At 43.5% G+C, this 72,089-nt stretch overlaps 2 protein-coding genes and 1 pseudogene across 2 annotated transcripts; 2 read left to right on the top strand and 1 right to left on the bottom strand.

Moving 5' to 3' along the window:
- The window catches only part of LOC129395282 (syntenin-1-like), a 5,235-nt pseudogene extending 573 nt beyond the window's left edge, over window positions 1-4,662 (top strand).
- Window positions 4,663-27,328: 22,666 nt separating this feature from the next.
- Window positions 27,329-56,380, bottom strand: LOC100973406 (putative E3 ubiquitin-protein ligase makorin-4). Its single transcript, XM_003815369.4, has 2 exons — window positions 54,907-56,380; window positions 27,329-28,950 (listed from the first exon to the last, which is right to left on the bottom strand). The coding sequence occupies exons 1-2, from the start codon at window positions 56,339-56,341 to the stop codon at window positions 28,946-28,948; spliced, it is 1,440 nt and encodes a 479-aa protein (XP_003815417.2). The 5' UTR covers window positions 56,342-56,380; the 3' UTR covers window positions 27,329-28,945.
- Window positions 56,381-56,851: 471 nt separating this feature from the next.
- LOC100985994 (TNFAIP3-interacting protein 2-like) lies at window positions 56,852-58,956 on the top strand. Its single transcript, XM_063601943.1, is given in 4 exon segments — window positions 56,852-58,237; window positions 58,240-58,322; window positions 58,572-58,802; window positions 58,804-58,956. Coding segments are annotated over 4 exon segments (1,464 nt in total). The 5' UTR covers window positions 56,852-57,240.
- The last annotated feature ends 13,133 nt before the right edge of the window (window positions 58,957-72,089 follow it).

Raw genomic sequence — 72,089 nt, 5'->3', positions numbered from 1 at the left:
ATTCATGACAGGCCGTTTGAATGGACGATTACCATGCATAAGGATAGCACTGGACATGTTGGTTTTATCTTTAAAAATGGACAAATAACATCCATAGTGAAAGATAGCTCTGCAGCCAGAAATGGTCTTCTCACAGAACATAACATCTGTGAAATCAATGGACAGAATGTCATTGAATCGAAGGACTCTCAAACTGCAGACATACTGTCAACATCTGGGACTGTAGTTACTATTACAATCATGCCTGCTTTTATCATTGAACATATTATTAAGTGGATGGCACCAAGCATTATGAAAAGCCTAATGGACCACACCATTTCTGAGGTTTAAAATTCACGGCACCATGGAAATATAACTGAACGTCTCCAGTTTCCTTCTTTGGCAACTTCGGTATTATGCACATGTAGCTTTCCCAGAGCCAGCGAGCATATGCTGCATGAGGACCTTTCTATCTTTTTTTTTTTTTCTTTTTTGAGATGGAGTCTCGCTCTGTCGCCCAGGCTGGAGTGCCAGTAGCACGATCTCGGCTCACTGCAACCTCTGCCTCCCGGGCTCAAGTGATTCTCCTGCCTCAGCCTCCCTAGTAGCTGGGATTACAGGCGTGCACCACCACACCTGGCTAATTTCTGTATTTTTAGTAGGAACGGGGTTTCACCATGTTGGTCAGGCTGGTCTCAAACTCTTGACTTCATGATCCGCCCGCCTCGGCCTCCCAAAGTGCTGGGATTACAGGCATGATCCACTGCACCTGGCCTTCTATCTTACATTATGATTGGGAATCTTACTATTTCATCTGATACCTTGTTCAGATTTCAAAATAGTTGTAGCCTTATCCTGGTTTTACAGAGGTGAAACTTTCAAGAGATTTACTGACTTTCCTAGAATAGTTCCTCTACTGGAAACCTGATGCTTTTTTAAGCCATTGTGATTAGGATGACTGATACAGGTTTAGCTTTGTGTGAAAACCAGTCACCTTTCTCCTAGGTAATGAGTAGTGCTGTTCATATTACTTTAGTTCTATAGCATATTTGCATTTTTAACATGCTACCATAGTACCTTTAGAATGATTGCCTTTGATTTTTTAAAAAATTCTGTTTGTGTGTGTGTGTGTGTAACATGCCAATTAAGAACACTGGTTTCATTCCATGTAAGCATTAAACAGTGTATGTAGGTTGCAAGAGATTATGATGGTTGTTCTTAAATTTTAACTACCTTCACTTAAAAGGCCACAGCTTGAACTGTTGCCTTAACTATGTTAAGCATCTAGACTAAAAGCCAAAATATAATTATTGCTGCCTTTTTAAAACCCAAAATGTAGTTCTCTATTAATCTGAAATGTACACTAGCCATTAAATGTATTAACCTGAAATGTACACAGAACAGTTTAATGGTACTTACTGAGCTATAGCATAGCTGCTTAGTTGTTTTTGAGATTTTTTAGTCAACGCATAATGGAAACTTCTTTCTACTAAAAGTTGCCAGTACCGCTTTGTGAGAAGCAAATCACTATATATTTAATGTAAAAATTATTACACTAAATAGGATAAACTTTTGACTCCTCTTTTGTTCATTTGTGGATTAAGTGGTATAAGACTTAATTTTGGCATTTGACTCTTAAGATTATGTAACCTAGCTACTTCAGGATGGTCTTAGGATATTTTTCTGGTAATTTGTTCCATTCCCTGACTCCTCCTTGCAAACAAAATGATAGCGACACTTTATTCTGATTTTTTTCTTCTTTTTGGTTTATGTCTATTCTAATTAAATATGTATACATAAAGTTAAAAAAAGTCATCATATCAAGGTTGCAGGATATAAAGTTAATATACCAAAGTCAATTGCTTTCCTAATACATCAAAAATGAACAAGTGGAATTTGAAACTTAAAATATACATTTACATTAGCACCCCCAAAAATGAAATACTTCAGGATAAATTTAACAAAATATGTATAAGATACATATGAGGAAAGCCATAAAACTCTGACAAAGCTATGAGTATGAAGGAAAAACTCAATAAATGGGGAGCTATTCCATGTTCATGGGTAGTAAGACTCAATATTGTCAAGATGGCAGTTCTTCCCAACTTGATCTATAGATTTAATGCAATCACAATCAAAATCCCAGCAATTTATTTTCTAGAGACTGACAAACTAATTCTAAAGTTTATACAGAGAAACAAAATACCGAGGATAGCCAACCCAGTGTTGAAGGAGAAAAACAAAGTTGAAATACTGACACTACCCAACTTAAAGACTTACTATAAAGCTACAGTAAGCATGTGGTATGGATGAAAGAATAGGCAAATAGATCAATGGAACAGAAGAGAGAGTCCAGAAATAGACCCACATAAATACAACTGATTTTTGAGGGAGCAAAAGCACTACAGTGGAGAAAAGGTAAACATTTCAACAAATGGTGCTGAAACAACTAGATATCCACATGCAAAAAAATGACTCTAGACACAGACCTTACACGCTTCCACTCAAACTGGATCACAAATCTAACTGTAAAATACAAAACTATAAAACTCCTAGAAGATAACTTTGGAGAAAATCTAAATAACCTTGGATTTGGTGATGACTTTTTATATACAACACCAAAGGCATGACCCATGAAATAACTTCATGGACTTCATTAAAATTAAAAATTCCTGCTCTGCAAAAGACACTATCAAAACAATAAAAAGACAAACCACAGACTGGGAGAAAATATTTGCAAAAGGCATATCTGATAAGGGGTTGTTATCGAAAATATACAAGGTAAAAAACTCAACAATAAGAAAAGAACCAGATCAAAAAATAAGTGAAAGACTTTAACTGACACCTCACCAAAGATAGGTGGCAAATAAGCATATGAAAAGATGGTTTCGTTTCCTGTGGGGAGCCAAAAAAATTAAGAAAACAAAAAAATTTTTTTAAAGATGCTTGCATTGTATGTCATCAGGGAAATGCAAATTAAAACAAGATACTAGTACATATGTATTAGAATCGCCAAAATCCAGATTAAAGATTTAAATCTAAGACCTCAAATTATAAAAATCCTAGATGAAAACCTAGGAAATGTTATTCTGGATATCAGCCTTGGCAAAGAATTTATGACTAAGTCCTCCAATTGCAACCAAAACAAAAATTGACAAGTGGGACCTAATTAAACTAAAGAGGCTTGGAAAGCAAGAGAAACTATCAGCAAAGTAAACAGACAACTCACAGAATGGGAGAAAATATTTCCAAACTCTGCATCCAACAAAGGCCAAATACCCAGAGTTTATAAGGATCTTAAACAACTCAACAAGCAAAAACCAAATAACCCTATTAAAAATTGGGCAAAGGACATTAAGAGACACTTCTCAAAAGACAACATGCATGTGGCCAAGAAACATATAAAAAAATGCCCAACAGCACCAATCATCAGAGAAATGCAAACCAAAACCAAAATGAGATACCATCTCACACTAGTCAGGATGATGATTATTAAAAAGACAAAAAATAACAGATGCTGGCAAAGCTGCAGAGAAAAGGGAATGCTTATATACTGTTGACGGGAATGTGAATTAGTTCAGCCACTGTGGAAAGCAGTTTGGAGAATTCTCTAAGAGCTAAAAACAGAACCACTGTTCAACCCAGAAATCCCATTACTGGATATATACCCAAAGGAAAATAAATTGTTCTACAAAAAAGACACATGTACTTGAACGTTCATCAAAGCACTATTCACAGAATCAAACTAGATGCCCATCAGCGGTGGATTTGATAAAGAAAATGTAGTACATATACACCATGGAATACTATGCAGCTATAAAGAAGAACAAGATCATGTCCTTTGCAGCAACATGTTTGGAGCTGGAGGCCAGTGTCCTAAGCGAATTAACACAGGAACAGAAAACCCAATACTGCACATTCTCACTTATAATTGGAAGGTAAACATTGAGTACACATGAACACAAAGAGGGGACCAACAGAACTGAGGACTACTAGAGGGAGGAGGGGAGAAGGGAGCAAGGGCTGAAAAATACCTATTGGGTACTATGCTCATTACCTGGGTGATAGGATCATTTGTACCCCAATCCTCAATGTCACACAACATATTCATGTAACAAACCTGCACATGTATCCCCTGAATCTAAAATAAAAGTTGAAATTATAAAAAAAAAAAAGAAATTCCCACAGCCACCCAACCTTCGGCAACCACCACCCTGATCAGTCAGCAGCCATCAACATAGAAACAAGACCCTCCATCAGCGAAACAATTGCAACTCACTAAAGGTTCAGATGATTGTTAGTATTTTCTTTTCTTTTTTTCTTTCTTTTTTTTTTTTAAGAGACAGAGTCTCGCCATATTGCCCAGGCTAGTCTTGAACTCCTAGCCTCAAGCCATCTTCCTGCCTCGACCTCCCAAGTGCTGGATTACAGGCGTGAGCCACAGCTCCCAGCCATCGTTAGCATTTTTAATAGTAAAATATTTTTTAAATTAAGGTATGTACTTTTTTTAGACATAATGCTATTGCACACTTAATAGACTACAGTATAGCATAAACACAACTTTTATATACACTGGGGAACCGAAAAATCTGTGTGACTCTTTTTATTGTGATATTTACTTTATTGCAGTGGTCTGGAACCACACTTATAATATTTCTGAGGTAGGTCGGTAAATAAGTTACTTTTGAACAAAAATAATGACAAGCTTAGTAATTTTCCATAGACTCTTATTGCTGAAAGTAATCTTAGTTATGTGGTCCAAAGTTCCTGCTTTTACAGATTTGAGTCACAGAGTTGTTACCACTCTCCTGGGGCCATGTAGCCAGATAGCTTGGGGCTGACAGGTGACCATGGTTGCAACCTCTAGCAATATTTCCATATACCCATGGATGAATTCATCGGATTCTAGAGTGTAACTTCCGCATGAAATAGTACGCAGATTAGAAAGGGGCTTCCAGAAGACACCTGGATCATTCTTCATTTAGATCTACACTGGACCATGGTTAAAGTCATTAAGCTACATAAGATGCTATCTAAGTTTATTCTATAATTTTCCTTAGGAGTAACACCATTGATAGTAGGCATTGAAAAACAATGTTTTGGGCCAGGCGCAGTGGCTCACGCCTGTAATCCCAGCACCATGGGAGGCCAAGGTGGGCAGATCACCTGAGGTCAGGAGTTTGAGGCCAGCCTGGCCAACACAGTGAAGCCCCGTCTCTACTAAAAATACAAAAATTAGCCAGGTGTGATGGCACACGCCTGTGGTCCCAGCTACTTGGGAGGCTGAGGTAGGAGAATCACTTGTACCTGGCAGGTGGAGGTTGCAGAGAGCCAAGATCATGCCACTGCACTCTAGCCTAGGCAACAGAGTGAGACTCTGTCTCAAAAAAAAAAAAAAAAGAAAGAAAGAAAGAAAAAAGAAAAACAATGTTTTGTTGCATTGCTTTTCTTCCTAAATCCCTGGATAAAGTATCTGCCAGCCTGAAAAAAGCTGGCCAAAAATATGGGCTTCGTAATGCAGGGTCCTTTAATTAGACTTTATTTATTTATTTATTCATTTATTTATTTATTTATTTGAGAAGGAGCCTCACTCTGTCACCCAGGCTGGTGTACAGTGGCACGATCACAGCTCACTGCAGCCTCAACATCCCCAGGCTCAGGTGATCCTCCCACCTCAGCCTCCTGAGTAGCTGGGGCCACAGGTGTGCACCACCACGCCTGGCTAATTTTTGTATTTTTAGTAGAGATGGAGTTTCACCATGTTGCCCAGGCTGGTCTCAAACTCCTGGGCTCAAAATCTGCCCGCCTGGTCCTCCCAAAGTGTTAGAATTACAGGTGTGAGCCACTGCACCCGGCCTTAATTAGATTTTTAAAGGACTGAAAACTAGGGTGTCTGATGAATACTCTGAGAGGGCAGCTTTTTCTTCCTGTTCCGTCACCCCTTGCCACCCTCAAATGAAGGGGAATTGAAGCTTAGTGCCGCTTCCCTACCTGCTCAGCACGATTACATTTTCCTTTCCGTTCAGTGGCATCACAATGATGTGTTGAGGACGATCATTCTTTTTTTTGGTGATGTTATTTTTCATGTTTGTTAGTTCTGTTCTGCTGGACATTTAAAAACATGTATTGGTTTTTATGGTTTTTCAAAAGAGGGAATTGCTGTTACTACATTTTAAATGTCTTATGTACAACTTCATCTTGGTGTCTGCCATTGTGCCCCAAACAAAGCTGATTCCAAGAACCCTGACTAATTAATACACATGCATTTGTATATTTTTGTATGAACATAAAGAATGATGTGGAAGAAGAATTAACCAAACCTAATGCTGGTGATCCCAGAGCGTGGGATTAGATTGGGGAGGTAAAGCTTTTTCTTTTCTTTTCTTTTTTTTTTTTTTTTGAGACAGAGTCTTACTCTGTCACCCAGGCTGGAGTGCAATGGCACAATATCGACTCACTGCAAGCTCCGCCTCATGGTCTCAAGCAATTCTCCTACCTCAGCTTCCCGAGTAGCTGGGATTACAGGCACGCACCACCGTGCCCAGCTAATTTTTATATTTTTAGTAGAGACAGGGTTTCACCATGTTGCCCAGGCTGGTATTGAACTCCTGACCTCAGGTGATCCACCCACCTTGGCCTCCCAAAGTGCTGAGATTACAGGCGTGAGCCACCGCACTTGGCCAGGTTTTTCTAAACCTTCTATTCTTTGTTTAACTGGTGTGATGGCTAATATAAGTGTCAACTTGATTGGATTGAAGGATATTGATCCTGGGTGTGTCTGTGAGGGCATTGCCAAAGGAGATTAACGTTGAGTCAGTGGGCTGGGAAAGGCAAACCCACCCTTAATCTGGGTGGGCTCAATCTAATCAGCTGCCAGCATGGCTAGAAGATAAGCAGGCAGAAAAATGTGAAAAAAGAGACTGGCCTAGCCTCCCAGCCTACATCTTTCTCCTGTGCTGGGTGCTTCCTGCCCTCGAAAATCAGACTCCAAGTTCTTCAGTTTTGGAATTCGGACTGGCTCTCCTTGCTCCTCAGCCTGCAGACAGCCTATTGTGGGACCTTTTGATCGTGTGAGTTAATACTTAATAAACTCCCCATTAGATATATACCTATTCCATTCATTCTGTCCCCCTAGAGAACCATGACTAATACAATTGGTTACAAGGTGCATGAAGTACCTCTGCAACTAAATAAAAGCAAAAGAGCGAGAAAAATTCTCACAGGCCATGCTGATTATGTTGTATCATAGAAGGCAACGTTGAATTGGGTCACAGGTCCTAAATTCTCATTCATTAACTAACATTAAGTACCAACTGTGTGTCAAGGACTGAACAAGACTGGAAACAAAAAGGTCAACAAAATAGAATCTCTATCCTTGGAGAGCTCAGAAATTCACAACAACCGGTACAATCGAAATGTCTGCATGTGTCGACTATTTTACTATGTACTAAATGAATTCAATCTTCTTTGCTCTAACTATCTCTGAAACTGTCATCCAGCATCTTGGGTGGTCCTTACAGGCCAGCTAACTGTGCCAATGTAAATATAGGAGTAGAACAATAATAGTAAAAAGCCATGCTTTGAAGGAAGTTCATTGAGTTTCTCCTAGTTAATCAAACCAGATGGAGGGACCGAGGTTGGGGGTCAGATGCGTTTTCTATTTGAGGATCTCTTTTGAATTCATTTCCTAATGTGAACACTGGAGAGGGAGATTAGGAAGTATACAAAACAAACCATTAAGTAAATCACAAGTGTGGAACTAAAATTTAGCCTTGGGATGACCAGCTGCGATAGGTTTTTCTGGTGCATTTTAGGTCTGGGTTAATAAGGTCAGCCCTCAAGAGGCTGTGATTTCCTGCTGCATAGTTATATTTTAGAATCATCCGGGACCTTTTAAAAATAAAATCCCCAGGTCCCTTCCCTGGAGATTCTGATTCAGTAGGTCAAGGGTCAGGGCTAGAAATTTTCATATTTGAAAAGCTTCACAGGTGATTCTGATACACACCTCTGGTTAAAGACCAGAAGGAGCCTTGGGGGGAAGGTCAGCCTGGGTTTACATTTTTATCTCGTGTCGATCCCATTGTATAATAGGCAGCTTTTCCCATACGTAGCAGGAAATGAATGGTGACCCTGGAGGGCATGGAAAGGTGGGTATCATTTGGAAAAGCTGTGGTGAAGGGCCCAGGAGAAAAACTACTGAGGGGGCACTGCTCCAGAGCTCAGAAATCTTGCTGGGTTTGAATTCTGGTTCATCACTGGCCTGCCGAGTTGCCTCTCCAGGGGAATCCTCTATCACCGTCACCCAGGGCCACCCCATTTGACCCACAATCTGCATGCCAGTAGACAATTGCCTGGCAGATGGCTACCTTTCCCCATCTGTACCTGAAGCTCGCTTACTGAAACTCTGGCAGGGGTGATGCCAGTTAGACCAGGAAACCTTGCTGTGTCCTCCTTTGCCCAGCCCACTCTGTGTGGACACTTCCCCACAAAGACCCAGAACGCTAACAAGCCAAGGGGCAACCCTGGCTATCCATGGGGTGATGTTAGCGAGCCCCCAAAGCTGTATTCCTACATATGGTGGCGAATGAGATGAAGTCAGGACCCCCAAGTTGGGACATCAATCCTGTGAGATAGATGGGGCAAGTATTAATATTCTTAATTTAGAGATCAGGAAACAGACACATAGAGTGATGGCATTGCCCAGGTCACACAGCTAGTCAGTGATGAAACCAGGTCACAAACTCAAGATGCCCCTCGACTCCTGTGCTTTTTGCATTTCCCTACCCTGCGTCCGAACAGCCAGATTTCCTGTGAGCATGTCACCATACAAACCGTCAGACTTTCCATAAGTGGGTTTATTAGTCCCACCCTCCTTCCTTCCTTTCCTCCTTTTTTAGCATCCATGAGAATTCACCTCTCAAATCTCTAACCACTGGAAGTGCCATTAACTTTGGGCCCCAGCTTCAGCCTCTGAAATCCATCATCACATTGGTGCCGAGACCATGCTTCCTAAGCCTGCCCCCGGGCAATGATTGAGTGCAGCAGGGATACTGAGGCAGGCCTGTTTTTGAGAGACATGGAAACTCCTTTGACCAACAACTTTAGCCCAGGGACTCCCCACTGGCCCTGCCAAATCTTTTTGTTGTTGTTGTTGTTGTTTTTTGAGACAGAGTCTTGCTGTCGCCCAGGCTGGAGTGCAGTGGCACAATGTTGGCTCACTGCAACCTCCTGGGTTTCACTGAGCCTCCTGGGTTCAAGCAATTCTCCTGCCTCAGCCTCCCAAGTAGCTGGAGTTACAGGCGTGTACCACCACACCTGGCTAATTTTTGTATTTTTGGTAGAGACAGGGTTTCACCATGTTAGCCAGGCTGGTTTCGAACTCCTGGCCTCAAGTGATCTGCCCACCTCAGCCTCCCAAAGTGCTGGGATTACAGGCGTGAGCCACCGCGCCTGGCCGCCAAACCTTTCTGAGACTGAACTGCAGTGTACGATGCTTCCATGCAAACTTCCTTCCTTCCTTTTCTCTCTCCTTCACAAGTCAGACCTGCAACGAAGTCTGATAGATCTTCCAGTCTTTTCCATCTCCCTCCCACATTTTCTCTCACAGGCATTTTTTTAAATAAATCTCTTGCGTGTTTTATCTCATCTTTGTGTCTGCTTCTCTGAAGACCCAAACTAACACCATCCCTCTCTTTTTTCCTCCCTCCCCAGCTTCCTTCTTTCTGTACCCTGTCAACCATACTGGAGGTGCATGGATTAATACTATTAATATATGGTTCCCATTCTCAAGGTTCTCACAGTCTATTAAAGGACACAGACCTAGAGATAATTCTAACACAGTGAGATAAGTGCAATGACAGAGGTATGCATGGGGCATTGGCAGGGTCCAGAGGAGTGGTATGTAACCGAACTTGGAGCTGAAATGGAGGAAAACATTGAATAAGAATTAATAGGAGTCAGCCAGGTGAAATGAGCTAGGTAGAGGGAGGGGTAAAAAGACATTGCAGGTTGTTGTGTTGCTGGGGCTGATGTTTTTAGGCAAGGGGGGCCAGCAGAGGGGGCCAAAGAGGTGGGGGACGGGCTGAGTATTGGAGGGCTTTGAACGCTGCCCTGAGGGTTGGACCCTTATCCTGGGGCCATTGTTTTCTGAATGTGGGTCTAGGCCAGGCTGCACGAGAATTACCTGGCATCTGATAAAAATATCCACCCAGATAGAGTGCCCTGCAGGGGGGAGCTCATTAGGGGATGAAATATGTGGGTTTTTTTCCCTCTCTCTTTTTTTTAAAATCAAAATTTGTCCCTTCAAGCTCTAGAGAGGGCTAGAAAAATCCCCTAAGAGATTTCAAACAAAACAAAAATTCTGAAGGATTACTTGACTAGTCTCCCTTCCCTATGTAGTATAGTACTACTGGTCCCCGCTGTTGTGGGAAAAGTTTTTTTGTTTTGTTATTTTATTTTTTTGAGACAGGGTCTTGCTGGAGTGCAGCCTAGGCTGGAATGCAGTGGTGTGATCATAGCTCACTGCAGCCTCCAATTCCTGGGTTCAAGAAATCCTCCCACCTCAGTCTCCTGAGTGGCTGAGACTCCTGGTGCCAGCATGCCTGGTTAACTCTTCTTATTTTTTGTAGACACAGGTTCTGCCCATGAAAACAAAAGAAGGCCAATGTTATCAATACAATGGAATTAACATTTAATCCTTATTCTGTGCCATGCATTATTCTAAATTATATGCAATAATTAACTTCTTATAGAACTCCTCTGAGGTGGCCGGGTGCAGTGGCTCACGTCTGTAATCCCAGCACTTTGGGAGGCCAAGGTGGGTGAATCACGAGGTCAGGAGTTCGAGACCAGCCTGGCCAACTTAGTGAAACCCCGTCTCTACTAAAAATACAAAAAATTAGCTGGACGTAGTGGCACGTGCCTGTAATCCCAGCTACTCAGGAGGCTGATGCAGGAGAATCACTTGAACCCAGGAGGCAGAGGTTGCAGTGAGCCGAGATTGCACCACTGCACTCCAGCCCAGGCAACACAGCAAGACTCCGTCTCAAAAAAAAAAAGAAAGAAAGAAAGAAAGAAATCCTCTGAGGTAACCTATAGCAGATGCTCTTGGTGTCCTATCCACACACCCTCAGGCTTTACCACTTCAGTGTGCCCCATTTGTTGTATCTGTTTGAGGGCTTGGCCCAGAGCTGGCAAGCTGGAAGTGTTAAGGATTTGACAACCCCAGGAGCAGCCCTCAACCAAAGACTATGGCTTGTTAGTGTATAAATACTCCAGCTCCCTCGCTCCTAATGTGGGATGAATCTGAGGCTCATGTTCTATACCATATCCCATAGTTCCTTAGTGGGATTAGGCCCAGAGTGGTCCACTCTTCTATCTTGCTGGATAACCCATCCTTTAACTCTTTCTCTTCGTGGACTTATTTCCTGAATCCACTACTGGTGTTTTCCTTCACCTCCTGATATGGCTTGGCTGTGTCCCCACCCAAATCTCACCTTGAACTGTAATAAACCCCACGTGTCAAAGGTGGGGCCAGGTGGAGATAATGGAATCATGGGGGCGGTTTTCCCCATACTGTTCTCATGGCAGTAAGTCTCATGAGATCTGATGGTTTTATAAATGGGAGTTCCTCTGTTCAAACTCTCTTGCCTGCCACAATGTAAGATGTGACTTTGCTCCTCATTCGCCTTCCGTCACGATTGTGAGGCCCCCCCAGCCATGTGGAACTGTGGGTCAATTAAACCCCTTTTCTTTATAAATTACCCCGTCTTGGGTATGTCTTTATTAGCAGCGTGAGAACAGACTAATACACCTCCCAAATAAACTATTTGTACTCGAGCCCTTGTCTCACAGTCAGCTTCCGGAGGAATCCAAACTAAGATTTAAATGAAGACCACAGAAAATCTGAGAATGTTTCGAAGAATAGAAACATCTACATGTAAATAGAAAGAGTCACTGAGTTGTAATGGTTCCTAATCACCAGCTCTCCAGGCTTGATAAGAATGCGTATTTGAACTCACACTAAATCTTTTAACAGAGGCAAAGCACTTCCAGGATCATAAAGACCACTCAGAGATTTCTCAACTTTACCAGGCATGAAAGCCTTTTTCCTCCCTTTTATTCAAGAGAGAAAAAACCCTCCAAATGTCTACCTAAAAAATATTAGCTTAAAAAGAGCTCAGCTTTGCCTTTCTGAGTCATCTGCACTCAAACTTAGACACATCTGTTACCTGATTTTAAAGGGATCCTAATTCTTGCCAGTTGCAAATCTGAGCTAACTAGAAAATTAGATTTTATAAATTATATTTTCAGAGAACATAATAAAGACAGAAATGTATTTTAAATTGTCTTTCCACATACACTCTCTTAACTTACTAAGCTGCTTTTCTGAACACTGGAGAGTAGAAATCCTAGCACTGTGTTTTATATTGTGCTGATTATGCTAATTAAAATGTAATGAAACTTCTGTCATTTTGCGATTTTAAAAATGTGTCATAATATACCACCAATCAACACCAATAATGTCAAATAAAAGACCCCATTTTGAATTGTAAAAACTGTGATGATATAGCAAGATAAAGGACTAAGTGTAAGATGTGGGAATATTGGTGAAATGACTAATTGAAATTTTTGTTGACACTCTTTATTTCCATCGGTGGCCATTAATTTGCTTAAAACGGGTTTTGTGACTCAGGGTTATGATAAAATTGCATTAAGTCTTGCATTTTGTACAAAGAAAACTGATTCAGTCAGCGTTTCCAATTACCAGCCACATCGGGAGCTTTATTAAGCAAATAAATGCTATTGACAATATATAAACAGAGATATCACTTACATATTTGTTGACTCCACCTGATTAGGGTAAAATGTGCAGTACAAGATGTTTACGATAACTTACTGTTTAACTGATCAACATTGCTAATAAAGCTGCCCCCTGCTGTCCTGAATGAAAATGCATATGTTTAAAAAATTATGAAAGAAGCTATTTTAAGCCTAGAGGATAGACTCTACATCTTAACATCTGTAAAAGCTTTTTACATGAAATATAATTCTTCCCCCAGTATTTGAATCATGGTTATAACATACAAATGACAGCAATATCAATTTAATTGAGGTCTACTTAATACCATAACTATGGGCCTTTATTTTCCTTCCACTCAATTCAACAAACTTTAGCACTTAGATTTCTGCTTTTGTAAATAGTCACTGGCAAACTCATTTCATATTGTTTTATTTATTTATTTATTTTTGAGATGGAGTCTTGCTCTGTTGCTCAGGCTGGAATGCAGTGGCACCGTCTCTGCTCACTGCAACCTCCGCCTCCCAGGTTGAAGTGATTCTCCTGCCTCAGCCTCCCGAAGTGATTCTCCTGCCTCAGCCTCCTGAGTAGCTGGGACTATAGGCACATGCCAGCACACTGGCTAATTTTTGTATTTTTAGTAGAGATGGGATTTCACTAAGTTGGCCAGGCTGGTCTTGAGCTCCTGACCTCAGGTGATCTGCCTGCCTCGGCCTCCCAAAGTGCTGGGATTACAGGCGTGAGCCACTGCGCCTGGCCTCATTGTTTTAAAGGTCCCTTTAATATGATATGCATATTAAGTTATTTGCACATTTGCATTAAAAGGATTAGATAGCATGGAAACTGTAATAACAATTACAACAATAAGGGCTAACATTTACTCAGTACTATGTGCCAGGCATTCTGAACACACATCTTCTCATTTTAGTCTTATCACAACTCTATAAGTATCATTATTATCCCCATTTTAGACGGGAAAACAGAGGCACAGAGAGCTAAAGAACTTGCCCTAGGTCAAACCATTAAAGGTGGCAAAGCAAGATTTAAACCCATCATCCTGATAAACCCTTAGTGCTAGTTTGTAGTTAGCCATGGCTGAGCCAGCAGAAATCAGTTGTCTAAGGTAACTACCAAACAAATACGAGAGACCAAACCAAAGTTTGTGCCTGCACTTGTCAAGTGATTCTCTTTTTATTTTTGAACTAAAACATTTATTACAATGGAAAATGGGCAAATGATATGTTTCATGTTTTTTGTTTTTCTTTTCTTTTTTTTTTTTTGAGACAGTGTCACTCTGTCGCCCAGGCTGGAGTGCAGTGGCTCAATTTCGGCTCACTGCAACCTCCGCTTCACGGGTTCAAGCAATTCTCCTGTCTCAGCCTCCCGAGTAGCTGGGATTACAGGCGCCCACCACCATGCCCTGCTAATTTTTTGTATTTTTAGTAGAGACGGGGTTTCACCATGTTGGCCAGGCTGGTCTCAAACTCTGGGCTCAAGCGATCCACTCGCCTCGGCCTCCCAAAGTGCTGGGATTACAGGCGTGAGCCACCGTGTCGGGCTATAGCTTACTTTTAGCTCTTCTTCCAATCTGGTGAAGGGAATTCCTTCCATCTTCTCATCCTTTTTTGGCCACCTTTTCACTCCATTTCTAAGACCTCCTTTGTCTCTTCCTACAGTAGAACCCTGTGTTCTCTCTCCTCTATTGGTAGGTTTAATTACATCATCTAATAAATGAGCATTGATAGTGTAAAAAAGAACAATATGGTACAAAAATGTTTGCTATTTTGGTTAGGCAAAACGTTTGCTTCTGGCTGTAAACAGAATACTTCTCTAAAACTGGCTTAACAATCATGGCATTTAGTAACTTATGTATGTCTAGATGTAGGTGATACCAGAGTTGCCTAATTCAGTGGCACATTATCAAGGACTTACGTGATATTTCTCTTACTGTTTCCCTATCTTCAGTATGGTGGGTTTTGTCTTCACATTTGTGCTTCATGATCACAAGATGGCTTCAGTAGCTCCAGGCGTCACATTCTCACAAAACAGCATTGAAAGGGGGAGCAAAAAAGGGAGGAATGTTTCCAGTCTTGTGTCTCTTTCTAAGAGTGAGCAAAACTTCCCCAAGATTCTCCCATCAGATTCATTAACCAAGTTTAGATCACATGCCCATGCTTAAACTGATCAAAGACTAGAGGAATGAAATCACCCTAAGTGTCTGGGAATTGGGTGTTGGGGGAGTACCTTCCCTGAGCACATGGCCAGGTGTTTCTGCAAGGTGAAATGATTTGGGGAGGTAACCAATAGTGTCTGCTAGACTTCATCATTTTGAACTACTGAAAATACACACACAAAAACGTGCTGGAAACACTTAAAAAGAGGTAAAGGTAGGGAGAATCCCTCGGCATGACCAGTTTTCCTGATTCTTTCATAGAATAATTTCCAACTTTTGACATGGAAAGCCCTACCCGTGGTTTTAAGTTCTTTCAATTTACCTTCCTCCCTTATTTCTAGACAGCTGGCTACTAGATACTAGAACTTGGACTCTAGCCTAGTCTTGCAGCTGAGGTTAAATTGTTCTTTCCAAATACTAAACAGACTAAACAGTCTGTGTAGTGGAGGAATAAACTGCCTTGACTTGATAAAGGTCCATGTTTCACTCTGTCCAATGTGCCACCATGATCCTTATCAGCTACTCAGAACCCTCCACCCTTCACTTGGCTTACTGTCCTTCCCCACCTACTCTTCCTTAGACTTCCTTAGGCTTTGTTCAAAGGGAGAAGAAAACCAATATCCTTTTAAAGCCTTATGCTTTAAAAGGCATTTCACATGGCTATTTGATGTCATGTTCACAAGAACCATAAGAAGTAGATGTTATCATCTAAGGTCCAGAGAGGTGAAATAACCTAACTCCAAATCATGCACTTGGTAGGTAGTAGATTTGCCATTCAAACCCATTCTGGTGTCTTCCAAAGCTCACATCCCAGAACAGCAAGCAGAAGTTTCCCAGGCTCTTCTTTCTCTGCCTTGGTACATCTCCACCTTGGCCTACCCTTGGTGGAGGTGGGGGAGGGGGAGAATAAATCTGGAGTCACAAGCCCTGGCTTGGGATATCCCTGTCTTCATGTAGTGCCTGTGTAAGCTCAGGCAGGGCAGGTCACCTCTCCTTTACCAGTCTTAATGTTCTCACTTGTAACACGAGAGTAACACCTACCTTGTAGGGTTGCTGTGAATATTAAGGCAATAGATCTGCATTCTCTTTATAAAGGCCAAGCACTACATGAATGTGACAAGCCATTATTATGGATAGATTTCTTATTTACCTACATAATAAGATATGAAAATGGACCTTCCCAATGCTGTTTTGCACCAATACAAGAGACATCCAAAAGGAGTGTGCTCAGATCTATAGAGGCTGACTTTACAAAAGGTATGCTCTAAGACTCTCAAATACCCTCAACAATTTTGACTACAAAGGCATCAAGAGAGGGTAGAAGTAAGAAGGATTTGTGAAGAAGGTTCTTTAGATAAGGCTACTGCCATGCTGTGGGCATCCCTCTCCTACCCCTGAGGTGATGGGGAGCTACCTTTTAACCTTAAGTCCGTGAAATGGTACTTTAAAGGGACCCTTGAAGAGGTAACTGTGTGTTCTCTGTGGTTGGGGAGCTAGGATCAGAGCCTGAATTAAGACAGCCTGTGATAGCGGGCTGCACCTCTGCATGTGGGAGCCATGGGGGAAAGAGAGGCTGGAGGCTAGGCATGGCAGCTCATACCTGTAATCCCAGAACTTTGGGAGACTGAGATGGGAGGATTGTTTGAGACCAGCCTGGGCAACATAGTGAGATCCTATCTCTACAAAAGTAAAAAAAATCGGCTGAGCGCAGTGGCTCACACCTGTAATCCCAGAACTTTGGGAGGCCGAGGCGGGTGGATCACGAGGTCAGGAGTTTGAGACCAGCCTGGCCAACATAGTGAAACCCCATCTCTACTAAAAATACAAAAATTAGCCGGGCATGGTGGCGGGCACCTGTAATCCCAGCTACTTGGGAGGCTGAGGCAGGAGAATCGCTTGAACCTGGGAGGCGGAGGTTTTGGTGAGCCGAGATTGCACCACTACATACCAGCCTGGGCAAGAGTGAGACTCTGCCTAAAAAAAAAAAAAAAAAGTAGAAAAAAATTAGCTGGGCATGGTGGTACACGCCTGTGGTCCCAGCCACTTGGGAGACTGATGTGGGAGGATTGCTTGAGCCCAGGAGGTGGAGGCTGCAGTGAGATGAGATTGCACCATTGCACCCCAGCCTGGGTGACAGAGTGAGACCCACTCTTGGAAAAAAAAAAGAAAAAAAGGTTGGAGTCTTCTTTTGTTAATCTTTTTGGAAATATAAGATACATATTAAAATGTGCACAAACAACAGGTTTATAGCTTGATGAATTTTCACAAACTGAATATCCCAACAAAACCAGAACATTAATTACTAGCATCCCATAAGGTCTCTGTACCCTGCTTACAGCCACTACTACCCCCAAGGGTAACTACTATCCTGACCTCTAATAGCACAGATTATTTTTGCCTCTTTTTGTTCTTTATATAAATGGAATCATACAGTGTGTACCCATTAGTGGCTCACTTCATTGCTCAACATTCTATTTATGAGAGCCATCCATACTGTATGTAGTTGTAGATCGTTTATTCTTACTACTGTATAGCATCCCATTGTGTGAGCATTCCACAATTTATCCATTCTACTGTTGATAGACATCTGGGTAGTTTCCAACTGGGGGCTATTATGAATACCTATGGATATTTTAGCACATGTCTTTTGGTAAACATATGTACACATTTCTCTTGCACGTACATCTAGGAGTGGGACTTCAGAGTTATAGGGGTGGTGTTTGTAAAAGCTACAACAGTTTTAAGTGTTTCCAAAGAGGATTTCTTAAAGAAAGTGTGGATTCGAGCCTCTACTCCCACTCTCTCACATCAGCCCAAGAACCAGAAGCCAAAAGGGGTGTGGATTTTAGAGAAACACTGTATGGTGAGCATCACCAGAGCTGCAGTCAAAGGGGCCCAGCGAAGGAGCCTCCCATGAGCCCCATGGAAGAATCTATATGCCAGGAACATGGCCCAACCTACAGAAACATTTTAATCTAGCGCAGCATTGTCCCTGCCTCCACATGGGTAATGTGAAGGGCTGCTGTTGAGAGGCTAGCCTTTGAGTTCCATTTCTGGACAGCTGGTTTTCATCTGACCAACTTCACTCCTTGGCTGTGTGACTTTTGGAAGGTCATTCTTTCTCTCTAGGCCTCACTTTTCTCATCTTTCTGATATGAGGCTGCTTTCTATTCTGAACTTGTAATTGACTGCGTTCTAAATGCCTCTTCACTTTCCTCTGTATTCCTAGAGAGCACCTCATGCTCTACATACCTATTGGCACAGTAGGTCACTAGACAACAAATGTCTTGCAATTTCATTTTCTAAAGAAAAAAAATCTGCTTTTATGGGTTCAGTGATGCACAAAATGAGGATTTAATTGGCGCATTAAAATTAGCAACATGGTGTGTGTGTGCCTGTCCAAATATAGATGTTATACTGCACACCAGCTTTATGGAAAAATCCACTTCCATTCTTGTGCAACGGAGTTTCTCTGAAGAAACAGAGCAAAGACCATCTATGTATCATAAATTTGTCAACTCACTATTTTACCCAAGGATGTTGGGTAATTAGATTCCAACATAGACCCAAAGAATTCTTTTCTTCATCTGGGAACTTGTTTTATCACTTGCTACTGCCTTGTTCCTAATGCTTAGCATTTAAAGGTTATATATAGGAAAAAAAAAAACACTCCAGACATTATGTAGTCACTGTCTAGAATGGCATTATATTTTAACAGGATATTATCACTCTGAAAAAAAAGAAATCATTTTTACTGGGTAGGAAATTATTCCATCATACGGTATTATTCAAGCAATTAGAAATCACATTGTGTGGTGAATGATCAGCTCTTCTTGGTGGAGTTTGTTATTATACTGTTTGTATTTAAAATGTGGGGCTGCAGAGAGAAGAAGGCTTCTTTAGTAGAAGCATGAACACTCTAAGCAGCTCAGGCAGGTGAGCCGTGATGCAATTTTATTTCCCAGGAAATTCTTTCTGGAGTTCCCCTGAAGTTCCCTGTCTTACTTCACCCACAGAAACCTTGAATTCTTTCCCTTTAGCTAAGCTAGGCACCCCTAGGGCTTTATAGGGAACTGACAACTTAAAACTTGGTATTGATCCAAAAGTTTGTTAGAAAATCTGTCTTAGAATTCAGAACAGATTTTCTTCAGTTCTGTATGAATGACTGGTTCCTAAGCACACCACCAGAGCCCATGCCACCCACAGGAAATGAGACGCTAGTATTAATGATGGTCAAGAACCAGTTACTTGATAGAGTGTTATTTCCTGGTGAAAATCCACTCTAAGTTTTCTTGTGAGAACAGAAACTCAGCTCACCTTCTCTCCTCCCTACTGTGCTCTACTGTCAGAAGTGGGGATTCCTACACCATGGGGGATTGGAGTGTGCAGGACAGGAAAATGAGTTGGAAGGCATCCAGAAGTCTGAGCAAAGGCAGGGGCTTCCCAGCAGTGACAGAAAGACGAAGGGAAAAGGAGCAGGGGTGGGCCCAGCAATGATGCAGGGGTAGAGGTGAGAATATTTATAGCTTCAGCTGCAATCAGGAGGAAAGTCCCTGGACACAGAGGTAATTTTGCTCATGGGACATCGGCAACTTGTACAGTCATAATTGAGGGACTGTCCCAGTGAATACACAAGTTGATGCTTTAACATTCACTCAAGCCTACTGAAACTTAACCTTTCTTTCCACTTAAAAAAAAAATCATGAAAATAAATCATTCTATAAAAAAAAGATACATGGACCTGTATGTTCATCGCAGCACTATTCACAATAGCAAAGGTATAGAATCAACCTAGATGCCCATCAATGGTGGATTGGATAAAGAAAATGTAGTACATATACACAATGGAATACTACACAGCCATAAAAAATAATGAAATAATGTCCTTTGCAGCAACATGGATGGAGCTAGAGGCCATTATCCTAAGCAAATGAACACAGGAACAGAAAACCAGATACCACATGTTCTTGCTTATAAGTGATAGCTAAACATTGGGTACATAAGGACATAAAGATGGGAACAATAGACACTGGGGACTACTAGAAGGGGGAGGGGAAAAGGGGGAAAAGGGCTGAAAAACTACCTATTGTGTACTATGCTCACTACCTGGGTGACAGGATGATTAGTACCCCAAACCTCAGTGTCACACAATATACCCATGTAACAAATCTGCACATGTACCTCCTGAATCTAAAACAAAAGTTGAAATTATTTTAAAAACCATAGTTCAGATATACAAAAAGTATACAGAACAATGTAACAAACATCCAGCTGAAGATAGAAAACATTTCAGGGCCGGCTGCGGTGGCTCACGCCTGTAATCCCAACACTTTGGGAGGCTGAGGCAGGCAGATCACCTGAGGTCAGGAGTTTGAGACCAGCCTGACCAACATGGAGAAACCCCATCTCTATTAAAAATACAAAATTAGCCAGGCATAGTGGCGCATGCCTGTAATCCCAGCTACTCGGGAGGCTGAGGCAGGAGAATCGCTTGAACCCGGGAGGCGGAGGTTGTGGTGAGCCGAGATCGCGCCATTGCACTCCAGCCTGGGCAACAAGAGCAAAACTCCGTCTCCAAAAGGAAAAAAAAAAAAAAAACCCATTTCAGATATAGTTGAGCCCTCTGTTGTACCAAGTCTCACTTTCATTCTCTACCCCAAAACAGCTACAAGTTTGGTATTATCATTTCCATGTGTATTTTTATTATTTTATTACATGTAGATCACATATACGTATATTATAAATCTATAGACATTATATCCTATTATAAATCATTAGGGATATATGTTTATCCTAAATGATTTGATATTTTTGCATATTTTAACATTTTATAAGTGGTAACACTTTTTTTTTTTTTTTGAGACAGGGTCTCATTCTGTCACCTAGGCTGGAGTGCAGTGGCACAAACATGACTCACTGCAGCCTTGACCTCCTGAGCTCAAGCAATCCTCCTGTCTCAACCTCCCATGCAGCTGGGACCACAAGTGCACACCACCATGCCCAGCTAACTTTTTAAAAACTTTTTATAGAGATAGGGTCTCACTTTGTTGCCCAGGCTGGTCTCAAACTCCTGGGTTCAAGCAATCCTCCTGCCTCAGCCTCCCAAAGTGCTGGGATTACAGGTATGAGCCACTATGCCCAGCCTAATGGTAGCACTTTCTATGTGTCCTGTCACTTGTTCTTCCTTTCTAACATTATGTTTTAAAAATTAGTCTATCTTGCTTGGAAATATACTACAAAGCTATAGTAACCAAAACAGCATACAGCATGGTCCTGGCATAAAAACAGACACATAGACCACTGAAACAGAATAGAAAGCCCAGAAATCAATCCACACATCTACAGCCAACTGATTTTCAACAAAGTTGCTAATAACACACATTGGGAAAAGGACAGTCTTCTCAATAAATAGTGCTAGGAAAATTAGATATTCACATGCAGAAGAATGAAACTAGAACCCTATCTCTCACCATATACAAAAATCAATTCAAAATTGATTAAAAACTTAAATGTAAGACCCAAAACTATGAAACTGATAGAAGAAAGCAGGGGAAATGGTTCAGGGTGTGGGTCTGGGCAGGGATTTTTTTTGATAGAATCTCAAAAGCACAGGCAACTAAAGCAAAAATAGACAAGTAAGATTATATCAAATTAAAAAGTTTCTGTACAGCAAAGGAAACAACAGAATGGACAACTTACAAAATGGGAGAAAATATTTGCAAACTATGCATCTGACAAGGGGGTTAATATCCAGAATATGGAAGGAACTCAATTCAATAGCCAAAAAAACCCCATCTGATTAAAAAGTGGGTAAAAGGCCTGGATAGACATTTCTCAAAAGAAGACATACAAATAGCCAACAGGTATATGAAAAAATACTCAGCACCACTAATCATCAGGGAAATGCAAATCAAAACCAGTGAGATATCATTTCATACTAGTTAGAATGGCTGTTACTAAAAAGACAGAAGATAATAAGTGTTGGCAAGGATGTGGAGAAACGGGAACCCTTACATACTGTTGGTGAGAATGTAAATTAGTACAGTCATTATGGAAAACAGTATTGGAGGTTCCTCAAAAAATTAAAAATAGAACTACCATATGATCCAGCAATCCCACTACTGGTTATATATCCAAAGGACATGAAATTGGCATGTTGAAGAGTTATCTGTACTCCCATGTTTATTGCAGCAGTATTCATAATACCCAAGATATGGAGTCAACCTGTGTTCATCAGTGGATGAATGGATAAAGAAAATGTTGTATATATACATGATGGGGCCAGGCGTGGTGGCTCACACCTGTAATCTCAGCACTTTGGGAGGCTGAGGAGGGTGGATCACTTGAGGTCAGGAGTTCCAGACCAGCCTGGCCAACATGGTGAAACCCTGTCTTTACAAAAAAAATATATATATATATTAGCTGGGCATGGTGGTGGGCACCTGTAATCCCAGCTACTCAGTAGGCTGAGGCAGGAGAATTGCTTGAACCTGGGAGGCAACGGTTGCAGTGAGCTGAGATTGCACCACTGCACTCCAGCCTGGATGACAGAACAAGACTCTGTCTCAAATAAATAAAAATAAAATATATACAATGGAATACTATGGATAAAGAAAATACTGTATATATACATAATGGAATACTATTCAGCTGTAAAAAAGAATAAAGTTCTGTCATTTGCAACAACATGGATGAACCTAGAGGATATTATGTTAAATGAGCCAGGCACAGAAAGATAAATACTGCATGATCTCACTCATAGGCAGAATCTAAAAAAGTTGATCTCATAGAAGTAGACAGTAGTAGTGGTTACAAGAGGCTGGGGAGGGTGGGGAGATGGGGTATGGAAAGAGGTTGGTCAATGGGGACAAAGTTACAGTTAGATAGGAATAAGTTCTGGTGTTCTATGGCACAGTAGGGTGACTATAGTTAACAATATTTTGTATATTTCAAATTTCCTAGAAAAGAGGACTTTGAATGTTCTCACCACAAAGAAATGATAAATGTTTAAGGTGATGGATTTGCTAATTGCCCTGACTTGATCATTATACAATGTATATATGTATTCAAATATCACATTGTACCCCATAAATATGTACAGTTTTTGGTGTCAATTAATAAAATAAAGCTTAAAAAAATTAGTCCATGTTGCTAATGTGGCTCTAGGGCATCCATGTCAATACTGCTGTATAGTATTCCATCTTATAAACAGACCTTTTCTACCACCCAAACTCAGGACCCAGCCATGCACTCACTTCTTTTTCCCACCTCATACAGGATATTAGATTCTTAACTCACAGTCAGAGGAACACCCTTTTCTAAGGACCAAATTGTCCAGGTGCCTCACCTAAGCCCTCCTTCCTGAGCCCCAGGAGAAGCTGCCATTGGAAATGGCAGGCTGCCTGGTGAGTATGGATTCAGAACATGATCTGACCTTGACAGAGAGTTTGTCCTTGTCATGGGATAAGAACAGAAGAACTGCCTCCAGCCCCGGTGGATAGATGACTCACATCCCTGGAACTTCCTACCTCTTTTCCCTGGATGGGATCCAAGTCATGCTGTCAAAATAGAATTAATTCACTCTTTAAAAGGGAAAAAAATTCTCAAAATTTAGAATAACAGAATCATACAATGCAAGAGCTAGAAGAGTAACTTGTCCCTGCCTCCTTCCCCAACACCTTAATATAAGACAAGGGACATCTGGGCATCAGCCAAGCCAAGTATCTGAGAATATTTCTAGACAGCAGTCACTTGGGGTTTTTCTAGAAGGGGCCGAAGGGTGAAGACCTGAAAAGGAGCAAAAGCAGAGTGTTGGAATGGCTGAGAAGCACCCTTCATGATTAATCAGTGACATTTAGAGCCATCTCTCAGCTCAGCTCAGCTCACCAGAGCAGGGAATCTCTTGGCAAAAGTCTCTGTCCCAGGATTTCTGGCACTTAGTTTGCTGGCCTGTATCAAGCATTCCTTGAAAACTATCTGGCCGGTCAATGCTGGTGCCTGCCATGCAGTATCTTTGAAGTAGGAAAAGGGCTCCTTTGAGTTCTAACCAACAGCTTTGACTGTGTGGAAGCTGTTAATTTACCACAGTTGCCTGCTTTCCCCATCACCCCTCTGATCTACAAGAAGGATCTGAAAAGGAAGCCCTGAAAGTTAGCGCTAACATGAACCCTAGAGATGTTCTAGCCCAACACCTGATTTATCAAGTTATTAGTTTAACAAATAGGGGCCAAGTGCCTACAGTGTGCCAGACTCTTGGCTGGGCACTGCAAATACAGCGATGATCAAAACCAAACATGCCTCTGCCCTCTTGAAGATTACATTATAGTGGGTAGGAGTAGGGGGTGACCAATATTAAAAGCAATCACACAAACAAATGTAAAATACATAATGCTATGAGGCAGACTTAGGGAGGTCAGGAAGGGTTACCTCAAAGAGGTAAGGCTTAGGCTGACATGTGAAGCAGGAGCAGGCATTAACACAGCAAAGAAGGGGGAGAGAGCTTTAGGGGAGAGGGAACAGTGAGTGGTAAGATGGAGCACAGCAAATTTGAAGGGCAGAAAGAGGCCATGTGGCCAAAGTAGAGATGGGGAGATGAAGCAGGGGAGCAGAGGCCATATCACTTAGAACCTTGAAGCCTATGTTAAATATTCTGGTCTTTATCCTAAAAGCAATGGGAAGCCATTGAGAAGCTTCAACTGAGGGATGGGACATAATCAAAACTGAATTTTCACAAAGATATCTTTGACCTCTGTGTGGCGAACAAACTGGAAAGGGGCCAATTGGGAGGATATTTCAAGTGAGAGATACTGGTGGCTTGGGCTGAGGTGGGGCTGGTGGTGGTGGAAAAAAGAAGAGAACAAATATGAGAGATATTTAGGAGGTTAAATTAATAGGACTTGGTGATGGCTTAAATATAGGGGTGACAGGGAGGTGGAAGTCAAGGACAGTTCACAGGTTTCTTCAATTGTTGGTACTATCAAGTGAAATAGGACCAGGTTTGTGACAGAAGATTGAGTGTTGAGTTTTGGGTGCTTTTGTGATATCCAAGAGGTGATATCAAGCAGATCACTGACTACATTTGGATCTGGGACTGAGAGAAGAGGTCTGAGCTGGAAATCTACATACAGTTGACCCTTGAACAACTTGGAGGTTAGGGACATCAATCCCCTATACAGTAGAAAATCCATGACTCCTGAAAAACTCAGCTACTCATAGCCTACTGTTGACCTGAAGCCTCACAAATAGCATAAACAGTCAATGAACACGTATTTTGTATTATATATATATATATATATCTTTATATATATTATATGGTATTCTTACAATAAAGTAAGCTAGAGAAAAGAAAATATTAAAAAATTAAAGGGAAGAGAAATATATTTACTATTCTTTAAGTAGAAGTGGATCATCATAAAAGTCTGTCTTTGTTGTCTTCACATTGAGTAGGCTGAGGAGAGGAGGAAGAGGAGAGGTTGGTCTTGCTGTCTCAAGGGTGACAGAGACAAGAAAATCTGTGTATAAATAGACCTGCGTTGTTCATTTCAAGCCTGAATTGTTCAAGGGTCAACTGTATACCCTTAAGACATCTGCAAATAGGCAGTGATTTAGTCAGGATCTCAAAAGAAAACAGATGGTACAATCAAATTAGGATAATTCAATTAGGATTAATAAAAGGAGTATATTAGGTTCCTGCTGCATAACAAACAGAACCATAACCTCAGTGGCTTAATAGAGCAAACATTTTATTTCTTGGCCACAAGTGTGTGGGTTGGTTGTGATTCAGCTGATTTAGGCTGGGTGCAGCTGGACCAGGCTGACTCCAGACTTCAAGTTCCATTCATGTCTGTTTCATGTGTCTGATCCCCTCTGGGAGTGGTGCCATATCAAAGACTCAGAGTTGGCCTCTGCTGTTGGCCAGTCAGGCATCTAGCAGTGAGCTTTGTAAGGGAAGCCTATATTGTGGATGCTCTGACACTGAGTTTATAAGATCATCGAGGAAACACCAGGATAAGTGGGGGAAGAGTCTGACTGACATCCAAGGATGGATTCTCCAGTCCACCTAATTATTGACAGCCTCCTCTGCAGTAGATGCCCTCTACTCAGCATTTATATGGACATGGATATTTTCATATTTTGGGCTTAGTCCCAGAGGTCCATCCATATACCTGCCCCAATACCTCCTTACCACCAGTTTTCCAGTCTTGCTCTTTCCAAGTCCCTGACCAATTGGATAACCCATTAGCCATTGCTTATGAGGCAGTGTGGATCCAGTCATCTGGCTGTTCTCAGTCCCAACAAAATGAACAACCAAATGAATCACTGGAAGTTCTGCCTTCTGGGAGGATTTTCCTTCATCACCATTTTCAGGGCCACTTCAGAATATGGCTGTGGTATAATAGACGTCCACTTCTGGCTGATGCCAGCATAGCATGCTACTATGGTTTAAATGTTTGTCTCCTCTGAAACTCATCTTGATACCTAATTCCCAATGTGGCAATATCGAGAGGTGGGACCTTTAGGAGGTGATTGGATCAGGAGGGCTCTGCCCTGGATTAATAAATTAATGAGTTAGTGGATTTATGAGTTATGAGAGTAGGACTGATGGCTTTATAAAAAGAGGAGGAGAGACCTGAGCTGGCATGCTCAGCTGCTTCACCATGTAATGCCCTGCATTGCCTCAGGACTCTGCAGAGAGTCCCCACCAGCAAGAAGGCCCTCACCAGATACAGCCCCTTACCAGATACAGCCCCTTGACCCTGAACTTCTCCACCTCCATAACTGTAAGAAATAAATTCCTTTTAAAAATAACTTACCTGGTTTCAGGCATTCTGTTATAAGCAACAGAAAAAAGGGACTAAGAAAATTGGTACCAAAAGTGGAGTTGTTGCTAATAACAAATACCTAAAAATGGGGAAGCATCTTTGGAACTGATAATGGGGAGAGGCTGGAAAAGTTTGGAGGAGCAAGCTAGAAAAAGCCTGTATTTCCGTGAACAGAGCATTAAGGGCAATTCTGGTGAGGGCTTAGAAAACAAGAAGACTAGGGAAAGTTGGGAACTCCTTAGGATTGGTTAAGTGGTCGTGACCAGAATATTGATAAAGATATGGTCAGTAAAGGCCATTCTGATGAGGTTTCAGATGGAACTGAAAAACAAGGTATTGAAACCTGGAGTAAAGGCTGTTCTTGTTATAAATGAACAAAGAAGTTGGCTGAACTGTGTCTATCCCCAAGGGCTTTGTGGAAGGCTGAGCTGGAGAGTAATGATGTAGGGTATCTGGCAGAAGAAATACTGAAGCAGCAAAGCATTTAGCCTGCTGCATGGCTACTTTATTTTTTTTATTTTTATTTATTTATTTATTTTTATTTTTATTTTTTTAGTATTTATTGATCATTCTTGGGTGTTTCTCAGAGAGGGGGATGTGGCAGGGTCATAGGATAATAGTGGAGAGAAGGTCAGCAGATAAACATGTGAACAAAGGTCTCTGGTTTTCCTAGGCAGAGGTCCCTGCAGCCTTCAGCAGTGTTTGTGTCCCTGGGTACTTGAGATTAGGGAGTGCTGATGACTCTTAACGAGCATGCTGCCTTCTAGCATCTGTTTAACAAAGCACATCTTGCACCGCCCTTAATCCATTTAACCCTGAGTTGACACAGCACATGTTTCAGAGAGCACGGGGTTGGGGGTAAGATTATAGATTAACAGCATCACAAGGCAGAAGAATTTTTCTTAGTACAGAACAAAATGGTGTCTCCTAGGTCAACTTCTTTCTACACAGACACAGTAACAATCTGATCTCTCTTTCTTTTCCCCACATTTCCCCCGTTTCTTTTCGACAAAACCGCCATCGTCATCATGGCCCGTTCTTGATGGTCGCTGTCTCTTTGGAGCTGTTGGGTACACTTCCCAGACGGGGCGGCCGGGCATAGGCGCTCCTCACTTCCCAGACGGGGCGGCCGGGCAGAGGCGCACCTCACTTCCCAGATGGGGTGGCGGCCGGGCAGAGGCACTCCTCACCTCCCAGACGGGGTGGCGGCCGGGCAGAGGCGCACCTCACTTCCCAGATGGGGTGGTGGCTGGGCAGAGGCGCTCCTCACCTCCCAGACGGGGTGGCGGCCGGGCAGAGGCGCACCTCACATCCCAGATGATGGGCGGCCGGGCAGAGGCACTCCCCACCTCCCAGACGGGGCCGCCGGGCAGAGGCATTCCCCACCTCCCAGATGGGGCCGCCGGGCAGAGGCGCTCCTCACCTCCCAGACGGGGCGGCCGGGCAGAGACGCCCCTCACCTCCCAGACAGGGCAGGTGGGAGAGGCGCCCACTTCCCAGACAGGGTGGCCGGGCAGACGCGCTCCTCACCTCTCAGACGGGGCGGCCGGGCAGAGGCGCTCCTCACCTCCCAGACAGGGCGGCCAGGAAGAGGCGCTCCTCGCCTCCCAGATGGGGCGGCCGGGCAGAGGCGCTCCTCACCTCCCAGACGGGGCGGCTGGGAAGAGGCGCTCCTCGCCTCCCAGACGGGGCGGCCGGGAAGAGGCGCTCCTCGCCTCCCAGACGGGGCGGCCGGGCAGAGGCACTCCTCACCTCCCAGACGAGGCAGCCGGGCAGAGGCGCTCCTCACATCCCAGACGATGGGCAGCCGGGCAGAGACGCTCTTCACTTCCCAGACGGGGTGGCGGCCGGGCAGAGGCGCTCCTCACTTCCCAGATGGGGCGGCCAGGCAGAGGCGCTCCTCGCTTCCCAGACGGGGTGGCCGGGCAGAGGCGCTCCTCGCTTCCCAGACGGGGCGGCCAGGTAGAGGTGCTCCTCACTTCCCAGACAGGGCGGCCAGGCAGAGACGCTCCTCACCTCCCAGACGGGGTGGCGGCCAGGCAGAGGCGCTCCTCACTTCCCAGACGGGGTGGCCGGGCATAGGTGCTCCTCACATCCCAGACTGGGCGGCCGGGCAGAGGCGCTCCTCACATTCCAGACGATGGGCGGCATGGCTACTTTTAACTGCTTACATTAAGCTACAAGAGGGAAAAAATAACTTAAAGATGGAATTTATAATAAAAAGGAAAGCAAATTGAAAAGATTTGGAAAACTCTCAGCCTCGCCATGTAGTAGAGAATGGAAGAGTATTTTCAGCAGAGGAAACCAAGAGTGTAGCCCAGTGACTGTTTGCCAAAGAAATTAGCATATCTAGAAGGGAGCCAGGTGCTATTCCTCAAGACAATGGAAGACCCCCAGAGGCATTTCAGAGGACTTTGAGGCTGCCCCTCCCATCACAGACCCAGAAGCCTGCGAAGGAAGAATGGCTTCAGGGGATGGGCCTGAGGCACCCTCTACGGGCTTGCCGCCCAGGGCTGCCTCAAGACTCTTCTGCTCCCCACACTCTGGCACAGTGCTTCTTGGCACCCCCAGCCATGGCTCAAGCAGCCCCACGTGCAGATCGACCCACTACCCAAAAAGATACAAGTTTTAAGCCTTGGCAGCATCCACATGGTGCTAATTCTTCAGGCGTTCAGAAAGCAAGAGCTGCGGAGCCTTGGCAGCCTCCATGCAGATTTGAAAGAATGTCACTGAAAGCCTGGGGGCCCAGGCAATGACTTGTCAGAGGCAGAGCCACTGCACAGAACCCTCACTAGAGCAATGCTGAGCAGAAGTGTGGGGTCAGAGCTGCCACAGAGAGTCCTCATCAGGGCAATGTCTAGTGGAGCTGTGGAAGTGAGGCTACCACAGAGAGACCCCACTAGGGTCATGTCTGGTAGAGCCATGGGACTAGGACTCCCATGATGACCCCAGAACTGTGGAGTCACTGGCAGCATAAAATGTCCACCTGGGAATGCTTCAGGCACCAGACCTCAACCTGGAGCAGCCACAGGGGCTGTACCTAGCAAAGCAATAGGGGTGGGGTTGCCTGAGGCCCCAGTGTGTCCAGGAGGTAACACGTGGAATCAAAAGAGTTTATTTCCCAGCTTTAAGATTTAATGTCTGCCCTGCTGGGTTTCAGAGTTGCTTGGGGCCCGTTACTTCTTTCTTTTTGCCTATTCTCCCTTTTATGTCTGTACCATCAATGTGTCTTGAAAGTAGACAGCTTGTTTTGATTTCACAGGCTCATAGATGAGCCTCTAGACTTTGTATTTTTGAGTTGGCGATGGAATAAGTTAAGACTTTGGGGCCATGGGGATGGAAGAAATTTATTTATATGTGAGAAAGACATGAGTTTTGGGGGCCAGGAATAAAATGCTATGATTTGAATGACTATCCCCTCTAAAGCTCATGTTGAAACTTAATCTCCAATGTGGCAGTATTGAGAAGTGGGGACTTTAGGAGGTGATTAGGTCATGAGGGCTCTGCCCTCATAAATGGATTAATCCATTAATGGATTAATGGATTATCACAGGAGTGGGACTGTTGGCTTTTTTTTTTCTTTTTCTTTTGGTGGGGGGAACTGATGGCTTTATAAGAAGAGGAAGAGAGACCTTCACTAGCATGCTTGGCCCCTTCAGCATATGATGCCTTGCACTGCCTTGGGACCCCGCAGAGTCCTCTCCAGCAGGAGCAGGAGTGTCTTCACCAGATGTGGCCCCTTGGCCTTGGACTTCTCAGCCCCATAACTGTAAGAAAAAAATTCCCTTTTTTCATAAATTACCCAGTTTCAGGTATTCTGTTATAAGCAACATAAAATGGACTAAGACATATACAGATCCATTAGGGAGGCAGACCCAGGCCTTTTCCTCCTCTGATAACAGGTCATAGGAAATGGAAGCCATGAAGTATGGACTGAAGGAGAGACACAACAGTGGTAAGAGCAGATACCATGGGAGTCTGAGCCACCTGCTAGTGTAGTTTTCTCTTGCTTTCCAAACATGCTTGGGATACACATAGGGAGCAAGATGGTGGAATAGAAGTCTGCATCAATTGTCCCCCCTTGCAAGGACACCAAATTAACAACTACACAAAAAGAGCACCTTCATGTGAACCAAAAATCAGATAAGCACTCACAGTATCTGTGAATCCTCATAGTTTTAATTTCATATCACTGAAAGAGGCACTAAAGACACACAAAAAAGTAAAGATATTCCATGTTCACAGATTGGAAGAATCAATATTGTTAAAATGTTTATACCACCCAAAGCAATCTACAGATTTAAAGCAATCCCCATCAAAATACCAATGACATTCTTCACAGAAATAGAAAAACAATCCTAAAACTTATATGGAACAACAAAAGACCCAGAATAGCCAAAGCTATTCTAAGCAAAAAGAACAAAACTGGATGAATCATATTACCTGACTTCAAATTATACTACAGAGCTGTAGTAACCAAAACAGTATGATACTGGCATTAAAACAGAAACATAGACCAATGAAGTAGAATAGAGAACCCAGAAACGAATCCACACACCTACAAGGAACTCATTGACAAAGGTACCAAGAACATATACTGGAGGAAAAGACAGTGTCTTCAATAAATGGTGCTGGGAAAACTGGATATCCAGCTTAAATCATTTATATCCAAAAGACAAGCAATAACAAATGCTGATGAGGATGTGGAGAAAAGGGAACTCTTGTACACTGTTGGTGAGAATATAAATTAGTACAACCCCTATAGAGAACAGTTTGAAGGTTCCTCAGAAAACTAAAACTAGAGCTACCATATGATCCAGCAATCCCTCTGCTGGCTATATACCTAAAAGAAAGGAAATCAGTACATTGAAGTAATATCTCTGCACTCCCATGCTTGTTGCAGCACTTTTCACAATAGCTTAGATTTGGAAGCAACAGATGAATGGATAAAGAAAATGTGGTACTTATACACAGTGGAGTATTATTCAGCCATAAAAAATAATGAGATTGACTGGGCACAGTGGCTCACACCTGTAATCCCAGCACTCTGGGAGGCCGAGGCCAGTGGATCACCTGAGGTCGGGAGTTTGAGACCAGCCTGACCAACATGGAGAAACCCCGTCTCTACTAAAAAAAAAATACAAAAAAAATTGGCCAGGTGTGGTGGTGCATGCCTGTAATCCCAGCTACTCGGGCAGGAGAATTGCTTGAACTCGGGAGGTGGAGGTTGCGGTGAGCCGAGATTGCGCCATTGCACTCCAGCCTGGGCAACAAGAGTGAAACTCTCTCTCAAAAAAAAAAAAAAAAGAGATCCTGTCATTTGCAACAACATGGATGGAACGGGAGGTCATTATGCTAAGTAAAATAAGCCAGGCACAGAAAGACAAACATCACATGTTCTTACTTATTTGTGGGAGCTAAAAATCAGAACAATTGAACACATGTAAATAGAGAGTAGATACTCTTCCCAGAGGCTGGGAAGGGTAGTTGGGGGTTGGGGGAAGGTGAAGATGGTTAATGGGTATATAAAACATAGAAAGAATGAATAAGTCCTAGTATATGATAGCACTACAGGGTGACTATAGCCAATAATAATTTAATTGTACATTTAAAAATAACTAAAAATATATAGTTTGATTGTAACACAAAGGATAAATGCTAGAAGGGATAGATATCTCATTTTCCATAATGTGACTATTATGCATTGCATGCCTGTATCAAAACAACTATGTACTCCATAAATATATACACCTACTATGTACCCGCAAAAATTAAACATTGAAAAACTCAATAAATATGCTTCTGCCTGGTTTCATATATTCCACTTCAGTTTTTTAATGAAAAAATGCTACGTATGTCCAAGCTTGTGGCTTGGTAGATCATTTAATACCCAGCTCATAAGGGACCTTTACAAAAGCAGTAAGAGTAGATGCTAAATTTTATTGAATGCTGTTACATGATCTATAAAGATAAGCGTGTGATTTTTTTGCTCTATTAATATCACATCATAGTAATAAATTTCTGCACACTAAACTATCCTTCCATTCTTAGTATAAACCCCACTTGGCGACAGCAATTTATTTATTTATTTATTTATTTTTGAGACAGAGTCTTCTTGCTCTGTTACCCAGGCTGGAGTGCAGTGGCGCCATCTCAGCTCACTGCAACCTCCACCTCCTTGGTTCAAGTGATTCTCTTGCCTCAGCCTCCTGAGTAGCTAGCTAGGATTACAGGCATGCGCCACCATGCCCGGCTAATTTTTGTTTTTAGTAGAGATGGGGTTTGGCCAGGCTGGTCTCGAACTCCTGACCTCAGGTGATCCACCTGCCTTGGCCTCCCAAAGTGCTGGGATTACAGGCGTGAGCCACCGGGGCTGGCCAAATAATTTTTTTTTTAATATGCTGCTGAATTTTGTTTGCAAATATTTTATTTAGGATTTTTACATTGATATTAATGGGTGAGATTTGTTTGCAGTTTTATTTTGTGTGTTATTTTTGCTAGATTTTATTTCAGTATTATAGCTTAATAGAATTCTATTTCCTTCTTTGTCTATGCTCTGGAACTCTAAAAGCATTAGAATTATCCATTCCTTAAATATTTGCTGGAACTGCTGTGTGAAACTTTACCATCACCTACCAGTTCTGCTGAGTTTCTCTGGGTCAACTCATGCCTTGAGCAGGAAAGCTTTTCTTAACAGACCAAACCACCAGCAGATATGCCCTTTAGTTCAGTGTTTCTCAGAGTGTGGCCTGAAATCACCTGGAATGCTAGTTTAAAAAGCCCTTTAACCTTTTAAATTATAATTTCTTGGTGGGGGGGTCAAGTTTTCATTTTTCACGTGCTCTCCAGGTAATTCTCCTGTACACTCTAGTTTGAATCTTCCTTATTAGTAAGAAGCCTCCAATTTCTCCATGTTAAAACAAAAAACTTGGCCAGCCGTGGTGGCTCACCCCTGTAATCCCAGCACTTTGGGAGGCCGAGGCAGCCGGATCACTTGAGGTCAGGAGTCCAGCCTGGCCAACATTGAGAAACCCCGTGTCTACTAAAAATACAAAAATTAGCTGGGCTTGGTGGTGGGCGCCTGTAATCCCAGCTACTCGGGAGGCTGAGGCACAAGAATCACTTGAACCTGGAAGGTGGAGGTTGCAGTGAGCTGAGATTGCGCCACTGCACTCCAGCCTGAGCGACAGAGCAAGACTCCATCTAAAAAAAAAAAAAAACCAAGACAAGAGACTTTCATAGTCCATTCGGGTTGTTATAACAGAATACCACAGACTAGGTGACTTATAATCAACAGAAATTTATTTCTCACAGTTTTGGAGGCTGGATGTCCAAGATCACAGTGCCAGCAGATCAATATCTGGGGAGGGCCTGCTTTCTGGTTCCTAGACAGCTGTCTGCTTGCTGTGTCCTCACATGGCATGAGTGGCAAGTGAACTCTCTGGGGTCTCTTTTATAAGGGTACTATTCCCATTCATGGGGGCAGAGTCCTCATAACCTAATCATCTCCCAAAGGTTCCACCTCTTAATACCATCACATTGGGTGTTAGGATTTCAATGTATGAATTCTGAGGGGACACAAACATTTAGTCTAAACAAAGACTATTCTGTCCCCAGGTCTGCCCTATTTTGCATAGGTGTGTTAAATAAAATTTATGGGAGGCCATTGATTTGGACTGAGCTCCTGCACTAGGCTCCAACATATCAACTTAAAATGGAATCACTCGTGCTAGGGTTCCACATCACCAAACTGAAACCTAAGCTGTTTACTTGTGTAAGATCTGACCTTCCAAAGAATCAGGAGAAAGATGATAGCCCAAACCCACTAAGCCAACATGATTCCCTATAAGGAAAGTAACTGAAATAACCAACTCTCTGTCCCTTGTTTCTGTTTTCTTCAACCTTTTCTGCCTATAAAGCCCACCCACTCTTCTCAGCTCATTAGAGCTTTTTTCTATTTTGTAGACTGGATGCTGCCCAGTTCATGAATCACTGATAAAAGCCAATTCATCTTTAAAAACTCAATTTGCTGAAATTTTGTTCTTTGACAGGTGCCTGTGAGCCAGGTAAAGCCTGTTTTCCTTCTCTTGCCCATCTATTGATGGCCTCAAGGAAAATTATATACCCAGTGATTCCCTTCTCTTTTCCTAGAATCATCCTCTGAGGTCCAATTTTTTCCCCCTTTACCAGTGGTGTCTGTTTGGTGGGAAAAGCTTTATAACAGTGATCAGAACTTCACTGAGGGTCAGAGATGGATAGGGTAACCAACCATCCTGGTTTGCCCAGGACTTTCCTGATTTAGTAGAGAAAGCCCTGTGTCCCAGGAAACCCCTGGGTCCTAGGCAAAGTAGGACAGTTTGTCACCCTATATCCTGTGTCAGACCTGGTATAATCATGCAGTCCATCAATCTTTCACCACACTTAGCTGTCCAAGGTTATTTCTGGGAAATCTGGCTGGATGAGTTGGAAAGAACACCCTTCTACCACCAGCACCACCATCCTAAACTACATTTAACACTCTAAATTCTGGGCTTCATTCCAGACCTATTGTGTCTGAATCTTGTTAAAACAAGATTCGAATACACATTAAAATTTGAGAAGCACTGCCCCAGGGCATTTGTTCTCAACCTTGGCTGCACAGTGGAATCATCTGGGGAGTTTTTTAAAAAAATAATGATATCTGGGTCTTGCTTCCAGTGATTCTGATTCAGATGGTCTGGTTCAGCTTGGGTATCTGGATTTTTTTAAAAACTCACCAAGTGATTCTAATGTGCATCCAAGGTTGAGAACCACTGCTCTAGACTAGAGACTAGAATAAAACTCCAGCCTGGGCAATGGAGCAAGACCCTGCCCCTGCCCCTAAAAAAAAGAGAATAGAGTACCTTCAGTCCAGATGCTAGGGTATGCTTGGATGACTGTCCAAATCTAACAGTCTTGCACAATATTGATTTCCTCCCCTTCTACCAGCCCTCTTAACCTTACAAGAGGATAAAGGCTAGCACTGTGCTTGGCCAACCCTTCTTCCCTTCTTGTCTAATATGCTGTTATTGTATACTAAACTATACTATACTATACTGTACTGTACTGTACTATACTATACTATACTGTTCTGTTACAGTCTACCAGCCACGAAGTCCTTCTTTTTTTTTTTTATGATTACAACAGTAATCATGCCCTGCCCAAGTCCTATTATATGTTAGCTTTTATTGTGCTCTAATTGTTTGGTCTCTTTTTTTTTTTTTTCTTTGAGACAGAGTCTCACTCTGTCACCCAGGCTGGAGTGCAATGGCACAATATCGACTCATTGCAACCTCTGCCTCCCGGGTTCAAGTGATTCTTGTGCCTCAGCCTCCCAAGTAGCTGGAATTACAGGCGTGTGCCACCACGCCCGGCTAATTTTTGTATTTTTAGTAGAGACAGGGTTTCGCCATGTTGGCCAGGCTGATCTGGAACTCCTGACCTCAAGTGATCCACCCGCCTCGGCCTCCCAAAGTGCTGGGATTACAGGTGTGAGCCACAGCACTGGGCTTGTTTGATGTTTATTCATCAATGTTCTTTTGGTGACAGGTGACCAAAGCCTAACTTGATCTGGCTTAAATGGAAAGCCAATATATCAGCTCATATAAGAGAAAAGTGCAGGTGTACTGACTTCATTCAAGTATGGCTGGATCCAGGTACTCAGATGATGTCATCAGAAAGACACCTTTCTCTCCTTCACTTAATATTGATTTCCTCTGTGTAAGCTTCATTCTCAGGCAGGTTCTCTCCACTTGGTAGTGAAAATGGCCATTCTAAAGATGCGATAGGTTGAGAATTTTTAATTCTGTAGTACTTTGAAATCCTCACCAGATAATTATGTTTCACATTATGCCTGCGACCTCAGTCAGCCACATTTTAAATGCCACTTAAAATGTCAGCCACATGTTACAGAAACTGAGCCCCAGGAAGTGTAAAACCATAACAGAGAACAAAGACAAGCCCTGGAAAGCAAAAATGATGGGACATAAAGACCTCACTCTGATCTTTTATTAATGGATCTTTTAGAAATAGATTGTTACAAGTCCCAAAGCATTTTCACTCATTTATCAGACATTTACTCACTACCTACTATGTATCAAGTATGGTGCTGGGGGTTCAGATGAGTAAGACTTGATCCCTCTTTTCACAATCTCAGAAGGTAGCAGACAAGATAGGCACACTACCAACCATATTGCAACATAATGAGGGCTACTGTGCAAGTGTGGGCTGGGCAGGTGCTTGGTGGTGCAATATTTAGGAAAAATTGTGTTAAATGTTTTCTAAAGTCCCTTTTAGTTTGAAATTTCTGCAGTTTATTTCTCTTTCTGAAGTCCTCCTTTCTACTGTAACAGGGGGATTTAGCTCTGTGGGGATGTGGGTGGACTCCAGCTAAACCTACTTACATATCACCTTAGAAGTTTTTTCTCACAGTAAAAGCCGTTTCCAGGGCCACTGTTTAAAATTACTTATGTATGCTCCAGAAGAAAATCACTTAGAATGACAGAAGCAAAGGCTCGTGACTTGTAGAGAGAATGGAAAGTAGGTGTGTTCAATGAAAATGTTAAAAGAGCTGCAGAAAGAGAAAGACCAACTGCACAAGAAGAATTTCATTTGAATAGCCCAAGCTAAAATTTACAATGCAAATAGATGCTAAGACAAGGAAAGGACCTTAATTTTATTTTGGTCTTTACGTGGAAACCCATGGAAGTTTTGTGCTAAGCCTTAGGTATTGTAACACATCAAAATTTGAAGTGTCTCTGTTTCTTAATCTCTTGTATGTGGCCTTTTCTGTTCTTCCCATTAGCTGTTAGAAAGCTATTAGTCCTGCAGAGAGGAGATCTCTGCATAATAGTGGCCACCATTCATGGAACGCTTAACATAGGCCACTGTGCCTTTCATCCTCACATTTAAAAATACTTGACTCATTTAATCCTCATTCTATGATTGGTAGGCAGGTAGTAACATTATTATGCCCATTTTTAAGGTGTAAAAAGAGGAACTCAGAGAAGCTGAATTTGCCCAAAGTCCCAGAGCTAATAAGAGGCACAGATAAAAATACAGAGATTTCTGACACTAGAGCCCATCAAAAGATTAGATAGTAGATAAAGTAGATATGTAGACAGATGGATGAACAAACAGATGCACAGACAGATAGATGATGTTCATGAGGAAGAGAGTCTCTACTCTTAGCTCTTAGTGGTTAACGAGAATCAGACTTATTTAGGGAGGTGGTCAAGTTGGTTACAAGTTGAAACCTGGAATTCTCACATGGTTGCCCTGGTTCCCAGAGCTCAGAGCTGCCACAAAGAAGCCCCATTAAAGCCCAGAGTTTAGCCTGGCTGGTGACCCTTCCTCTTTCAGCTTCTACTTCCCAGAGGAATTTCTAAGGCTCTTGAGGCAATGGATAATCCTATTTGCCAAACCTTTTGAATGATAATCACCTGGGGTAACTTTTAAAATTCAGAGTGCATGTTGAAATGATTACATGTTGAAATAATACTGTAGTTATACTGAGTTAAATAAAATATTAAAATTTAACCTGTTTCTTTTTACTTTTTGAAATGTGGCTGCCAGAAAACTGAAAACTACATATGTGGCTTGCATTATATTTTATTGGAAAGAGGTGCTCTATAGAATATGCTAACTTAGAAGGTTAGTTTTAAAGGTACTAAAAGTGTCACTGGGATAGGCAGGGAAAAGAGATGGGACAGGAGTTCAGTGTGAAGCTGTCTTCACAGGCAGAATTAAGAATAATTCAGGACAGAAATGTAGTTATAATTAAGCATTAATCAGGCTGCACTTTGGCCCATTTCCTTGCAACCGAAAGTCATGTAGCACTAGATACTGACCATTTTCATCTCCACTGTTCTTATAGATAGGATTTCTGACATTAGAATCATAAGGCTTTTGTTTAAGAATTACTTAAGGCCAGGCGCAATGGCTCGCGCCTGTAATCCCAGCACTTTGGGAGGCTGAGGCGGGCGGATCACTTGAGGTCAGGAATTCGAGACTAGCCTGGCCAACATGGTAAAACCCCATCTCTACAAACAATATAAAAATTAGCCGGTCGTGGTGGTGCACGCCTGTAATTCCAGCTACTCGGGAGGCTGAGGGAGGAGAATTGCTTGAACCCGGGAGGCAGAGGTTGCAGTGAGCCGAGATTGCGCCCCACTGCACTCCAGCCTGGGTGACAGAGCGAGACTCTGTCTCAAAACAATAATAATAATAATAATTGCTTAGTGTGTTTTTCAGATTCTGAATTCCATTAGGACAACTGATGCCAACCAGTTTGAAGACCCCCACAGAGGAACCGAATCAGCATGAGAATACAGCTGTTTCTTCTCCCTGTCCCATGACTTCACCCTGCACTCTTCAACCCATCAACAATTCAACACTTCGGCCTCCTCCAACACCCTTGAAATCCCTAGCCCCAAACTCCTCAAAGATATGAATTTGAGGTTCCTTTCCATCTCCTCATTTGGTGACCCTGCCATTAAACCTCTTTCTCTGCTGCAACCCAGTGTCACAGCCTATTGATTTGTCCCTCACATTGGGCAACAAACCTATTACGGTTACAAGTGAGGTTTCTTTTTCTTCCCCATCGTTTCCTACTCCTTCAACTTCCTTAAAGCAAAAAGGGCAATTTATTCCTGGGTGTTTCATAAAACACAAGGGCAGGATAAAGCGGGAAAGAAGTTAGGGCTAGAATGTTCTCTGTCCCTTGTTTCTGCCTCTTTCTTTTTCCATCTGCTCCATTTTTTTTTTTTTTTTTTTTTTTTTTTTGAGACGGAGTCTCACTCTATTGCCCAGGCTGGAGTGCAATGGCACAATCTCGGCTCACTGCAACCTCTGCCTCCTAGGTTCAGGTGATTCTCCTGCCTCAGCCTCCCGAGTAGCTGAGATTACAGGCATGTGCTGCCACACCTGGCTAATTTTTTTTTTTTTTTTAGTAGAGATGGGGTTTCATCATGTTGGCCAGGCTGGTCTCGAACTCCTGACCTCAACCCTCCCAAAGTGCTGGGATTACATGCATGAGCCACTGCATCCAGCCTGCTCCATTTTCTTTCTTACAGCAACCCTGTCATCCCTGTTTCCTAGTCTATATGACAGAAAATGGCCTCCACCAAAGGCCCACAAATTTAGATTTCCTTAGTTAGATAGAAGAGCTAAAGTGAGTTTAAGTGTTGGGTCTCTATAGACAATACCAAAAATGAAAAAAATAATAAAAGCCACAATTTCCAGAGAAGGATTGTGATTGGTACAGCTTGCATCTAATCCCTTTCCTGGATTCATCAACTGTCCCCAGGGTGCCATGGGCACACTGTACTAAGTTAGTAGTTCTTAGGGTAATAACCTCATTACCAAAGTGGGAGGGGCAGGGGTGATTCCCAGAAAACCAGGGAGGGAGAAGGGAATAGGAACACACGAAGCAGATGAGCACATAATTGGCACCTATGCCCGCACATAGTGCTGGCTGTGGGAACCAGCACAGATGGTCCAAAGAAGCTCTGTCAGTGCTCTGTAACTGCAAGTGTTTGTTATGGATTGAATTGTGCCCCCACTCCCAAATTCATACGGTGAAGCCCTAATCCTCAATGTGACTGTATTTGGAGATAGGGCCTTTTAGGGAAGTAATTAAGGTTAAATGAGGTCATAAGGGTGGGGCCCTAATCCCACAGGACGTGTGCCTTATGTGAAAAGGAAGAGAAACCAGAGTGCTCTCTCTCACTCTCTCTGTCTCTCTCTCTGACTCTCTGTCTCTCTCTTTGTCTCTCTCTTTCTCTTCATGCACACAGAGGAAAGGCCAGGTGAGGACATTACAAGAAGGGCCGCTATCTACCAGCCAGAAAGAGAGGCGTCACTAGAAACCAATCCTGATGGCACCTTGATCTTGAACTTGTAGCCTTCAGAACTGTGAGAAAATAAATTTCTGTTGTTTAAGCTACCCAGTCTGTGGTATTTTATTATGGCAACCCAAGCTGACTAATACAGTGTTGTTATTAAATTCGAGCTTACTGCCTGTCTTTCCCTAAGCTCTGGTGTGATTTCTATGAAATTAGTAACAGGCTTTCATGAAGTGCCTTTTACAGAAAAAAAATAGGAGATGATCCTCTGGATCTAGAGCTAGGCAGAGTCTTAGACTTGATACCAAAAGCATAAGCTATAAAAGGAAACATTGATAAACTGCACCTCACTGAAATTAAAAAAACTTTTGTTCTGTGAAAGCCCAAGTGAAGAGAATAAAAAAACAAGTTACAGCCTGGGAGAAAATATTTGCGAACCACATATTTGACAAAGGACTACCATCTAGAACATCTTTTTTAACAATTCTCAAACCCAACAGTAAGAGAACAAACAATTCAACTGGAAAGTAGGCAAAAGACATGAAGAGACACTTCACTGAAGAGGATATATAGATGGCAAATAGGCACATAAAAAGACGTTGAACATGATTAGCCGTTAGAGAAATACAAATTAACACACACTGAGATATCACTACACATATATCGGACTGGATACAAATTAAAAAGACTGACAACACCAAATGCTGGGGAGGATGCGGAGAAACTAGATCACTCATAGATTACTGGTGGGAATACAAAAATGATATAGCCACTTTGGAAAACAGTTTGTCAGTTTCTTTAAACACTAAATATACAACTGCCATACAACCCAGTAATTGTATTCCGGAACACTTATCCCAAAGAAATGAAGACTCATGTCCAAACAAAACTCACAAATGTTCTTAGAAGCATTATCTGTAACAGCCTAAAACTAGAATCAGCCCAGCTGTTCTTCAACAGATGAATGGTTAAACAAACAATGCCACACCATGGAATTCTATGCTGTGTAGTGTTTTATTACTACTTAACAATAAAAAGGATCAAACTATTGATACTCACAACAACCTGGATCAATCTCCAGAGAATTATGCAGAATGAAAAGAAGCCAAACCCAAAAGGTTTGTGTGATCCCATTTATGTAACATTTTTTGAAATGACAACATTTTCAAAACATAGATTAGTGGTTGCAGGTGGTTGGGGAATGGGGGTGAGAGGGAGGTGGGTATAATTATAAAAGGGCAAGAGGAGGGATCATTATAGTGATGGAAATGGTCTGTATCTTGACTGTGATGGATAATGATGTGGATACATGAGCCTACGCAAGTGATAAAATTGTTTAGGGCCGGGCGCAGTGGCTCACACCTGTAATCCCAGCACTTTGGGAGGCCAAGGCAGGTGGATCACCTGAGGTCAGGAGTTCGAGACCAGCCTGACCAACATGGTAAAACCCTGTCTCTACTAAAAATACAATATTAGCTGGGTGTGGTGGCACATGCCTGCAATCCCAGCTACTTGGGAGGCTGAGGAAGGAGAATCATTTGAATCCAGGAGGCAGAGGTTGCAGTGAGCTGAGATCGTGCCATTGCACTCCAGCCTGGGCAACAAGAGCGAAACTCCATCTCAAACATAAATAAATAAATAAAATAAAAATAGTTTAGAACTTACACACACAACACACAAACATACATACACAGATACACATACATGAGTACAAGTAAAACTAGAGAAATCTGAAAAGGTTCAGGGTATTGTATCAATATCAATATCCTAATTGTTGTGCCAGGTGCAGTGGCTCATGCCTGTAATCCCAGCACTTTGGGCTGAGACAGGAGGATTGCTTGAGGCCAGGAGTTTGAGACTAGCCTGGGCAATATAGTGAGACCCGGTCTCTAAAAAAATTTTTTTTAAACTTAGCTGGGTATGGTGGTGCATACCTGTAGTCTCAGCTACTTGGGATGCTTGAGGCCAGGAGTTGGAGGCTGCAGTGAGCTATGATTGTACCACTGCACTCCAGCCTGGATAACAGAGCAAGGCCCTAACTCTTGGAAAAAGAAAATCCTAGTTGTGATATGACAGTATAGTTTGCCAAAATGTTAACATTGGAGGGAAACTGAACAAAATGTATAAGGATCGCTCTATATTATTTCTTACAACTGTTATTGGCAGCAAATCCGTATGGGTCTGCAGCAACCTCAATTCTTGCCTCCTCAGAAGAAAGAATTTGACTCAGGGACATAGGCAAAAGGAGAGACCAAGGCAAGTTTTAGAGCAGGAGTGAAAAAAGCTTTAGAGTAGGAACAAAAGGAAGGAAAGAACACTTGAAAGAGGACCAAGCGGATGACTTGAAAGACAAGTGCGTGCTTTGACCTTTTGACTTGGGGCTTTATATGTTGGCATACTTCCAGGGTCTTGCATCCCTTCTCCCCTGATTCTTCCCAGCACTTGGGAGAGGAGCATGCACCGTGTGTTTACTGGAGTTGTATGCATGCTCACTTGAGGCATTATTCCCTTACCAGCCAAATGTCCCCAGGAAGTCATATATACTAGTTAAACTCTGCCATTTTGCCATTTTGTGTGCATGCTTGAGCCCATTCGCCCAGCTTCTGAGATCTTATTGGGACACTACTGATCACCAGTTTCAGGTTTTTCCTCTCTGTAGGGAGACTGCCTTTCCCTGGCACTGGTTGCAACCAATTATTATTTTAGAGAGACAGTTCACAACTGCCTGACCCTCACCTGATGGTCACCTGACATTCCTGGTTGGGAAGGCCCTCTCCTGCCTTGTTTATGTCTGACTAGCTAGCTACATAACACAACTACATGTGAATCCACAATTATCTCAATAAAAACATCAATTAAAAATGTGGATTACTTATTGTGGGATAAGGCAAAGGATCTGAAAGCTATTACAGTGCTGTGTAAGGAACTTTAAAGTCTCATTCCCCAAACAAAATTGTATTGTTTCTTCCTCTGTACTTCCACTATAGTGCTTATCACATTGTTTCCTTTCTTTCTTTCTTTCTTTTTTTTTTTCTGAGATGGAGTCTTGCTCTGTTGCCCAGGCTGGAGTGCAGTGGTGCAGTCTCTCTCGGCTCACTGCAACCTCTGCCTCCCAGCGGTTCAAGCGATTCTCCTGCCTCAGCCTCCCGAGTAGCTGGGATCACAAGCACCCACCACCATGCCCAGCTAATTTTTGTATTTTTAGTAGAGACGGGGTTTTGCCATGTTGGCCAGGCTGGTCTTAAACTCCTGACCTCAGGTGATCCGCCTACCTCGGCCTCCCAAAGTGTTGGGATTACAGGCGTGAGCCACCGCGCCCAGCCTATCACATTTTCTAATTGTAGACTGTCTCTCTGACCACACTGAGCTAATTAAGGTAGGGGCCATGATTTATTCTTTATAGCCTTAGTGCCAGTTCCATGTGAGCCTCAGTATGCTTTGGCCAAATTAAATCTTTCTGCTCTATGTACATCATACAGTTTGGCATATAATAAATCTTCAATAAATTTTGTTGGCTTGAACTAGGTTGTAGCATAGTGTTGCCAGTGGCATGTGAACCAGAGCAACCCCATCTTAAATAGGGGCTGGGTAAAACGAGGCTGAGACCTACTGGGCCACATTCCCAGATGGGTAAGGCATTCTAAGTCTCAGGATGAGATAGGAGGTCAGCAAAAGATATGTGTCATCAAGACCTTGCTGATAAAACAAGTTGCAGTAAAGAAGCCAGCTAAAATCCACCAAAACCAAGATGGCAACGAGAGTGACCTCTGGTCGTCCTCACTGCTACACTCCCACCAGCACCATTCCAGTTTACAAATGCCATGGCAACATCAGGAAGTTACCCCATATTGTCTAAAAAGGGGAGGCATGAATAATCCACCCCTAGTTTAGCATATATCAAGAAATAACCATAAAAAATGGGCAACCAGCAGACCTTGCGGCTGCTCTATGGAGTAGCCATTCTTTTACTCCTCTCCTTTCTTAATAAACTCGCTTTCACTTTACTGTATGGATTCAGCCTGAATTCTTTCTTGCACGAGATTTAAGAACCCTCTCTTGGGATCTGGATCGGGACCCCTTTCCTGTAACAATTCGATCTCAGAAATGTTAAAAACTTAAAAACTTGAGGTCATTGTGCCCCTTTGACCCAAGGAATGACAGTAATGAAACAAAGTGACATTGCAGTCTGAAAAGCTGCCTTTTTGTCCTGGGAGATGCTGACTAGTTTCCTGAATTGGCTATTGTATTGCCAAAAAAAAAAAAAAAAAAAATTTCCTCAAGTATAGGGGGCAACTACTGGAGAAAGGGGCATGTCTGAAGTGAGTGAGTTACACCATGAGAACAAGAAAAATCTGGAGTATTTTCTTAGTTAACATTACCCACTAAAACCAAAGGGTGGGAGGATTATGCGTTCCTGCTGGCTGATGCTGCTGACAGCACACTGTTTGGACAGAATCCCAGGCACTGCTAGCAGAAGCAGAATTTCTCTCACACAAAAACATGGGGGGAAGGGGCAGAGATTCAACCACAGCATTTAGCTATGGAAAATGGAAAACGAAAAATGTCTCTTTAAATGCTAGTGCGGTCACTCCCATTGTCTTTCCAAATTCAGGCCTCCTTAGGGACTTTGCTCAAGTCTTCAAGATAGTTCTTGTCGCTAGTTATGACCAAAATAAAATCACCTCCTTCTATGGGATGATTTGGTAGTTGCTCCCTGAAACGGCCTCTGGCCCCTTCAAAAAAATTCACCTCAGTGGCCAGCAGCAGATGCTTGAAATTCCTCTTTGGCAAAAGGAATTCCCCCTTTCAGACTTCACTTTTTTAAATGCAAATAATGTCAGAGTGGGGGTGCCACTTACTGTAATGTAAATCAGTTTGTCAGAGATTATCAATGGATTCTCACAGGAACAAATATAATACAAAATGGAAACTGTATGAATAAAGGACTGCATTAAGGACAGTGACCTCTATAGCCTATTGATAGAGAATAATTTCATTTGGACACGTACTTTCTGGCATTTGTGGAGCAACGCTGATGAAGTGCAATAATGTAAAGGTAAAGTACAATTCGGCACCTACCATGTTTCAGGCACTGAATGAGGTACTGGAGATACAAAGAAATGGTTTCTCACAATAAAGGGCAAGGGACAAAATACGTGAAGGACAATTACAATATGAATGCTAAGTGCTATGATAAAACTATGTATAAGGTGGGACATCTAATGGGGGCTGGGATAGACAGTCAGGGAAGGCTTCTTGGAAGACTGACTGGTAAGTCAGTCCTGAAAGATAAGTATGCATGTCTCGGGGGAAATAGACGGGGAGGTCAGGCATCTCAAATAGCAGAAACTGTGTCAGCAAAGACAAAGAAGTGGGAAAAATCACACTAGGCAGCCATGGAGGTGAACATGCTCCTAATATCTCCCTTCAAGAAAACCTGCTATAGGAAGTGTAGTTGGTCAACAGCTTCCAGATACCTCACTTTCAGGATCTGCCATTGCATTCATGCTGACGCCAAATTTTTTCTGCTTTACTCCCAGCCAATGACGTAGCATGGCAGGAGTGTCACTGGAAAAGGGGTCTTGCCCCAAACCCCATGAGGTCTTGGATCTCACACAGGAAAGAATTCAGGGTGAGTCACAGAGTATAGTGAAGTTAAGATAGTTTATTAGAGATTACTCTGTTACAGAGTAGGGCATCCTCAGAAAGCAAGAGGAGAAACTCCCCCATCTTAAGCATGGTACTTGCTTATATAGGCTGTTAAGAATAGTGTACTTTATTACAAAAGCTTGCGATCAGCTTGTCCTAGGCTATTAGTATCATTATTTTCCTATGTCACTATTGATTTCAACAAGAATTTCCAAGTGTACTATTATCTTCAAAACAAAACCTATTCTTAAACTAAGAATGCTTTCTGTTCTTGTTTTTGAGACGGAGTCTCACTCTGTTGCCCAGGCTGGAGTGCAGTGGCCTGATCATGGCTCACTGCAACCTCTGCCTCTGGGTTCAAGCGATTCTCCTGCCTCAGCCTCCCAAGTAGCTGGGATTACAGGTGCCTGCCACCACACCTGGCTAATTTTTGTATTTTTAGTAGAGACAGGGTTTCGCCATGTTGGCCTGGATGGTCTCGAACTCCTGACCTCAGGTGATCCGCCCGCTCGGCTCCCCAAAGCGCTGGGATTACAGGCGTGAGCCACTGTGCCTGCCCGGCTGCTTTTTGTTCTTAAAATATTTGGACATTTGCATAAGCTCTGGTTCTTTATTTAGTCAGCATCATTAACTCATTCCCTTGACCATAAACATCTTGTGACCAAGAGTGTCCAATTCCCTGGGAATGTAGCCCAGCAGGTTTGGCTTTATCCCACCTGTTTTCAAGATGCAGTCACTCTGGTTAGGTTGCCTGTGACAGGAGTTCTAGAACTGAGCCATTTCTTGCTGATGAGGGATTCCCTAGTGGTCAATGTTTACCCTGGGGCTCTCGACCTGCCTGACAAAGACTTTCTCAGAGAGCTGTACTGCAACCTAAGCTCCTCCTATCCAGTTCTTCCTTCTATCCTTTTCTTCTTTCACAGGTGTTAGAACTCTATCACAGTTTGAAGGCTCTGTCTGTCTATTCCTGCTCCCTCTGCCCTTTATCCTTTTGAGGTGTTTCCCTGAATAAACCTCATGTGCATCTACGTCTGTCATTGCCTCTGCTTTTCAGAGCCCTTGAATTGACACAGTGTTTAAGGAACTACCAGTAGTTTAGTGTTGTTGGAGGGTAAAGGGAAGAAGGGTGGGGCAGGAAGAGATGTTCATATCTAGTTTGGGACCCTAAAGGAACGACCTCATAAACTAAGCTAAAGAGAACAGACTTTATCACAGGCAGTGAGAAGCCACTGTAAGGTTTATGTGTAACCACCAACAGGTTCATCTTGCCCACTGCCCAGATAGAGCCAATTTATCAAGACAGAGGAACTGCAATAGAGAAAGAGTTTCATACATGTAGAGCTGGCTAAACAGAAGACTGGGTTTGTGTGTGTGTGTGTGTGTGTGTGTGTGTCTGTGTGTGTTTTGAGACAGAGTCTCACTTTGTTGCCCAGGCTGGAGTACAGTGGTGCAATCTCAGTTCACTGCAACCTCCGCCTTGACTGGGGTTTTATTATTACTCAAATCAGCCTCTCTGAACATTCAGAGGCTAGGGTTTTTTAAAGACAGTTTGGCAGGCAGGGGGTTAGGGAATGGGTACTGCTGATTGGTTGGAGGTGCAATCATAGAGGTATGGAAAATGGTCCTTGTGCACTGAGTCTGCTTCTGGGTGGGGGCCACAGGACCAGTTGAGTCTTGAGTCTCGGGTCTGAGTGGAGTCATCTGTTTGTCAGAAATGCAAAGGTCAGAAAAAATGTCTCAAAAGGCCAATCTTAGGTTCTATAATAGTGATGTTATTTATAGGAGTAATTGGGGGAGCTACAAATCTTATGAGCTCCAGAACAATGGCTGGTAATAGTTTAACCAGCCACAAGCTGATCACAAGCTAAGATGTAGATGCTATACCTACATCTTAGCAGAATTCAGGCCCCTCTCATAACCCTAAACTCATGGCCTTTTATTAGTTTTATAAAGGCAGTTTAGTTTTGGGAAGGGCTATTATCATCTAAACTATAAATTTCTCCCAAAGTTAGCTTGGCCCATGCCCAAGAGTGACCAAGGGCAGTTTGGAGGTTAAAGGCAAGATGGAGTTGGTTAGGTTAGATGTCTTTCACTGACATAATTTTCTCATTGTTACAATTTTTGTAAAGGCAGTTTCATAAGCTGAAGAACAATAGGGTCATATTTGTATTTTACAAATATTCTGAGTATTGTGTGGCAGATGGTACAGAGGGACACAATGTTAGAAAAGTGAAGCTTTTATTAAAACTCTGAGGCCAGGTGCAGTGGCTCACACCTGTAATCCCAGCACTTTGGGAGGCTGAGGTGGATGGATCACGAGGTCAGGAGCTCAAGACCAGCCTGGCCAACATGGTGAAACCCTGTCTCTACTATAAATACAAAAATTAGCTGGGTGTGGTGGCGGGTGCCTGTAATCCCAGCTACTTGGGAGGCTGAGGCAGGAGAATTGCTTGAACTCAGGAGGCGGAGGTTGCAGTGAGCCAAGACTGCGCCACTGCACTCCAGACTGGGTAACAGAGCAAGACTCCATCTCGGAAAAAAAAAAAAAAAGAAAACTCTGAAGCACTCCACACTACAAACTGCAGATTGCCTCAATTGAAGAAGTAGCAATGGTATTGGAGGGAAGAAATTGATGGTGGAGGTATGTAGGCAATAATATGGCAAAAATTGGTGATGAATTGGTTGTAAAAACATGTCTTTTTTTGTTTGTTTGTTTGTTTGTGTTTGAGACTGAGTCTTGTTCTGTCACCCAGGCTGGAGTGCAGTGGCGCAATCTCAGCTCACTGCAACCTCCACCTCCCAGGTTCAAGTAATTCTCCTGCCTCAGCCTCCCAAGTAGCTGGGATTACAGGCACACACCACCATACCTTGCTAATTTTTGTATTTTTAGTAGAGACAGGGTTTTACCATGTTGGCCAGGCTGGTCTCAAACTCCTGACCTCAGGTGATCCACCCACCTTGTCCTCCCAAAGTGCTGAGATTACAGGCATGAGCCACCGTGCCTGGCCATAAAAACATGTTAAATTAAGTTTAAAGCTGCCTCCTAACATATTTTAAGTTCAGCCTAAACATTTCTCCATACACAGTGAACTGTAGCCTCACTGGATATATAAATATACTATAACCTACTCTGTGCCAATCACAGAGCTTTAGCCAATCACAGGCAGCCAACTGTTCAAACTGTGTTTAAATAAGGCAAACACTGAGCTGGAACCAATCCAGCTGTTTCTGTACCTTACTTCCATTTTCTGTACATTGCTTTCCTTTTTCTGTTCATAAATATTATCTGACAATGTGGTAGCTCCAGAGTCACACTGAACCTATTCTGGTTCTGGGGGCTGACTGATTCGTGAATTGTTCTTTGCTCAACTAAACTCTGTTACATTTCATTTGTCTAAAGTTTTTTTGTTTGTTCGTTTTGTTTTGAGACAGGGTCTCACTCTGTCGCCCAGACTGCAGTGCAGTGGCACGATCTCAGCTCACCACAACCTCTGCCTCCCAGGCTCAAGCAATTCTCCTGCCTTAGTCTCCTGAGTAGCTGGGATTACAGGCACATGCCACTACCGCCCGGCTAAGTTTTGTATTTTTAGTGGAGACGGGGTTTCACCATACTGGCCAGATTGGTCTTGAACTCCTGACCTCAAATGATCCACCCACCTTGGTCTCCCAAAGTTTGGGATTACAGGTGTGAGCCACTGTGCCTGGCCTAAAGTTTTTTTTTTTTTTTAAACACACATGAAGGGAGCGTATAAAAGGAACTAAATTGCCAGCATTATATAAAAAAGAGGGTAAATTCCTCTGTCAACCATGATGGAGCAACAAGTACAAGACTTGCCTTTCTAATGTAAACAACTAGAAACTGGACAAAACACATGAAACAACTTGTTCTAGACATTGAACACCATGCAGCATGGAATTGCAATATCTGAAAGAAAGGAACCAAATGAAGAGATACCTACTGACTGGGGGCACTTTCCAGAATGCAGTGTGAGAGGGGAAATCCAAGCATAGCACAGAAGTCTTGCTGAGTTGAAGAGATGAAGATTGGAGTTCAGGAAAGCTGAGATAGCTGGAATTTGGGAAGAAGACTACCAGAGAAGAGTGAGCTATGCAGAGAGAGCTAAAATGATCGGCTGACTTCCTTTGGCTGACTATAAATTAATGCATACATAATAGGGTAAGACCCCACAAGATTAGGCAAAGGATAACTACCACAGAAAGGAGTACCACCAAGGAGCTGTTAGCTGAACAATTCTCAGAGCTTTCATAGGACTGGGAGATGTTTGAGTTCTGACCACTCAGAGTGGAGAAACACCAGGGTATTCAGTAGAGCCCAGAAAGTTTAAGCCTCAATAATAGGTCTAAACTCGCCCTAGATGAAAGGCTATTCTAGACCTGCCATAAGAGAGCTAAAAAATAAGCCATGAAAAGATCAGCCTGAACTGTATGGAACTTAATTGTGTGTCAAAACAAAACTCAGCATGCCTTAAAGAAGACAATAAAATCCAGACCTCAACAATGTAACATTCATAATGTTCAGCATCCAGTCAAAATTACTAAACTTGCTAAAAGGCATAAAAATGTGACCCATATCAGGAGAAAAATCAGTCAATAGAAATAGACCCAGAGGCAACAGAGATGAGGGAATTAGCAGACAAGGACTTTAAACAGCTATTATAAGTATGTTAATATACTTAGAGGAAAACATAACATAAAGAGGAGAAAAATAGAAGACTTTTTATTTTTATTTATTTATTTATTTAGAGACAGAGTCCCGCTCTATCACCCAGGCTGGAGTGCAGTGGCGTGACCTTGGCTCACTGCAACCTCCACTTCCCAGGTTCAAGCAATTCTCCTTCCTCAGCCTCCCGAGTAGCTGGGATTACAGACATGCGCCACCACACCTGGGTAATTTTTGTATTTTTAGTAGAGATGAGATTTTGTCATGTTCACCAGGCTGGTCTTAAACTCCTGGCCTCAAGTGATCCACCTGCCTCAGCCTCACAGAGTGCTGGAATTACAGGTGTGAGCCACCATGCCCAGCCAGAAGACTTTTTAAAAAGAACCAAATGACAAATATTGTATGATTCCACTTATATGAAGCAGTTAGAATAGTCAAATTCACAGAGACAGAAAGTAAACTGGTAGTTGCCACGGGCTGGGAGGGAGGGAGAAATTGGGTGTTTTTGTTTAACGGATACAGAGTTTCAATTTGGGAACATGAAAAAGTTCTAGAGATGGATGGCAGTGATGGTTGCATAACAATGTGAATGTACTTAATGCCACTGAACTGGACACTTAAAAATGGTAATAATAGTAAATTTTATGTTCTGTATGTTGTACCACAATTTTTTTAAAAAAGCGCCAAATGGAACTTCTGGAGCTAAAAAATACAGTATTTGAAATGAAATATTCACTGGATGGACTTAGCAGTAGATTAGAACCTACAGAAGAAAACGTCAGTGAATTCTAAAAAATAGCAATAGAGACTGTCTAAACTGAAGTATAAGGAGAAAAAAAAGGCTAAAAATGAACCGAGCCTCAGTGGCCTGGGAGAAACAATATTAATGATCTAACAGATGTGTACTTGAAGTCTGCAAAGATGAGATTAATAGCAGATTAGATGCTGCAGAAGAAAAATTAGTGAACTTGAAGGCATAACAATAAAAACTATCCAAAATGCAGCAGACACAGAAAAAAAGACTGAAGAAAAAGAAGAAAGGAAAACAACCTCACTGACCTGTGAGACAATATCAAGCAGTCTAGCATACTCAAAATTGACTTTCAGGAGAGGAGAGAAAGGGTAGTAGCAGAAAAAAATATTTGAAGAAATAATGGTCAAAATTTTTAAAACTGGGCAAGGCACAGTGGCTCACACCTGTAATCCCAGCACTTTGGGAAGCCGAGGTAGGCGGATCACTTGAGGTCGAGAGTTTTGACAAAACCCCATCTCTACAAAAAATACAAAAATTAGCTGGGCATGGTGGCATGCACTTGTAATTCCAGCTACTCAGGAGGCTGAGGCACAAGAATCACTTGAACCAGGGAGGCGGAGGTTGCAGTGAGCCAAGATTGTGTCATTGTACTTTAGACTGGGTGACAGAGTGAGACTCTTTCTCAAAAAAATGTTTTTAAACTGGATGAAAATTATAAATATACAGATATGCAGCTATGAGAAGCTCAATGGTCCCAAATAGAATAAATATTAAGGAAATCATACCAAGGAAAATCATAATAAAATTCCTATGAAACAACGATAATGAGAAAATATTAAAAATAGCAAGAGGAACTGGCTTTGCAGAGGAGCAAAAAGAGAGAGAAATAGAAAGAAAATAAACTGCAGACTTCTCATCAGAAATTATGCAAACCAGAAGAATATGAAATGACATCTTTAAAACACTAAGGAAAAAATGTCAACCTAGAATTCTGTACACAAAGAAAATACAGGTGAAATATGAAGGTGAAATAAAGACTTTTCCAGATAAATAGCTGAGAGAATTTGTTGCCAGCAGACATGAACCACAAGAAATGTTCAAAGAAGTTATTCATGCTGAAGGAAAATAATACCAGATGGGAACTTAAATTTATACAAATGAATAAACAGCACAGCAATGATAAATATAAAATACCTTTTCCTGGCCGGGTGTGGTGGCTCATGCCCGTAATCCCAGCACTTTGGGAGGCTGAGGCAGGTGGATCACCTGAGGTCAGGAGTTCGAGACCAGCCTGGCCAACGTGGCGAAACCCAACAACAAAATGCCCCAAATGAGGACAAAGGTTTTTCAGAAAGTGCCTATACTGGAAAGGCTAGATCGTAAAACATTAAATACAACTGTGTATCCAAGACCCAGTTTGGGTTAATATATGGGATAACCAGGTAGTTTTAACCTCTATGGCTAACTCCATTTCTCTGTTTATATAAACAGAGCTAGTACTGCTATATTGACAACTACCAATATACTGCTTTGTCCTTTAAGAGCTAACCACCACATAAGACTTAAACCCCTAAACCAAGGTTTTCCTTTTTTTTTTTTTTTTTTTTGAGACGGAGTCTCGCTCTGTCGCCCAGGCTGGAGTGCAGTGGCACAATCTCAGTTCATTGCAAGCTCCGCCTCCCAGGTTCACACCATTCTCCCGCCTCAGCCTCCAGAGTAGCTGGGACTACAGGCGCCCGCCACCACACCCGGCTAATTTTTTGTATTTTTAGTAGAGACAGGGTTTCACCATTCACAGGATGGTCTCGATCTCCTGACCTTGTGATCCGCCCGCCTCAGCCTCCCAAAGTGCTGGGATTACAGGTGTGAGCCACCGCGCCCAGCCTTAAACCAAGGCTTTCTACCAAAGCCAAGAATACTGCATCTATGCAGGTTTGAGAAGCTTATCACACACCCACACTCACACACACCATGTCACCCCGTGGAGGTCAACTTCCAACTCTGCATTGATGTTATGCCTCTATATCTTTTATATGTATTCTTTCTCAATTTTCCTATCATGCAAAACAGTAGAAATCTGAACACATTCACGCTTGGCTCTGGTTACCCAGTAGTACTACTTGCATACAATTAAACGAGAGACCAAAACTACAGAACTAGTGCATGCGGTAGGGATTACAGGGGTAGGGAACAGATATAAAAACACAGATGTGCAGATTTAACCAGAAACCTCAAGGATCCGCGTCCCATGTCTGGAGCAGAAGGCTACTGGCCAGCTTCACCCATCACTCCTATTATTGGACCCCAAAGCAGGGCCACTGCTTTTACTTTTGAACCTGGGGTCCTCAAAATTAGTGTGTGAAAAGTCCATAAACACAATCTGGTTGAAAACAGATGATGCAGCACACCTAAACTAACTGTCCAACAGTTAAATTCGTGTTACAAAAAAACTAACTTTAAGGCCAGGCACAGTGGCTTATGCCTGTTACAAAAAACGAACTTTAAAGCCGGGCGCGGTGGCTCATGCCTGTTACAAAAAACTAACTTTAAGGCTGGGCATGGTGGCTGACGCCTGTAATCCCAGCACTTTGGAAGGTAGTGGCAGGTGGATCACCTGAGGTCAGGAGTTCGAGACCAGCCTGACCAATATGGTGAAACCCCGTTTCTACTAAAAATGAGAAAAATTAGCTGGGCATTGTAGCATGCACCTGTAGTCCCAGCAACTTGGGAGGCTGAGACAGGAGAATGGCTTGAACCCGGCAGACGGAGGTTGCAGTGAGCCAAGATTGCACCACTGCACTCCAGCCTGGGTGACAGAGTGGGACTCTGTCTCAATAAAACAAAAAACAAAAAAAAACCTTTAACATTTATTTTTGTAACTTTTTCCAACAGGGAAAACAACACACTCCTTGGGGAAAGGTGAGGGGTTGACAAGACAGGCCCTGGGTACATATTCTTAACCACAGCACCTGGAGTTGATAGGTCTGCCTAGGAGAGAACATAGGCACTGCCACACCACCACAGGGGACAGCTGCTATCTGGGGTCAGCAGACCAGCTCACACACCACGCAAGGTTTCTATAGATCTAAGACATAAAATTCTTCATCACAAAACAAGTCCCACTCATTTTCAGAGTCTGTCAGTTTGTCATCCCCACCTGCAGCCTAAAGCATAAGCAACATCTCACCCAGCTCAAAGGTGACAGCCTCTTCTTCATCGTCAAAGGGGTTGCTGTTCGCTCCTTCCTCAAAGAATTCCCAGAAGTGGTTCCTTTGTTGGCCTGGGTTTCTGCTTGATGTTCCCACTTGCTGTCTCTGTGGCTCCTCTCTACGGCCATCAGGGTACATATGCTTGTAAAAACAGTTCTCTCCAAATGGGCAGCTCCCACGTCCTTCATCAAAATAGTTGCATGCCTTGTCGCTCATTGCCTCCTTGTATTTCTGAATGAGTTTCTGCTTCTCTTCTTTCTCCTCCACCCAGTACTCACTTGGAATGACAAAGTTAGATGTGATTCGGCATTGTGGGCAGGACTTGACGATCCTGTTCTCAAATTCCTTAGCACTCCTCCACTTGCGAATGCACTTGAGACAGAAGGTGTGGTTGCAGTTGGAGAGGATCCCGAAGCGGTGCTCGTTGGGGTTGGCTTTCTCATAGACCACCTCCATGCAGATCCCACACACCTTGTCCTTGCTGCGCTGCACAGCAAATGAGAACTCCATGTCTTTCTCATGGGCTTCAATGCACGCTTGTATATGCTGTGATCTCTGGGCAGCATCCATCGGATGCAGGACCTGCACCCCACACATGTCACATAAATCTCCGTGGAGATACACACAGTTCTCCCCATATCGGCACTGTCCCACTGCAGCATAGGGGCACAGCTGCTTCTTTGTTTCCACGGCGGTTTGCTCTTCCTCTGATTCTTCCTTGGTCACTGAGCCCTGCAGGGGTGCTTCAGTGCAGGAAGGCACAGTACGGCCACAGTAGGGTTGCCCAGGAACAAACTCAATGGCATTCGCCCAGTCCTCTGAACCTGCTACTACAGTTGCAAAGTTTGAATTTCTTGACTCAGCTTCGTTTGTATTCATTTCAACAAGTGGTCCAACTATTGATGAGAGACTTGAGGAAGCAGCAAGGGATGACTTTGTAGTTAGCTCTGTAGCAGTTGCTTCTTCCTGTTTCAATGGCTTGCTATGTTCACATCTGCAGCGGTCTCCATAAACACAGCACCCTCGCTGAAAATACTTGCACACTACACCACACAGACGGTCAGAGAGGTCATGCGAGTAGCGACAGTTATCTCCTTCCTTACAAATCCCATACTTAAAATATCTACAAGTGACCTGTTTAGTCCAGCTGTCGCCGCTGCTGTTGCCGCTGCCATCGCACGCGTCGCTACCGCCACACGCACCGCTGCCGTCATACGCGCCACTGTCGCCCCTGCCGCCACTACCGTCGCTGCCGTCGCTGCCGCCCACCCCTCCGCCCGCCCTCGGGGACGGGGCGGTGACTGTGGGGATCGGAGTCGGGGAGACTGCTGCCGCCGTCTCCGCCGCCTCCGCCGCTGCTGCTCCTGCTCCTGATGTTGTGGCTGTTGTTCCGGGAGCTGCAGCCTCCGCCATTACTGCTTATCCCTCGCTCCAAAGGCCCCAGAACGCCCCAGAACGCCCCGGAACGCCCCGGAACTTCCGGAATCACAGAGGTCCAAAAGCCCCGGAACTTCCGGGATCATATAGTGCCAAAGGACACGGAACTTCCGGGATCACATAGTTCCGGTCCGGCTGTGAGAAGAAGATGGCGTGGACAGGCGAGGGGAGGGGAAGGAGACTGAGGCACCCGCTCGGTCCCTGCCGGCTCTGCCTCTTTTTGTTTAAGAGAGTTTTTTCTCCTTCTGCATGTATCCTTTGTTGGGAGACAGTTCTTCATAGGTCTTGTGTGCTTGCACATCTTGCAAGTAAGGCACTGTACTGTCCTTTGTTCTGGACTATCTTTTCCAGGATATTTGTATACAGTGCATCCTTGAAAGACAGAGGTAGTGTCTCCCTCCAAAGAAAAGGGCAAGCATGCTTACTGTCCACTATAATAAAAATAGCCTCCCTCTGGAGTGAAGGGCAGGAATGATTACTGCCCATTATGAAAGGTTCAGATTCCCTAAGTCCAGGGTTTCTCTCCTATAATGTAATCCACTGCACGTGCAGGTGTTACCTGGTCCTCTTTAGAGTTGCCCTGTGAGAATGTGTTGAGCAGGCTTACAGATTTGGCTGGTAAGAGGACAACAAGCACTGATTAGATTCAGACAGTTTATTACTTACATAGAAAAAGAAACAACAGCATGGTGTCAGCTCCCTGCATTCCTTGTCCCACAATAGGACACCCAAACAAAAGAGGCCAAATGACAAGAAACATGAGTGTTGGGGCACCCTGTTGCTGAGGAGTCATTTCATTTTTCTTTCTTTCTTTCTTTTTTTTTTTTTTTTTGAGACAGTCTCGCTCTGTTGCCCAGGCTGCAGTGCAGTGGGGCATGATCTTGGCTCAATGTAACCTCCACCTCCCGGGTTCAAGTGATTCTCCTGCCTCAGCTTCCCGAGTAGCTGGGATTACAGGCACACATCACCACGCCAAGCTAATTTTTGTATTTTTAGTAGAGACAGGGTTTCACCATGTTGGCCAGGCTGGTCTGGAACTCCTGACCTCAAGTGATCCACCCGCTGCGGCCTCCCAAAGTGCTGGGATTATAGGCATGAGCCACCGCGCCAGAGGAGCCATTTCTATACTGCTGCTAAGTAGTTTTATAGCCTGCAGCTTAGCCTCCCTAAGGGAGAGGGGACAAGCTGGAAAGTCCCACACCTCATTGGAACCAAGAGGCGATGAGAAACTCCCTCAAGATAGAGAGCCGACAGGGTCCGGGCACCGAAGTTGCCGGCGGCCGTGCGGCCTCCCAGGCAGGCCCACAGTCACGTGCGGGGACCCGGGGTCGGACGGCCGGGAGGGGGCCCCGCGCGCAGCTGCAGAGCTCTGCGGCCTGTGCTACCAGGTCGGGTAGCGGCTGCGGCGCCTGCAGGACCAGCTGGCCGCCCGCGACTCCCTCATCGCGTGCCTCCGCGCCAGGCTGGCCGCGCTGGAGGGGTACACTGCGCCGTCCCTGGTGGACGCGCTGCTGGAGCAGGTGGCACACTTCCGGGAGCAGCTGCAGCGGCAGGAGAACGGCGCCGCGGAGGCCCAGATGCGCCAGGAAATTGAGAGGCTTACTGAGCGACTAGAAGCGAAAGAGAAGGAGATGCAGCAGCTGCTGAGCCAGCCACAGCACAAGCGAGAGAAGGAAGTCGTCCTGATGCGGAGGAGCATGGCGGAGGGCGAACCGGCCCACCCCGCCAGTGACGTTCTGTGCAGCTCCTTGGCCAATGAGACCCACCAGCTGCGGAGGACGCTGACCTCCACTGCCCACATGTGTCAGCATCTGGCCAAGTGTCTGGATGAACGACAGCATGCACAAAGGAACGTGGGGGAGAGAAGTCCTGAAAGTCAGAACATACAGGTAGGGACACCTCTGTCCAGAGTGTTACTGAGGAAGAAAATCGACTGTTAAAACAGACGGTGACTCACGTTGAAGACCTCTATGCCAAGTGGCAGCTATACGATGTCAGCAGGGACGAATACATGAGGGGGCTCCATGCACAGCTCAGGGGGCTGCAGACCCCCCATGAGCCCGAGCTGATGAGGAAGAAGATCTCCCGGCTCAACAGATAGTTGGAAGAGAAAATAAACGACTGTGCAGAATTGAAGTAGAAGCTGGCAGCCTCGAGGACGGCACGGGATGCTGCACTGGAATGGGTGCAGATACTGGAATAGCAGATTCTCGCTTACAAGGATGACTTCATGTCAGAAAGGGCAGATCGGGAACAGGCTCAAGGTAGGATTCAGGAACTGGAGGAAAAGGTCACCTCTTTGCTGCACCAGGTGTCCTGGAGACAGGATTCTCAAGAGCCAGATGCCGGCTGGATTCACGCTGGGAGCAAAACTGCCAAGTACTTGGCCACCGATGCAGTGGAGCTTATGGTGCCTGGTGGCTGGAGGCCTGGGACTGGGTTCTAGGCAGTTGGAACCCCCTGCAGAGGGCGGGCATCCTGGCGCAGCCCAGAGAGGCCAGGGGGACCTTCAGTGCCCTCACTGCCTGCAGTGCTTCAGTGACGAACAAGGTGAAGAGCTCCTCAGGCACGTGGCTGAGTGCTGCCAGTGACCAAGATTCCACCCATGCCCTTGCGGCCCCCTGGCCCGGCACAGCTGCCCTCAGGGACAGGGTGGGTGCTCTCAGATGCCATGGATTAAGCTCTACTGAGATCCAAGTCCCCTAGAATAGGTGCGGGGCACTGTGATCGTTCACTTTGGTCTCCCTTTGGCTATGGAACAGGCTGGGTCACAGGGAACTCCCAGCGAGGCTAGAGGCTGGAGGTGGAGATGGGGTCAGGAACATCTGGCAGAGGGAGGTCCTAGTCTTGTGTCTCCATCAGGCTGAAGCCAGAGCAATCTAGGGCTGGTGTGCCAGCCCCTCCCCCAGCCTGCACCTGGGTATGCCACAGCTTGCCAGAAAGGGGTGGCTGCCTATGGGAGCCACCTGTATGGTCCCCAGGGTGGAAGCCCCATCCTGTTCTATAGAATAAGGTGTCTCCTCTCTGCCTTGAACCAGGAGGTTTGTCAAATGGAGTATTGTGGCTGCACATCACACTAGGGGGCCCATCCCCATCATTGCAGAGCCACATGTCTGCGCTGAAAAACTGCATCACAATAGCATTTGTCATATATCCAGAAGTTAAAGCACACTTATTTTATCCACCTATTTTTATAATAAATGTTCTTGCTACTGTGAAAAAAAAAATAGAAAGGCAAGTGAGAAATGGCGGTATGGCAGCTCCTCACAAGACTGCCTATCCTCTCATGCTTGGGGAGGATCACAGAGCCTTCTGCCACGGCATGGATCAGCTTGCAGTTGAGCTTTGCTTACATGGCCTATGAGGATATATGCACGGTTTTCAGGGCACCAGCACAGAGGAGTTCCCCTACATAATCGGGGCTCAAGAAACTGGTGCCAAAATGTTGATATCTGGTGACTGGCCTTTCTACAGTAAAACACTGTCCATCTCTGAGTGTCATGTTTTCTACCAGATTCCATGAAACTGTAGTGGGCTGACTTGTTAGCTTGTTGAGTAGGACAAAATCTCAGAGCTTTTATAGTTCTTGACAGCTTTAGTGAGGAGGGCGGGATACTGACAGAGACATGGCTTTCTAGAAGGAGAAGGATGAGGATATTGTGGGTAAATTTAATGAAATTTGCGGGCCGGGCGTGGTGGCTCACACCTGTAATCCCAGCAATTTGTGAGGCCAAGGCAAGCAGATTTCTTGAGCTCAGGAGTTTGAGACCAGCCTGGGCAACATGGCAAAACCTTGCCTCTATGAAAAATACAAAAATTAGCTGGGCATGGTGATGTGTGCCTGTGGTCCCAGCTGCTCGGGAGGCTGAGGTGGGAGAATCGCTTGAACCTGGGAAGTCGAGGCTGCAGTGAGCCAAGAGCGTGCCACTGCACTCCAGCCTGGGCAACAGAGCGAGACCCTGTTTCAAAAAAAAAAGAAAACAAATTTGAAGAAAGTCGCTGAAATACGTTGACCAAATTATCTGCTCAACTAGGCCATAAATAGTTATTCACTTTATTGCCTGTTCATGATGGGGATTGAAGAGGTGGATGCAGGCTGAGTACCAGGAAGCAGATTCAAAGACCCCTGCTCAAATGGTGCCCTGGTTCTTGCTAACTCTAATGCAGGTGTAGAACTTCCCGAACAATTTGGAGTTACCCTCAGGTCTGCCCCACTGTAACAACTAGTACTAGGTATTGTCTGGTGCACATAAAAGATTCTGCCCTCTTTTAGACAACAATTGCAGAGATGTGTGGAAGGAGGGAAATTCATGACCACTATGGGCAGAAACCAGGCACATCATTAGGAGTTTGGCTGGTTCACTTGGGAGATGAGGAAGTGCGGCTAGTAATGCTTGTCAAGGAAGAATGGCAACGTAAACTGGGTCTTATGGCTCAGCCCCTCCTGCGGTCCATCGTGTCTGCCTTAGATCCACTAGGAGAGAACAGTAGAAGGTCTTAGAGGTTTTTTTTGTTTGTTTTTTTGTTTGTTTTTTTTTTTTTTTGCAATAGATCCTGGCTGCAATAAGGGAGCTGTGGGCCTTTCAGGGAGATTTCCCTGAAACAGACAAACTCCTATGGGAAACCGTAGATGAGGCATTGAGTAGTATTCAGGCTCTCACTGCCTTGAATTTGGGTTTACAGTGCTGGCAAAGGTGACCCACTGGAGAATGAGAAGCTGACCCCATCAAACCTAGGTAGATGCTGCTGCCCTGGAAAACTTCGCTTGTGTTGAAACCAGGTGAGAACATAAGAGATGTTATCTTGGTGATGGGGCAGCAGAGGCCCTGAATTAAAGTGGAATTCTCAAAGAAGGTTGCTGCTATGCAAGCCTGGGTCAAGTCAGCTAGGGGTCACAAACCCAATAGCTTCAGCTAGAAAACATGCAGCTATGACTGAGTGAAGGGGTCTCCAAAGCTGAAATTGGTAGTGTCAACCATCAGGATCTCTACTCAGTCAGTATAAAGTGTGAGTAGGAAAAAACACTGAAAGATTTTTGGTTGCACCATAAGCTTCTGCCACACTCCCTAAATGCAAAGTTTTTTATTTAATAGCTTAGAGCCACTCTCTCCCTCCATGTCCCTGATCCCTCCCCACTCTTCTACCCCAAACTCAGCTACTTTAAAAAGAAAGATTATTAGAGGTGGGGCCAAGATTTTCCTGACCCTAAAGAAAATTGAAAACCATGTCTACTCATCCAAGGGGAATTTGGGGAAAGTGAGAAATTCAAACTGCTATGGCTCTGTTGAATACAGGTGCTCAAGTCACTATCCTACCCAGACCTGGGGAAGGCAAAAGCCCTCAGATCCAGCTAATGGTGCTTAGGCAGGGTTCACAGTGAAGAAGGAAATCTAACTTGTGGGTAGGGTCCATTGGGCCAATTCAGTGCACTGTGGTTTTTACTTCTGCATCTGAATGTACAGTAGGAATTGATGTATTGTATCCCCATCCCATAAGTGCCAGGGTTGAGTGAGGGGAGATTTTCAGGATTCAGAGGAGTGGCATATAGAGAAATGTTTATGGGAGGTATACACTGCTTCTCAGCCCACCTCTCTGTCTCCTCCCTGATGGTCCAACAGAAGCTAAAGAACCCCAGGAAGAGAAAGGGAAATCATAGCCTTGATTAAGGACTTAAAGGCATCAGAGGTGGAAAATAAGGCATTATCTCAATATAATAACCCTGTATGGCCAGTGAAGCAGGTGGTGAAGGCTTACAGTAGATTATTGCTGACTGATCTGTCGTTGCTTTCATAGCCATGGCTGTTCCAGATATTGCAACTACAAATTAATCCATTACACAGGCTGATAACACCTGGTTTGCTGTCTTAGACTTTTACCAGCACCTTCCCACTGACACTTGAGGATCAATATCAGTTCACATTCACGTAGCAAGGCCTCCAATATATGATTATAGGCATTCCCCTAGGGGTACCTATGTTCTCCTGCCATTTGTCACCAGTGGGTGAGTCAGGATTTAGCATGAGTTCTTCTACCTTTTGATGTCCGAAGCTTTCACTATACAGATGGTGACTTGTTGGCTTACCAAGCAAAATTTCTTGGAACTATGTGGATGGATTTATAACACTCAGTCCCTGTGGTGGTCATGGAAAAACTGCTATCTCTTTGGTCCCCTAAATCAAAAAGGAAGTCCAGTACCTTATTGGACTCTTAGAGTATTAGAAACAGTATGTGCCTCACTCAGTCATGCTACTTGATCTTTATATCAGTGAACCTGCCAAATCAGCATCCTTTGAGTGGGGCTTAAACCAATAAATTGTGTTTGAAGCTGTCCTGCAAGCTGTGGCATGCTCTCTACCTTTAGGGTGCTATAAACTTAATGATCATGGCAGATGATTTTGCTGATTGAAGTCTCTGACAAAGGGAGGCAGCTTCCACCCAGAAATACCCCTTGGGGTTTGGGACTAGTCGTCTCCCTGATATGGTTACTAGAAACAACCCTTTTGAAAACCAGCTATTAGCTTGCTACGGCTCTTGTCAAAACTGAACACCTGCCTCATGGAGGCCTTGTGACTCTCCAGCCTTATATCCCCATTTTGGGGTGGGTTAACTCAAACTCAGTGACTAACAGGTCGGAATGGGCCCAATAAGCTTCCCTTGTCAAAAGGAAATGTATTCAAGAAAGCAGCTGACCTGGTCCAAGCAGCATCTTGACTTAGATGAAAAAGTAACAGTTATCCCCATTCAATTATCCCCCACTTGGTTGCCTGAAGCAAAACCACTGACTCCATGGGACCGTTGATTCACAGAAGTTTCTCTAATGCCTGGGCCTGGTTCACTGATGGTTCAACTAAACTGAAACCCAGTAGTGTCTACTGGAATGCTGCAGCTATTCGACCTCACCACCAGCTATGCAGAAGCAAAAATGAATGTGGCTCCACTTAATGGGCAGAGTCAAGGCCATTCTCATAGCTCCGACCAATACTTCCTTTGATGAACCTTGTTATGGTTTTACTGACTTCTTGACTATTGCCGATGGCCTATTTGTTTGGTTTGCCACATGGAAAATGATAGCCTGACAGTTTAAAGACATCCTTCTCTGGGGCCATGTACTGTGGAAACAAATGGCTGGCTGATCAAACCATCTGGGTCACTCATGTAGATGCCCATGGAAAGGCCTGTTCTCTGATGAGACCAAGCAAGCTGCTAATCAAACCTGCACTGCCCAGATTACCATCATTGCTGCCTGGACTAGACACGGCAAGACAGCCACCCTCATAAACTAGGCACAAAATGAAGGACTTCATGTTTCTGATGCCGAGGCTATCGTGGCATACCAGACTTGGGACTCCTGTCTCATAGCAAAGGAGCCCACATTGCACGGGGCACTGCTCCTGCAAGATTGACCGCACCACATTGGACCTTTGATCCCCTCTTGGGCCTATCAGCAGGGCCTCACTGCTGTTGACACTTTTTCAGGTTACTGTGTTGCTATTCCAGTCTGATCAGCAGAGTCCAAACAGATCACTGTGACCCTTGAAACTAATCTATGTCATGTGATCAGCTTCCCAGACCATTTGCAGGCCGACAATAATGCCCCTTTTATTGCAAAAGCCACACACAATGGGCTGATTGTCAAGGTATTCAATGGACCTTCCATGCTCCCTACCATCCAAAGGCATCTGGTATTGTGGAGTCTGATCAACCTCCTCCAAAATCTACTTTAAAAGATTTCTGGCCGGGCATGGTGACTCACGCCTGTAATCCCAGCACTTTGGGAAGCTGTGGCAGGTGGATCACGAGGTCAGGAGATCGAGACCATCCTGGCCAACATGGTGAAACCCCGTCTCTACTAAAAATACAAAAAAATTAGCTGGGTATGGTGGCACACGCCTATAATCTCGGCTACTCGGGAGGCCGAGGCAGGAGAATCGCTTGAACCTGGGAGGCAGAGATTGCAGTGAGCTGAGATCACGAGATCACGCCACTGCACTCCAGCCTGGCAACAGAGCGAGACTCCATCTCAAAAAAAAAAAAAAAAGGTTTCTGACTCTACTTCCCTCACCTCCTCCTGGTCTACATGCCTTAATAAGGCAATTTGTCATTGAATGCAGTTGTCCCCAGAAAAAAAAAAAACTGTCCCTTCTCAGCTATTGCCTAAGTAATGATCAGGACAAAGGGGTCAGGTTTATAAAGATCTATTTTGAAAATTCAATACTTTTGTAATCATTTCTAGGCATGCTGCTTCTTTCTTTCCCTTAAGGGAAACCCAAGCCAGCCTGGTTGGTTTACTCTCTGTATGGCAGCTCAGCTCAAAATGGACCTAGAGTATTGAAACTTAATTCTAGTTCAGCCATCTGGATTCTCTTGCTGGACTGCCATCATCTAGATCATAAGGATAATGACCACTTGGTTGAGTACACTGCTCACCGGCCCCCCACCCTACAATGACCCACATGGGAGGGCCAAAGTGGGGGAACATACTGGGTCTCTATAAGTTTTATTAAAATATCCTTGTCCCGCTTGCATCTGACCTTTGTGGACAAAAGGTCTGGATATGCGTAATGGATGACTGGGAAAAGGTGAAGTTATAACTGCTGGAATAGGCCACACCAATTTTATGGAGGTGGAGGGAGAACAACAATGCCAGTGCCTGGGGAGGAAACACCCCAGATGCCAAGGCGAACAGGGGAAGGAGGAACATTAATGATCTTTCATCTTTTAGAGTCACCCCTGGAGCCTTCCTCTTGAAGGAAAAATTCCCTGGTGTGGCTCTCCATAACTGTTTTGCTTGTACACTTTAAATTAAACTGACTTCTATGTCTGCTGTCCTCTGCTAGACAGCTTTAACTACAATTTGGTCACCATTGTCCTTTGTCCTACTGAGAAGTCTATCAGAAACAGTGGAAGAGCTGACTTTAACACAAAGAGCTAACTTTCACACAAACCATCTGTCAGCATCTTCAGATGTCTTCCCCAATCCCATTCTTATAGCTGTCTCTCGGTCATTCCATGAGGTGACACATGCCCTCAAGCTGGTGGTGTGGACAAATAGAATAGGCTGGACTGACTGCCCTACAGTTAAGCTCTCCAAAAATGAGGACCAGACTCAATTATTCAGACAGAACCCAGAACTCTAAGGTGTATCACCTGCCCAGAAGGCCACATTGGAGACGCTGTTCATCTGTGTTCCCCAACTGATGTAGGTTCTACTTGCAGGAGGAAGGGCAAAAATTGTCTAGCTTGTATTGACAAGTATCTTCATCATGTCCCTTGCTGGTGAGTAGAATAATAATTCATCCTTTCAGTGAGGGACCTTTTATCTCTCATCTCTGCGTTGCTTCTTGTTTGCTTTTACCCCAGGGCAGCCAAAATGTGAATGCAAGTTTGCCAACTTGGTTTCAACTTTCTCTTTGTCCTGTCTCCCCTCACATTTAATTATTTCACCTCAGCTATGCATTTTAAGGGATATTTGTTATGTTTATCCAGAATTCCCATATATTTGTAGTTGAAGGTTTTTAAAAATAACTGGCTTGTGGCTGGGTGCAGAGGCTCACACCTGTAATCCCAGCACTTTGGGAGGCTGAGGCAGGCAGATCACCTGAGGTCAGGAGTTTGAGTCCAGCCTGGCCAACATGGCAAAACCCTGTATCTACTAAAAATACAAAAATTAGCCGGGTGTGTTGGCACATACCTGTAATCCCAGCTATTTGGGAGGCTGAGCCAGAAGAATCGCTTGAATCTGGGAGGCAGAGGTTGCAGTGAGCCAAGATCCCACCACTACACTCCAGCCTGGGTGACAGAGCAAGACTCTGTCTCAAAACAAAACAAAACAAAACAAAAAACCCCAAAAATACTGAAAAATAAAAATAACTGGCATGAAACAGAATGCCTTCTCTGGTTTACTCCTTTCTTCTTTTCTGCATAGCTCTAACTCCTAGCTTTTGCCAATTCACAGTTTATGCTTCTTTGTAATCTGAGTTTGTTCTGACCCTTAATGGTCCCAGCAGTAATTCATGGCCTTTCTCTAAACATGTGCTCATCTTTAGCTTCCTTTGCCATCTGTTTCATGTTTTCCAGTTCAGATACCCAAGAGAGGTAATATGAAAAAGCCAGTTTGGCTTTTGGGCCAGGCTACATCATAGGTTCCTGGTCTACCTATGGATTGACTATCACTCATTGGTCAGGTGCCCACCCTGGCCAAGTCTGCTATCATCATGATTGGTGGTAGGGAAGGGGGCACACTAGGTCATATGGAACAAAATAGGAAGCTGTCTCAATAGGAGCTGAAGGTGGGGTAGGTTCCCTTAGAAGGGACTATGGGCAGAGAAGTCAATGGATATATCTAGAGGTTGCTCTGGGCAGAGCAAGTGATTGATATATCAACCTCTTTGGAATCTCCATCTTCTCTTTCTGGAGAGGGAGAGAGCAAGGTACAATAGGTTGGTGAGTGACTAGAAGGTGAAGAAGTATAGACAATCAAGTGTAAACTATTCTAGGAGTCTAAACTTTTTTCGTTTATGACTCCTTAAAAGAAAAAAGCATTTTTAAACAAACTATTTACCTTTTCATACATTTGGAAGTTTTCTCATATTTTTCATTATAACTTTAAACAGTTGCTAATTATGTATGTTAGTTATGGTGAAAGGCTACATGTTATAACAAAGAGGTCCCCAACATTTAGTAGTTTAAAGAATAAAGAAGTTAATATAGTCCCAGGATGGGCCTAAGGAGTCTCTTTGAAATGCTTTTTCCCCGGTGCCGTAAAGAAATAGCACTTGAACATAAATTTAATTTTCTCAGCAAGGCCATTTTTACTTCTTGCAGAAAGGGTACACTTGCCAGCAGTTTTGCCACGAGAGTACACCAAACATTTATAACCTGACACGTCCACGCTACTGCTGTGTCCGGTTTCCATTGGCTGGAACGGGACCTTACACTCTGTATTTGTCCCGATTGGCTAGCAACTCAGAACTTTTTAAAAGAGGCAAAGGCAGAGGAGAACAAAGGAAGGAGGAAGTAACTTGTGGAATGCTGAGAAAAGTAAAAACCTTCAAATAAGGAAGAGGAACAGGCTATGACCTAATGCTTGCTTGGACCAGTATAAGCACGCCAGGACAAATACTTAGGCTAAATTGTGGGAGCTAAGAACATAAAGTATATTGATTTCTTTACCATGGCTAGCAGATATTTAAGAATGTTAGCAGAGGTCTTTGAATAAATTTTGCTTCTAAGAGAAGTTACTATTTATTCCTAATTAAATGGGGAGGAAAGTCTTTGAAGAGGAACCTCTACTTTACTTTATACAGAGCCCAATAGGTTCTCCTTGTCCACTGGCTAGACACGGCCAATTTATCAAGACATGGGAATTGCAGGAAAGTTTAATTCATACAGAGCCAGCTGTATGGGAGATTGAAGTTTTGTTAGGACTCAAATCAGTGGGGATTAGGCTTTTTGTTGTTGTTTTTGAGACAGGGACAGGGTCTTACTCTGTCGTCCAGGCTGGAGTGCAGTGGTGCGATCTCAGCTCACAGCAACCTCTACCTCCCAGGCTCAAGCTATCCTCCTGCCTCAGCCTCCTGAATAGCTTGGACTACAGGTGTGCACCACTATGCCCGGCTAGTGTTCGTATTTTTTGCAGAGACAGGGTTTCACCATGTTGCCCAGGCTGGTCTCGAACTCCTGGGCTCAAGAGATCTGCCTGCCTCAGCCTCCCAAAGTGCTGGGATTACAGACATGAGCCACTGCACCTGGCTGGGGATCAGGGTTTTTAAGGACAATTTGGTAGGTAGGGGCCAGTGAGTTGGGAGTGCTGATTGGTTGGGTCGGAGATGAAATCTTAGGGAGTCAAAACTGTCCCCTTGCGCTGAGTCAGTTCCTGGGTGGGGGCCACAAGATCAGATGAGCCAGCTTATCAATCTTGGTGGTGCCAGCTGATCAATCAAGTGCAGGGTCTGCAAAATATCTGAAGCACTGATCTTAGGTTTTACAATAGTGATGTTAACCCCAGGAGCAATTTAGGGAGGGTCAGAATCTTGAAGCCTCCAGCTGCATGACTTCTAAACCATAATTTCTAATCTTGTGACTAATTTGTTAGTCCTATGAAGGCAGTCTAGTCCGCAGGTAGAAAGGTGGTTTGTTTTGGAAAAGGACTGTTACCATCTTTGTATCAAAGTTAAACTATAAGTTCTGCCCAAAGTTAGATTGGCCTACGCACAGGAATGAGCAAGGACAGCTTGGAGGTTAGAAGCAAGATGGAGTTGGTTAGGTCAGATCTCTTTTATTGTAATAATTTTCTCAGTTATAATTTTGCAACAGCAGTTTCAATCTCTTATATAATGGTTTCAACTTTCAGACTGGTTCATCCTCAACATGTGGCTTCTAAGATCACTCTAGTGGTTACTATTCTAGACAGCAGAAAGAAAGAGCAGAATCCCATGGCCAGGGAATTTCTCTTAAGCAAGGGAAGCTCAAGTTGCTATATCACTTCCGCTCACATTCCCTTGGAGAAATCTTTGTCACATGACCATGGCTTTCCTGCAACGGAGGCTGGGAATTATAGTTGCAGGCTGGGCAGCCACATCTGAGCTACAACTCTATTGTTATGGAAGAAGGGAGACTGGGTTTTAGTGAGTGTGGCTCTCCTCGTGGTCCGTAGATCTACAAACTTAAAGACTAGTTATTTGTTCCCTCCCTCCCCAATATCCAGTGGTGATGTGGGAGAGGATAACCATAAGGAAAGTCCTATTTGGAAAAAGAAGAATTAGAAACACTAGTAGTCATTGGTCCATAGTGATTGTTAAGCCCACTTAGCAGGAAATGCGAAGACTCCCAGCCCTGACAGTAGATTAAATTCCTTGACCAGATTATCTGACTGTCCTGGATTCTGCTGATGGAAAAAAAATTATCTTGACCACTATCCTCTGGGGAGCCTGGCTTTGCTCTCTGGGTTGTTCTTCTTTGTCCATTATTCCCCATCATTACATATGAAGAAGTTGTTGAGGAAATAACCTTCATGGGAGCTGTATGATTTTCACAACTCGGTCCTTGCTGTTCCAAGTTTTCTCAAATATTACCATCCTCTGTGCCATGTAGAGTTGGCAGTGCTGAATTAATAATGTTCCACTATTGTCTCTGTGATTTCCCCAGCCATTGGTACTTACTTTGCAAGTTTTGATGCTGACACTTTCTTGATCCTACCGAGAAAATATGAACTGTTACTAATATAAAATTCATGCCTTGCTGTTCTGCACCTTTTTGCAAATACAGTACATTTTCATTTCAATGCCAAATGATGGTGTAATGTTTTTGAAAATATTTAAAATGGCAACTGAACATGTATTGTATCAACAGTACATATAATTTTTTTTTTTTTTTTTTGAGACAGAGTCTCACTCTGGTGCCCAGGCTGGAGTGCAGTGATGCAGTCTTGGCTCACTGCAACCTCTGCCTCCCGGGTTCAAGTGATTCTCCTGCCTCAGCCTCCCAAGTAGCTGGGACTACAGGTTGTGTGCCACCACACCCAGTTAATTTTTGTATTTTTAGAAGAGATGGGGTTTCACCATGTGGGCCAGACTGGTCTCGAACTCCTGACCTCAAGTGATCCACACGCCTCGGCCTCCCAAAGTGCTGGGATTACAGGTGAGAGCCACTGTGCCCAGCCAACAGTACATATAATTCAACTTAAGTGATGACAATATGAATTGCTATGGCTAAATTCCTGTATGTTTCAACAAATACATCAGGACAGATGCTTGACGAACAGGGATTGTAATTCACCATCACTTGTAAAATACTCCTGTTTTATAGAATGTTAAAATGTAAAAAAAGTGTGTCTTAAAATTGATGAAATATGAAAGTAGGTGTCCATTTAGTTTGCTTCCAGTCACTTTTATATGGCAGGATCCACAATCAAAGTAATTTCCTGGACATAATTCTTAGATCTGCTTTACTCTTTGCTTCCTTATTGTTTCCATGACTCTCATCTCTTATTAAAGGCACCTAACTTGATGTGATATGAAACAATAGACTCTGTGGGGGGAGGGGTGATTATCATAATCTGATTCTTACCTCAGTGCTGGATCCATTGTTTGTCTTAAGCTTGACATGGAGGTTTCAATGAGTCTTGAAATATTAGGTTGATGCAAATTGTGGTTTCGGACCATGAATTTTAAATCATTATAACTAGGCTCAAACACATTTTTGTTCATCAAAATAAGAACCATTACAATCAACACATTTTTGCCAACGAGAAAGAAGTTTGTTCATTCCTGTAGCATAAAAATCCATGCTTCGGGATCTGACAAACTCTTGGAAAGTATTTTCTGCATCCTGCTGGTTGTGGAAGCATTTTCCCTGCCAAAAGTTGTTGAGATGCTTGAAGAAATAGCAGTCAGTTGGTGAGAGGTCAGGTGAATATGGCAGATGAGGCAAAACTTCATAGCCCAATTCATTCAACTTTTGAAGCATTGGTTGTGTGATGTGCAGTCGGGTGTTGTTGTGGAGAATTGGGCCCTTTCTGTTGACGAATGCCAGCTGCAGGCATTGCAGTTTTCAGTCCATCTCATCAATTTGCTGAGCATACTTCTCAGATGTAATCGTTTTGCCAGGATTCAGAAAGCTGTAGTGGATCAGACCAGCAGCAGACCACCAAACAGAGACCATGACCTTTTTTTGGTGCAAGTTTGGCTTTGGGAAGTGCTTTGAAGCTTCTTTTTGGTCCAACCACTGAGCTGTCATCACTGGTTGTCGTATAAAATCCACTTTTTGTCGCACATCACAATCGGGTCAAGAAATGGTTCATTGTTGCATAGAATAAGAGAAGATGACATTTCACAACGACGATTTTTTTTTCACTCAGCTCATGAGGCACCCACTTATTGAGCTTTTTCACCTTTCCAATTTGTTTCAAATGCCAAGCGACCATAGAATGGTCGATGTTGAGTTCTTTGGCAACTTCTTGTGTAGTTTGTAAGAGGATCGGCTTCGATGATTGCTCTCAATTTGTTCTCAACTTCCAATAGCTGGTGACTATGTTCCTCATCTCAAGGCTCTTGTCTCCTTTGCAAAACTTCTTGAACCACCACTGCACTATACATTCCTTAGCAGTTCCTAGGCCAAATGCGTTGTTGATGTGAGTTGTCTCCACTGCTTTATGACCCATTTGAATAAAATTGCTCGAATTTGCTTTTTGTCTAACATCATTTTCATAGTCTAAAATAAATATTAAATAAACAGCAATCAGTAAGTCATTACCAAAAAAAGCAAAAAAAGTGCCTTAAAATGATGTGTAACATAACCACATTTATTTAAGAATGTATTCCAATATCAAATGGCAAATTTCAACAATGCAAAAACCGCGATTACGTTTGCACCAACCTAATGAACTTTGTTTTCTTTTTTTTCCCCATAAATATTTTGCTTACGTATTGAAATAAACTTTGAATAAGAGGCTTATCTCTTGGGTCCAGAAACAATTAGATTTTCCAATCCCGTCAGGCTTTTAATATAAAGATTCTCTGTATTCTCTTTCACTTCTGTTTGCAAACTGACCAATTCTTGCCTGAGCTTATCTCTTTCTTGTAATACCTTGCTAAACCACTACCAGTTAGCATTCAGGATCTTACCAGAGAGCTACTGGTAGGCATGTGGTCTGTCTTCTAAGTTATTAAATAATATAGGTAACAGTTTTACCAGTTATCTTGAGGTTCCCAGCTTTCTGGCTCAC

The sequence above is a fragment of the Pan paniscus genome, chromosome X, assembly GCF_029289425.2.
Source record: "Pan paniscus chromosome X, NHGRI_mPanPan1-v2.0_pri, whole genome shotgun sequence".
In the NCBI taxonomy this organism is placed as follows: domain Eukaryota; kingdom Metazoa; phylum Chordata; class Mammalia; order Primates; family Hominidae; genus Pan; species Pan paniscus.
The sequence above is the reverse complement of the archived record's forward strand: the minus strand, read 5'-3'. Positions and strand labels throughout refer to the sequence as shown.

Bases quoted from the DNA above. Each gene is read 5' to 3' on its own strand.
- LOC100973406 (XM_003815369.4), bottom strand. From the start codon at position 56,341: ATGGCGGAGGCTGCAGCTCCCGGAACAACAGCCACAACATCAGGAGCA.